The sequence below is a fragment of the Apodemus sylvaticus genome, chromosome 8, assembly GCF_947179515.1.
Source record: "Apodemus sylvaticus chromosome 8, mApoSyl1.1, whole genome shotgun sequence".
Lineage (NCBI taxonomy): Eukaryota > Metazoa > Chordata > Mammalia > Rodentia > Muridae > Apodemus > Apodemus sylvaticus.
The window spans coordinates 46191616-46263704 of record NC_067479.1 but is presented as its reverse complement, the minus strand read 5'-3'; positions in this window follow the sequence as shown (position 1 = coordinate 46263704).

Sequence of the window (72089 nt, the reverse complement as noted above, 5' to 3'; positions counted from 1 at the left end):
TAGGGATCTTGGCCCCCTCTTCTTCTTTCTTACTGTGCATTGAAAACTTTGGTCTGTATATTCTCTGTGGCATTGCCCTATAGCATGCTTAATACAAGCACAACGCAGTCAGTTTACTTGATCTATACTTCTCTATACATCTGTGAGTGAAAATAACCCCTTTTCATGGTAAGTTAGTTGTTGCATGGATTTCATAATGGTAACAGAAAGGTAACTATTTTGTCATGCTGTTTTATCTCTAGTACTTACTTCACAAGGTCTTTGTTTTACATAACTTTGATAAATGATTGGATGATTCATAACCGACTAACAGAAAAATAACAGCCTGAATGAAAAGGAAGAACTTGAAGCAATTCTGTTATTTCTAAGGAAGAGAAGGCATATGATTTTTATTTTTTTTTCCTGACACAATGGGCTATATGTTAATTGGATTAAGTATAGCAAATTCTTTTTTGCAAGAGTTGGAAAATCACACTAAGATCTTAGTGACTAGATGAAACTATGACTAGAGATGTATATTTGGCAATCATTTGCATGAAAGAAAAGTGACAGTTGAAATACTAAAAGCAGTTGAAATTGGCAAGTAAGAAACAGAAGAGTGAATGTCATATTTGGGAATGTTCCCTCAGAGAGAGTGAGAATTTGAAGGGAAGCCAGAAAAGTAGAACATGGGGGGAGGGTGGCAGCAGGGGAGAAGACAGAATTAACACCAGGTTTTTATTAAAAGGTGAATGTTACCTTCAAGGGATGTAATTTTGTCATATGTCCACATTAAGTCTGCCAATTCCTGTATTTTAATATCAATCACGACTTTTAAGTGGCAATGCAAGTTGGGAGGTTAACTATTCTCATATGGCAGTTAGTTTTGAGCCATTAAACCTCCCAGATTAGACATAAGTAGCATTGGAGTTATTTTCCCTAGAGATAGTGTAATGTTTGTTCATTTAAGATATATTAGGATCATAAAATCCAATCCATTGAGGATCTATGACATTTATGTAAAATTAATGGGACTTTATAAAACCGTGCCTGAAATAAGGCTCATGGACACTGGTAATTAGAAGTATCTAATAAAGAATGGGGTGAAGATAGAAAAACACAGTGTTGAAAAAAGAGGAAAGCTAGTGTTATAAAACAAATGTTAACAGCAATTATTCAATGTAGAAAAATTAATCTAAAGATCAATGAATATGCTTAAGACATTACATGAGAAGAAGATATTACATGTAGGGTAGGAACGGATATGTTTGAGAAAGAAGCGAGCTGTGTGCTTGCAAACATTAAATAAATAATACAGGATTAGATAGGGAAATGGGTAATTTAAAATAGTTTCTCAGCTATAGGAAATTTTGAATTCATACCCATGTGAAAGAACCAGGAAAATATAAACTGGGCTTTTTCTGCTGGTATGGTAGTCAACTTTCATGTTAGGTTTATTAGCCATTTCTTTAATCAGTCTAGCAATGATCTTTTCTCTTCTTTTTTCCCCTTTTTTATTAGATATTTTCTTTATTTAGATCTTAAATGTTATTCCCTTTCCTAGTTTACCCTCTGAAAACCCCCTATCCGATACCCCCCTCCCCCTGGTCACCAATCCACCTACTCCTGTTTCCTTGTCCTAGCATTCCCCTACACTGGGGCATCAAGCCTTCACAGGACCAAGGGCCTCTCCTCTCATTGATGTCTGAAAAGGTCGTTCTCTGCTACATATGCAGCTGGAGCCCTGGTCCCTCCATATGTAATCTTTGGTTGGTGGCTTAGTTCCTGGGAGCTCTGGGGGTACTGGGTGGTTCATATTGTTGTTCTTCCTATGGGGCTACAAACCCCTTCATCTCCTTGGGTCTTTTCTCTTGCTCCTCCATTTGGGACCCTGTGCTTAGTTCATTGGTTGGCTATGAGCATCCACTTCTGTATTTGTCAGGCTCTGGCAGAGTTGAGAGGCAATGATCTTTTTAAAATATTACCTTACTCTGTTCTTTCTTTCTTTCTTTCTTTCTTTCTTTCTTTCTTTCTTTCTTTCTTTCTTTCTTTCTTTCTTTCTTTCTTTCTTTCTTCCTTCCTTCCTTCCTTCCTTCCTTCCTTCCTTCCTTCCTTTCTTTCTTTCTTTCTTTCTTTCTTTTTTCTTTTTTGTGTTTTTTTTTCAAGACAGGGTTTCTCAGTGTAGCCTTGGCTGTCCTGGAACTCACTCTGTAGAACAGGCTGGCCTAGAACTCAGAAATCCACCTGCCTCTGCTTCCCAAGTGCTGGAAAAACATTTAAATAAATGTCCTTTAATATTCAACGTTACTTAAAATTTATCATTACATTTGTTTAATTTCTCTATTACCTTTTAATTTAGGTATCTAAATTTATTTACTTTTTAAGTTTACACACATAATCCTTCTACTTAATTTTTAACAAAAACTTTATTGCAAAGTACTTGCAGATCAAAATCTTGATGTTTGTCTCATATCAAGTGTTATACATTGATCTTTTCCACTAGTAAATATCTGCTAGTGGTGCTCTCTTAGTCACCTAGTTTTGTGTAATACAGTCTGTATCTTCTTTCATATATTTAAATATTTGAAGAATATTTAAATCTAATTCCTTATATTTCAGATGGAGATTAAAAAGTTCTCTGATATCCAATATCCTTTTTTATCTTTCATTGTCAGAATATAACTCTAAGACAGAACATAAATACTATACTATGGGCAGAATTTTCTGTTTCCCTGCCAGTTAGTAGCTGTACACATATTTCAGTCTATAGGATTATATTTTAGATGTTGTCCTTCAAAACATCTACAAGCTAACCAGTAGCATTTACCCAGTTCAAGGTCACTGGTGCCTTAGAAAAAATGGTGGAAAGGAGGTTTATAAGACAGTGACTCTGAGTTATGAGACGGACGAGGATGAGAACATGCAATCTGAAGTACTTTCATGTCACAAGATAAAGAAACATATTTTACACCATCTATTTCATATATTGCGCATCTTACACATTCACTCTTACCACAATAAAATGGATTTTTTAATCCTGAATTTGGGATTTAATGGTATAGCTAAAATATGTAGCACTGCCATAAAAGACTGTTGATAGATTAAAAAGAAAGAAATATAGCAATTGGAGAACAAACAATTCATGCTCTGCTATTCAAATATTTCAAATGCACCATTGCCTCTGGTAACTTGGAAGGCAGGATACATACTTGGTAAAGAAATGCCTGTGCACAGTTCAGAAGGGAAGGATTTAGACAGTGGTAGCTGTTTTATATGTATTATTTGCATCATACTATTCTTACCAAGTATTATACTGCATAAATGTGCTCATTAAAATTTGTGAGGTTATAAGTAGAAATTGGAAGAAAAAAAGAAACAGAAGTCCTTGGAGTGCTTTAGCCTGGAAGATATGACTGCTTATGAGCTATTATTAGGCACAAAGATACATTTACACCTTTCTCAAAAGCCCTCTTTAAAGACTTCTCACCTGGGTGAAGGGATCCTCTACTGTAAAATCTGGTTCAGGGAATTGCTTTCCAAACAGAGTATTTTATAGAGCCAGAGGATCGATAACCACCACTGTAATGACAGAAAGAGAGCTAAGCTCAGCAAAGGCAGCATGAGGTATCAGCATTTAGAGGAGTTCCATAGCTAATAAAGTAGCAAACTAGAATGATCAAGGCCACTTAAGATTTTATATCTGAAGGAAGTTTTAGTCCCCCATGTGTAGTCGAATAAGAGAGCGACCCCTGGAACCAGAGTCTGACAAGCAACCTTAATCATCATCAGCTATGCAATCCTAGACAGGGATTCTAGGTCTGCATAGGGCAAGATTGTTTTCTTCGTGTGGACCACTCTGGAATTTATAGTACTACAGTTTGGGGTTATCTTTGTGATACAAATTTAGACTTAATTTCACAAATATACTAGGTTTGAAATTCTATGGCTTCTTAAATCTGCACACTTACTTAAGCACTTCAGTTTCTAAAATAATTTTTATCATTTGTCTCTTAACGATACCTTTTCAGAGATTCACAGAAAAATCCTAAAGAGCTTTAGATTTTGAGTGTCCTGACTATTCAACAATTGTGTGTTAGTCAGATTCCTCTTATTATGATCAAAATATACAAGAGACACAAAAGGTGAGAAGATTTATTTTGACTCCTGGCCTTCTTAGATTTACCAAGATAAGTTTTGTGGCTTCCTTTGGATTATTTATAGGGGCTAAATGTGGAGGGTAGTGGAGCATTTGCTAGAGATGACTATTCACACGATGTCTTAAGAAAACGAAAGGAGAGAAAATGCCTAGTGGTCCTGACATCTTCATGAGCATGAATGGATTATCCACTCTATGCCCCGCTCCGGATCTTTTCATCCATTCCATAGTTACACCATTAGTTGGAAACCAAGAATTCAACACATCACCTTTTATGACACATTCTCTCTCTCTCTCTCTCTCTCTCTCTCTCTCTCTCTCTCTCTCTCTCTCTCTCTCTCATACACATACACACACACACACACACACACACACACACAGAGAGAGACAGAGACAGAGACAGAGACAGAGACAGAGCTTGGATTTACAGAGTTGAATTAAAGCACCCAGTCTTTCAGTGACTCCTTTTTGTTGAAAGACTCACTTTCATTATGCAAGTAACATTGAATATAGTGTAGATAGACTAATATCTTAGAAATAGAGGCTCAAGCATTACCCTGGCATGTGTAAAATCCTGTTTTCAAACATCAGTTCCAAAAGAAAGCAAAATTAAAACCAAGCAAGCACAAAGATTCAGATATGTCACTACTGCAAGATGAGAATACATACTTCCTGTCTACCTTTTGCTTGTATATTTCTTCTTTGTGTCTAGAAAATAGTAAAATTTGTCCTTGTAGTTAAATATTTTCTCCAATTCTTGATGAATTTGTGGGACAAATATTACCATATAGTCAATCCTCCTTTCTGTTTAGAAGCTGTCATAGAAAAGAAAACAATAGAGAATTCTTGTAGATACCCCTCAAATTTTTAAGAAATGCATCCAAGGAGTTAAGCGGGAGGATATGGTGATTATAAAATGCGGTATCTGACAAAATAAGATCAAAGACATCCAGGAGTGTAAAAGATTATTCAAAAGCTAAATGGAAAGGGATAAAATGTAAATTACAATTGAGGAAGGATTTCAGGAGTAAATGATATCAGGACTGAAGGGTACAATAAGTTTCTAGAAAGAATGGTTTTCTAGTAACATTACCATAAAATTGTTGAGCAAAAACAATGATTCAACTTTGAAGTAAATAAGCCCCAAGCCATATGAAAATTCTCAGCACTTCTCCACTACAAATTTTACAAAAAGAACCACAGTAATGTTGTTATTTTGGAATTTTGTTTTTGTTTTCTTTGAGACCAGTTTTCTTTATAGCTTGCTCTGCAGACTAGGCTGGTCTTGAACTTATAGACCTGCCCTGACTCCCAAGTGCTAGGAATAAAGATGTTTGCAGCTACCACCACCTAGCTAACATACAGTTCTTAAAATAAAATGGAAGTGAACCGTGAAAGTACTCTACTCATGTAAAGTCAACAAAGCACAATGTCACCTACAACCAAATTTGTATATATACAATCTCACTCCACCCATTATTTTATGGCAGTATCATCATGAAATTCTAGATAGTAGAAAACAAAGAATTGAGGTAACTAAAGGCCTATTGTGGGTCTTGTATTATTTGGAAAAGAGTTGGTAATGATTTGTTCATATTTACAGAAATTAGAAAAAAAAACAATTTTCTATTTCATTATAGACTGACACATAAAAATAAATAAGGGCCGGGCAGTAGTGGCTCATACCTTTAATCCCAGCACTTGGGAGGCAGAGGCAGGTGGATTTCTGAGTTCAAGGCCAGCCTGGTCTACAAAGTGAGTTCCAGGACAGCCAGGGCTACACAGAGAAACCCTGTCTCGAAAAAAAACAAAAACAAAAACAAAAAAAACAAAAACAAAAACAAAAAGAAATAAAAATACCAAAAGCCAGGTAGTTACTTCTTGAGGCACCTGTTATCTTCCACCTGGCCTCAATCAGAAACACCTGTTGCTTTGAAAACTCTCTGTCTTGCAAACACCACTATATATTTATGTATATGTGTGTATGTGTGTGTGTGTGTGTGTGTGTGTATAGATATATGTACCTGATGTATGTAGATGTAGATGATGTATATGTATATTGTATATGTATATGAAATATATATATTTAAAACCCATTATTTGCATATTGTCATATAAAGATGTGAATCCAAATCCTTGTCACAGTATATGCAGCCCTTGAACTACACTCAGCGTTACTATGCTAAAATCAAATATATTATGTTATAAACAGGTATGGGTGTCTTTCTCTGAATTTCACTGTAATATGTGACAGTGTCATTGAAGACTCAAATCCTCTTCTTTCATTTTGAATCCTATCACTGAAATAAAATATAGCTTTTGATTTCAAGACCTTAAGGCATGATGCCCAAAGCCTACAATTTGTCTCTGAACATACTAGGCAGGGAGGTCATATCCTTTCATTGAAAGAGCTGTGTTTTATCTGAAGTATGGTTTCTGCAATGCCTAGCATATAATATACTTTGGTTTGAGCTAATTCAACATGATAAAACTCCTGTGAGACTGTGATTATGTCACTGAGAGCATGGAAAAATCAAATTAGGCCATAAAATTTGGCTCGTTTCAATATTTATTAAAAGAGAAAAATGCACTAAGCAAGATTTTTCAATTGCATGTCTTTCTGTGTAGAAAATTTGAAATTGTTAAGAGGGTTATAATTGGTAAAGTTAAGAAAGACAACTTTTGGAAAATCATTAAACAAATATGGAAAATATATTTTAATTAATTCTGACAAAATAAAAGGAAAGAAACAAGACAAATATTTTGTTTTGAAACTTTGTTCATGAAAACATCATGTCACTTCATAGTCTGTAAAGGAAAATTTTTGATGACTATTTTTGAATAGACTGAAGCTACTATTTGTTTTTACTAAATAGTGTTAATAGTTTTTTTGTTTTGTTTTGTTTTTGGATTTGGTTTTTTTGAGACAGGGTTTCTCTGTATAGTCCTGACTGTCCTGGAACTCACTCTGTAGACCAGGCAGGCCTCGAACTTAGAAATACTCATGCCTCTGCTTCCCAGAGCGCTGGGATTACAGGCACGCACCACCACTTCCTGGTGTATTAATACATTTTGATGTTTGATTATTTATTTCCTGTTCTACCTGGAAAATGCCTTCATTTTAAAATTTCTAGGCACTTTATATTATGATCTCCTAATACAGGTGAATTAATATGGGTAATCTGGATGTAGTAAAAAATGTGATTTCCCTGTGGCCACTTCAAAAGTCTGGTAAGGTTTTTGATGATTCAGCCATGACATTTGGTCCACCATCCAATAGCAACTTGGACCCAATAACTGGGTAAAACTTTAATTACTAAACTAGAGTGTTGTTATAGACTCTTGTTCAGCATGCTTTTCTTCTTCCTTGTGTTCTAAAATATTCTCTCTGACACATGTAAGTAAAAAATGAAAAGCCTAAATATGAAGTCATGCCTATTAGATTATATAGGTCTTTCAATACCAAACAATTTTTGTAAGTATTTAATATTTCTTTTTTATTGTTTATTAATTTTACATCCTGATCACTACCCCCTCCCAGTCAACACTCACACAGTCCTTTCTCTCACCCCTCCCCTTCTCCTGTGAGAGGGTACTCCCCTCATATCCCTACATGCTGGCACAAAAAGTCTCTGCATGGCTAGGTGCCTGGCCTCCCACTTAGGCCAGACTAGGCGGTCCAGCTGGAAGAACATATTCCACAAATAGGCAATAGGTTTGGAATAGCCCCTGCTCCCTTTGTTTGGGACCTACATGAAGATCAAGCTGCACATCTGCTACATACATATGGGGAGGCTTAGGTCAAGCTTGTCCATGCTCTTTAACGGGTAGTTCAATCTCTGTGTGCCCCAAAGGTTCAGGTTAGTTGACTCTTTTGTTTTGCCTGTATAATTCCTATCCACCTCAAGCTACAGTCCTTCCTCCTATTCTTCCATAAGAGTCTCCAACCTCCATCCAGTTTTTGGCTGTGGGTGTCTGTATCTGTCTGAGTTAGCTACTGAGTAGAGCCTCTCAGAGGACAGTCATGCTAGTCTCCTGTCTACAAGCATAACAGAGTATCTTTGATAGTGTCAGGGATTGGTGCCTGCCTATGAAATAGGTCTCAAGTTGCTCTACTGATTGGTTAGCCATTCCCTCATTCTCTGCTCCATTCCTTGTCCCTGCATACTTGTAGACAAGATAAAATTTGGGTTGAAAATTTCGCAGAGTGGATTGGTGGTCCCTTTCTCTCCACTGGGGTTCCTGCTTGCCTACAGGAGGCGGCCTCTTCAGGTTCCCTATCTCAAATGCTAGGAGTCACAGCAAAGTCACCTCCATTGATTCTTGGGTGCTTCCCTTATTCTAGATCATTGCCATGTCCTGGAGATGCTCCCTACCTCCTCACCACAGTCATTTGCAGCTTTCCATTCATTCTTGCGGCCATTTGGTCATCTTTTATGTTCTTCCCCATACAACATGCTGGAAACCTTTCATTCTGTTCCCCATCTCCTTTACTACTCAGTTCCCTCCATCCATTTACCTCTTATGACAATTTTCCCCCTTCTGAGTAAGATTCAAATATCCTCATTGTGACTTCCTTGTTTTTTAGCTTCTTTATGTCTGTGAAGTGTAGCAGACATAGTCTCTATTTTATGGCTAATATTCACTTATAAGTGAGTATATCATGCATGTCTTTTGGACTTGTGTTACCTCACTCAGAACAATATACTCAAGCTCCATCCATTTGACTTCAGAATTCATTATGTCTTTTTTTTAAATAGCTGAATAGTATTCCATTGTGTACATGTACCACATTTTCATTATCCATTCTTTAGGTCAGAAACATCTAGATTGCTTCCAGCTTCTGGCTATTACGAATAAAGATGCTGTGAACAGAGTGGAGCTTGTGTCTTTGTGGAATGGTAGAACATCTTTTGAGTATATACCCAGAAGTAGTATACCTGTGTCTTAAGGGAGAACTTTTCCAAGTTTTTGGAAAACCTGCAAAATTGATCCAAAGTAGTCGTACAAGTTTGTAATCTGACCAGGAATGTAGGTGTGTTCCCCTTGCTCTACATTCTTGAAATTTTATCTTCACCATTTTGGATTGTTTGGGTTGTTTGTGTCTGTATTCTTGAGTTATTTATAAGTTTTGGATATTAGGCCTCTGACATATGTAGAGTTGATAAAGATCTTTTCCCAATATGTAGATGGATACTTTGTCCTGTTGACAGTTGTATTTGCCTTATAAAAAAGCTTTTCAGTTTCATGAGGTCCCATTTATAAATTGTTATCTTAGAGCCTGAGCCATTAGTGTTCTGTTTAAGAATTTGTTTCCTCTGACAGCAGGTTTGGGAGAGGGTGTGGAGAAAGAGGAACACTCCTCCACTGCTGGTGGGGTTGCAAATTGGTACAACCACTCTGGAAAGCAGTCTGGCGGTTCCTCCGAAAACTGGGCACCTCACTTCCAGAAGATCCTGCTATACCACTCCTGGGCATATACCCAGAAGACTCCCCACCATGTAATAAGGATACATGTTCTACTATGTTCATAGCATCCCTATTTATAATAGCCAGAAGCTGGAAAAAACACAGGTATCCCTCAACAGAAGAGTGGATGCAAAAAATGTGGTATATCTACACAATGGAGTACTATTCAGCCATTAGAAACAATGAATTCATGAAATTCTTAGGCAAATGGATGGAGCTAGAGAATATCATACTAAGTGAGGTAACCCAGACTCAAAAGGTGACTCATGGTATGCACTCACTAATAAGTGGATATTAACCTAGAAAACTGGAATACCCAAAACATAATCCACACATCAAATGAGATACAAGAAGAAAGGAGGAGTGGCCCCTAGTTCTGGAAAGACTCAGTGAAGCAGTATTCGGCAAAACCAGAACGGGGAAGTGGGAAGGGGTGGGTGGGAGGACAGGGGAAGAGAAGGGGGCTTACGGGACTTTCGGGGAGTGGGGGGCTAGAAAAGGGAAATCATTTGAAATGTAAATAAATTATATCGAATAAAAAAAAAAGAATTTGTCTCCTCTACCAATGCAATCAAGACTTTTTCCTACTTTCTATTCTATGAAATTTAATAAATCTGGTTTTATATTGAGGTCCTTGATCAATTGGACTTCAGTTTTCTGCAGGGCCAATTTGAATTTTTGTATAGTTAGACATCCAGTTATACCAGTACCATTTGTTGAAGATATTTTTTTTTATTTTCCATTGTATGGGCTTGGTTTCTTCATCAAAAACAAGTTTCCATAGTGTTGTGAATTTATTTCTGGTTCTTTGATTCTACTCTATTGATCAACATGTCTGTTTATACACCAATACCATACAGTTTTAATCATAATTGCTCTGTAGTACAGCTTGAGGTCAGGGATGGTGATTACCCCAAAATTATTTTATTGTTCAGGATTGTTTTGGCTATCCTGGGATTTTTGTTTTACCATATGAAGTTGAGAAGTGCTGTATCAGGTTCTATGAAATATTGTGTTGGAATTTTTTGAAGGGGATTGCATTGAGTCTGTAGATTGCTTTGGTAAGATGGTCATTTTTACTATGTGCACACATTTGTCCTCTGCCCTAGACTGTATGTACCGTTATTTCAAATTCCTTTCATTCTGACTTTCCCAGAGTGGCTCATTGTAACCTGAAATTCTGAGGTAAAAAATAGTTCTTTTCTCTCCTAGGTTGCTTTTGTCAGGGTAGTTTATCACTTGATCGGGAAACAAAATTAAGTCATTATGCTTTCAACATGTAATATTAATTCCTACATTTTTTTTAAAATCAGAAAATATAGTAGTTAATTGAGAAATATCTTCACAATGTAACATTTGGTGTGCAATTCATCTGCACTTCAAATCTTTGGCTTATTCATCAAATCAATCAATGCTAGATATACACATTGCTTTCATATTTGATTTGTTCCAATAATCACCTAGGTCACAGATGGTGAGGCATCATGTACAGGACCTGCACGTGGCTGCAGCAGATGGTTTCCTAACGATGAAAAGAGAAGCAAATATCTGCTTCCATCCTTATACCAAAAGCTATCTCCAATTGATAACCACTGGCACAGTAATATTTACTTTTCTCCAAGAAGTATCACAACTAAAATAAAGTGCTCTTGTAGGCTGCTTGCCCATTCATAGATGGCCAAGAGAAAACAAAGTAACTGACATCAATGGAGGTTCCTTGTGTCATAATGTAATTTAAGGGCCTTTGTTATTGTTTTTGCTTTAATTTTGTTTAATTTTTTATTTATTTTATTTAATTTATAAAGAGGATATTTTATTCCTTTTCTCTACAGGTCATATATATATATATATATATATATATATATATATGTATACATACATATATATAGATACACATTATATATAATTCATTATATATTCATTACATATACATTATATATATATATGTATTGTGTATACATTATATATAATGGTATTCCTGATTATGTGACTTTTTCATGTGACTTTTTGTGTTTTTTTATTTACTGATTGTTATATTTGTCTTGTACTGATGTATTAGTTCTTGTTTTATCTCATTACATCTTATTTTATTATTATTCCTCAGAATCCAGTCTTTTCCCCCAAGGAAAAATTGTAAGATATAGATCAGTATGAGAGAAGCAGATGGAGTAGAGCCTGTACTCAGTATATATTATATGAGGAGAAAAAAGGCTATATTTAATGAAACAAAAAATACCATAGGATTTACAAAGACATACTTCAGAATTTGATAAAGTAAAAGATGGGAATCAGATGATAGAACTAATTTTAGCAAACATGAATAAATCAGGAAGAAAAGTTTCCTTATACAATGATTTATTAACGTTTTAGAGACAGTATTGAATTTTGTTTCTGATGCCTGGCCTTTGAAGAAAAAACGATATTATGGAATATCTATAGAATTTAATATCACAGACTTCTCATAAGTCAGAAATAAGTGGGTGACTAATTGAAGGGAAAAACTTAGGGCATTTCACGTAGAATCAACTGGCTACCAACCCATACATGCTTCAAGAAAGCCATTCAGCATTCTGAAAAGTCATAGAGTTATTGGACTATAACCTGTTCCAATGGTCTTGTTCTCCTTAGATTGGCAATGTAACTAGTTACAGCCTTGTTAAACATTAATACACTGAATGTAAGTAAATCAGTGAAGATATAATTTCAACTATCAATTATTTTAATCAAAAGGAGTTTCTGTTTATTCAGTTGCAGACTGGATAGAAAGTATAAACAGGATCTTTCAGAAGTGACATGCCCAGTTTTCTGAGGGACTGCCAGACTGATTTCCAGAGTGGTTGTACTAATTTGCAGCCCCACCAGCAGTGGAGGAGTGTTCCTCTTTCTCCACATCCTTGCCAACATCTGCTGTCTCCTGAGTTTTTAATCCTAGCCATTCTGACTGGTGTAAGGTGAAATCTCAGGGTTGTTTTGATTTGCATTTCCCTGATGACTAGTGAAGTTGAGCATTTTTTAAGATGTTTCTCCACCATCTGAAGTTCTTCAGGTGAGAATTCTTTGTTTAACTCTGTACCCCATTTTTTAATAGGGTTATTTGGTTCTCTACAGTTTAACTTCTTGAGTTCTATGTATATATTGGACATTAGCCCTCTGTCGGATGTAGGGTTGGTGAAGATCTTTTCCCAATTTGTTGGTTGCCGATTTGTCCTTTTGATAGTGTCCTTTGCTTTACAGAAACTTTGTAATTTTATGAGGTCCCATTTGTCAATTCTTGATCTTAGAGCATAAGCTATCGGTGTTCTGTTCAGGAACTTTCCCCCTGTACCGATGTCTTCAAGGGTCTTCCCCAGTTTCTTTTCTATTAGCTTCAGAGTGTCTGGCTTTATATGGAGGTCCTTGATCCATTTGGAGTTGAGCTTAGTACGAAGAGACAAGGATGGATCAATTCGCATTCTTCTGCATGCTGACCTCCAGTTGAACCAGCACCATTTGTTGAAAAGGTTATCTTTTTTCCATTGGATGTTTTCAGCCCCTTTGTCCAGGATAAAGTGGCCATAGGTGTGTGGGTTCATTTCTGGATCTTCAATCCTGTTCCATTTATCTGCCTGCCTGTCACTGTACCAATACCATGCAGTTTTTAACACTATTGCTCGGTAATATTGCTTGAGGTCCCAGATACTGATTCCCCCAGAATTTCTTTTGTTGTTGAGAATAGTTTTAGCTATCCTGGGTTTTTTGTTATTCCAGATGAATTTGAGAATTGCTCTTTCTAACTCTATGAAAAATTGAGTTGGGATTTTGATGGGTATTGCATTGAATCTGTATATTGATTTTGGCAAAATGGCCATTTTAACTATATTAATCCTGCTGATCCATGAGCATGGGAGGTTTTTCCATTTTTTGAGGTCTTCCTCTATTTCCTTCTTCAGAGTTTGAAGTTTTTGTCATATAGATCTTTCACATGTTTGGTAAGAGTCACCCCAAGGTACTTTATACTGTTTGTGGCTATTGTGCAGGGGGTCATTTCCCTAATTTCTTTCTCAGCCTGCTTATCCTTTGAGTATAGGAAGGCTACTGATTTGCTTGAGTTGATTTTATAACCTGCCACTTTGCTGAAGTTGTTTATCAGCTGTAGGAGTTCTCTAGTGGAGTTTTTTGGGTCACTTAGGTAGACTACCATATCATCTGCAAATAATGATAGTTTGACTTCTTCCTTTCCAATTTGTATCCCTTTGACCTCCTTATGTTGTCGAGTTGCCCAAGCTAGTACCTCAAGTACAATATTGAAAAGATAAGGAGAAAGGTGCAGCCCTGTCTAGTCCCTGATTTTAGTGGGATTGCTCCAAGTTTCTCTCCATTTAGTTTGATGCTGGCTACTGGTTTGCTGTATATTGCTTTTACTATGTTTAGGTATGGGTCTTGAATTCCTGTTCTTTCCAAGACTTTAAGCATGAAAGGATGCTGAATTTTGTCAAATGCTTTTTCAGCATCCAGTGAAATGACCATGTGTTTTTTTTTCTTTGAGTTTGTTTATGTAGTGGATTACATTGATGGATTTCCATATATTGAACCAACCCTGCATCCCTTGGATAAAGCCTACTTGATCATGGTGGATGATCGTTTTTATGTGTTCTTGGATTCGGTTGGCAAGAATTTTATTGAGTATTTTTGCATCGATGTTCATAAGGGAAATTGGTCTGAAGTTCTCTTTCTGTGTTGGATCTTTGTGTGGTTTTAGTATCAGTGTAATTGTGGCTTCATAGAAAGAATTGGGTAGTGTTCCTTCTATTTCTATTTTGTGGAATAGTTTGAAGAGTATTGGTGTTAGGTCTTCTTTGAATGTCTGATAGAATTCTGCACTGAAGCCATCTGGTCCTGGGCTATTTTTGGTTGGAAGGCTTTCTATGACCCCTTCTATTTCTTTAGGGGTTATGGGACTGTTTAGATGCATATACCCAGAGGATTCCCCAGCATGTAATAAGGATATATTTTTCACTATGTTTATAGCAGCCCTATTTATAATAGCCAGAAGCTGGAAAGAACACAGGTATCCCTCAACAGAAGAATGGATGCAAAAAATGTGGTATATCTACACAATGGAGTACTATTCAGCCATTAGAAACAATGAATTCATGAAATTCTTAGGCAAATGGATGGAGCTGGAGAACATCATACTAAGTGAGGTAACCCAGTCTCAAAATATCAATCATTGTAAGAACTCACTAATAAGTGGATATTTGTTTGGAAAACTGGAATATGCAAAACATAATCCACACTTCAAATGAGGTACAAGAAGAACGGAGAAGTGAATCCTAGTTCTGGAAAGTCCCAGTGTAGCAGTATGAGACAAAACCAGAACAGGGAAGTGGGAAGGGATGGGTGGGAGAACAGAGGGAGGGAAGGGGGCTTATGTGACTTTCAGGGAGTGGGAAACCTGAAAAGGGGAAATCATTTGAAATGTAAATAAAAAATATATCAAATAAAATTTAAAAAAAAGAAAGTATAAACAACAACAACAACAATCATAACAATAAAAACCAAAAGACTGTCTCCTATTAAATCAAGACTGCTTAAAATTAATGAATAGATGTAACTTTCCATTTCATAAATGTCTCCAAGCATGTAGATTAACAAGCTTAAAATCAGGGGTGTGAAGTTTCACACTGTTAACTAATAGAGCTCTTTTTTCCAAAATGAATTTTTTTTCCCATCCCAGCATATTTTGCTTCAGTCTGACTTGGCTTGAATGGTGGCATTCCCTTCCAGTATTCATGTTGAATTTCCACAGTGCACAGATATTAGGAGGTGTCAGCTTTGGAATGAATAAGTGAATAAGTAAGTATGAAGACTTCTTAAAACATATTAAGTTGATGGGTGTTCTTACATTCACTCTTTCCTTCCTGACATGTGAGAGCAGACTCTCCAGAATATTGAAGAAGAAAGAAGACCTCACAAATCACCAATGCTCTTAGAGCCTTGACAGGGAACTTTCCAGCTTTCAGAAGATTAAGTAGTAAGATATGTCATTTGTCAGTCTACCTAAGTCTGTAGAATTTTGTTATAGTAGTGTGAGTTGAATAAAATATCTTATAACCTAACTATAATTATTCTTTCTCTAGTTTTCATCATCATTGCTATTTATTATCCTTGAAGCAAAACAAAAAATTCTAGAGAAATAAGGAGGGAGTGTTTTCTCCTAGGTATATACTCAGAATATGCTGCAATATGCAATAAGGACACATGCCCCACTATATTCATAGCAGCCCTATTTATAATAGAAGCTGGAAAGAACAGGGATGTCTCTCAAAAGAGGAATGGATACAGAAAATGTGGGACATTTACACAATGGAATACTACTCAGCTAGTAAAAACAATGAATTCATGAAATTCTTAGGCAAATGGATGGAATTAGAAAATATCAACCTGAGTGAGGTAACCCAATCACAAAAGAACATACACAATATGTACTCACTAGTAAGTGGATATTAGCACAGAAGCTTGGAATACCCAAGATACATTTCACAGACCAAACGAAGCTCAAGAAGAAGAAACACCTAAGAATGGATATTCTAGTCCTTCTTAGAAGGGGGAAAATACACATGGGAGGAGATTCAGAGACAAAGCGTGGAGCAGAGACTGAAGGAAAGACCATCCAGAGACTGCCCCACCTGGGGTTCTATCCTGTAAACAGTCACCAAACCCAGACACTATTGTCCATGCCAGCAAACGGTTGCTAACAGGAGCCTGATATAACTGCCTCTTGAGAGGCTATGCCAGTATATGACAAATACTGAGGTGTGTGCTCTCAGCCAACCATTGGACTGAGCATAAGGTCCCCAATGAAGGAACTAGAGAATGGAACCAAGAAGCTGAAGGAACTTTCATCCCAATAGGAAGAAAAACAATATGAACCAACCAGTAACCCCAGAGCTCCCAGTGACTAAAATACCAACCACAGAGTACACATAAAGGGACCCATGGCTCCAGCTACATATGTAGCTGAGGCCTTGTTGGACATCAAAGGGAAGAGTGGCCCTTGGTCCTGAGAAGGCTCCATGCCCCAGTATAGGGGAATGCCAGGACAGGGAAGAAGGAGTGGGTTTGTTGGTGAGCAGGCAGAAGGGGGATGGGATAGGATATTTTCAGAGGGGAAACCAGGAAAGGGGATAACATTTGAAATGTAAATAAAGAAAATATCCAATAAAAAAAAGGGAGTGTTGCTAACCTGAGATCTAGAGTTTACATCCCATTTGCCACATAGAGTGAAACTGAGATGCTATAAATAAGAATATTTATGTATAAGTAAATGATTTTTACATAGAAAGAAATGGTTTATTATTTTATATATTTAACCACAGTGAAAGATATATTTAAATATATCATTACTACATATCTATTTACTAAAATTAAAAATTATGATTTTAGCCATTCTGACTGGTGTGAGGTAGAATCTCAGGGTTGTTTTGATATTCATTTCCCTGTTGACTAAGAATGTTGAACAGTTATTTAGGTGTTTCTTGGCCATTCAATATTCCTCAGTTGGAATTAATTTATTTAGCTCTATATGCCATTTTAATATGCTTATTTGATTCTCTGGAGTCTAACTTCTTGAGTTCTTTGTATGCATTGGATATTAGCCTTCTATCAGATGTAGGATTTGTAAAGATCTTTTCTCAATCTGTTGGTTGCCATTTTGTCCTATTGACAGTGTCCTTTGCCTTACAGAAGCTTTGCAGTCCCAATCACAAAAGAACACACATGGTACGTACTCACTAATAAGTGGATATTAGCCAAAATGCTTGGAATACTCAAGATTCAATTCACAGACCACATGAAGCTCAAGAAGAAGGTAGACCAAAGTGTGGGTGCTTCAGTCCTTCTTAGAGGGTAGACCAAAATGCACACAGGAGCAAATACAGAGACAAAGTATGGAGCAGAGACTGAACGAGAGACCATCCAGAAACTGCCCCGCCTGGGGATCCATCCCATAAACAGTCGCCAAACACAGATGCTTTCGTGGATGCCAAGAAATTCATGCTGACAGCCTAATATATCTGTTTCCTGAGAGGCTATGCCAGAGGCTTAAAAATGCAGATGCTCACAGCCAAACATTGCACTGAGCAAAGGGGCCCCAATGGAGGAGTTAGAGTAAGGACTGAAGGAGCTGAAGGAGTTTGCAACTCATAGGAAGAAAAACAATATCAACCAACCATATCCCCCTCCCCCAGAGCTGTCAGGGATTAAACTACCAACCAAAGAGTACACATGGAGGGACCCATGGCTCCAGTTACATGTGTACCAGAGGATGGCCTTATTGGATATCAAAAGGAGGAGAGACCCTTTGTCCTTTGAAAGCTCGATGCCCCAGTTGCAGGGAATGCCAAGGTTGGGAGGCAGGAGTGGGTGGATATTTGGAGGAGCACCCTCATAGAAACAGGGGGAGGAGGGATGGGATAGGGGGTTGGGGCACATGGGAAACAAGAAAAGAGAATAACATTTGAAATGAGAATCAAATAACCCTATTAAAAATGGGGTGCAGACCTAAACAAAGAATTTTCTTTTTTTAATCATTTTTTTATTGAGTATCTTCTTCATTTACATTGCCAATGGTAAAACCTTTCCTAATTTTCCCCCTCCCAGAAGTCCCCTCCAACGATTCCTTACCCCTCCTCCTATCCCTTGCCTCCATGTATATGCCCCTCTACCCGACAAACTCCCACCTCCACCCCCCCACCCCCCGCTGTCCTTTTCCCTTTATTGGAGCCTCTATTGAGCCTTTACCTGACCAAAGACCACTCCTCCCACTGATGCCTAACAAAGCATTCCTCTGCCACAGTTTTGGCTGGAACTATGTGGACCCCTTGGTTGATGGTTTAGTCCCTGGGAGTCTTGGGGTATCTGGGTGTCCAAAGTCATTGTTCTTCCCATGGGGTTATAAACCCCTTCAGCTCCTCCGGACCACCCTCCAGATACTCCGTTGTGGACCCCAAGCTCAGTCCATTAATTGGTTGCTAGTTTCTGCCTCTGTATTTGTAAGGCTCTGGCAGGGCTCTTTTGGAGATAGCCATGGCATGCTCCTTTTGGTACATGCTTCTTGTCTTAGTGTTGGGGTTTGGTGACTGTTTATAGGATGAATCCCCAGGTAGGGCACTTGCTGGGTGCCCTTTACTTCAGACTCTGCTCTACACATTGCCTCCCTTATTGCTCCTGTGAGTATTTGGTTCCCTTTCTCAAAGGAACCATAGCACCCTCACTTAAGTCCTTCTTCTTGAGCTTCCTGTGCTGGGTGAATTGTAAATTGTTTATTTTGAGATTTTGGACTAGCATCCGCTTATTAGTGAGTGCATACCATGTGCGCTCTTTTGTGACTGGGTTACCTTGCTCAGGATGACACTTTCTAGTTCCATCCATTTGCCTAAGAATTTCATGAATCCATTGTTTTTAATTTTCAACTGAGGAGCATTGGATGGCCAAGAAGCACCTAAAGAAATATTCAACATCCTTAGTCACCAGGGAAATACAAATCAAAACAACCCTGAAATTCCACCTACAGAAGTCAGAATGGCTAAGATCAAAAAGTCAGGTGACAGCAGATGCTGGCAAGGATGTGTAGAAAGAGGGACTCTCCTCCATTGTGGGAGGACTTGCAAGCAGGTACAACCACTCTGGAAATCAGTCTGGTGGTTCCTCAGAGAATCAGAGTATTCTGATTAATCACAGTATTACCTGAGGATATAGCTATATCACTTCTGAGCATATACCCAGAAGGTGCTTCAACATGTAATATGGACACATGCTCTACTATGTTGATAGTAGCCATATTTATAATAGGCAAAAGCTGGAAAGAACCCAAATGTCCTTCAACAGAAGAATGTATACAGAAAATATGGTACATTTACACAATGGAGTCTTACTTAGCTATTAAGAATGATGAATTGATGAAATTCTTAGGCAAATGGATGGAACTAGAAAATAATATCCCGAGTGAAATGTAAGTAAAGATAATATCCAATAAAAATGATTGTGATGAAAATAAGAAAATTATGGAATAAATAAGTATAAATATTATACATCTGGACAGGCAAATGGCTCCATGAATAAGTTCTTATTATTAAACCTGGTGGCCTGAGTTTGGTCACAATAACCCATATTGTGTAAAGTGAAATGTACTGATCCCCACAAGATTTTCTCTAACCTCCACATGAGTGATCCATCACATATTCCCTAGATTGACAACTAGTAAATATAATTTAAAACACTATTTCCTTATTGCCACTATTTCATGAATTCTGTATAATTTGATTAATAACATATCTTAGTAATGCTGTGTACCTTGAGAAGCAAATTAAGCTTTTATGTAGTTTCTGTGCAGTTACAAAATTGATAATTAGGTTAATTTACAATTTGTGAAAGACACATCTATTTGGAAGAAAACTACTTCTTAAAGATGGCCATGTTTTTAATGTCTAGTGTCTGCTAATAGAGTTAGTTGCATAACAAAGGACCCTTAAATAAGTTGATATTCAATGGGGGAAATATTGTGAATTATTTAAATAGATTCAGGGTCATTTCAGAGTCTTTAAAAGCAAATTGTTACAGAAATGGACAAAATATTGCAGAATGAGAAAAGTTTCCTCTTCCATTGAGACTGAACATGGAGAAAGAGGCTACAAACCAAATGATGTACATATCCCAGAAATTGCAAATAACAAAGAAAGACATTCTTCATGGAGTCATTGGAAAGGGAAATAGTAATGCTAGCCCCTTAGTTTGGTTGCAGTGAGGTCCCTTTTGACTTTCACAGAAATGCTAGATCTATTTCTAACAATTTAATCACTGGTAATTTCTTATTCCAGGGAACATCAAGTGACATACAATCCGTGCTCTAATGCAGCATCATATATGTGTACAACGTTCCTAAGGAACATCTCCATGAATTATAGAACACAGTCTCTGCACCTGAATGTGACAAACAGATAGGCCATTATAGGTCATACTCTTTCATACCTGAATTATCAATGTTTACCTCCACTGCCACGTGTCTTCCTAAAACATGTGTTCTTCCAGGTGATCTTCAAATACTACCCGTTCAAAATATATAAAAGGCACATTGTACAATCTATTACTATTAGATTTGGATTCAAATATACACAAGTAGAATTTTTTAAGTGAAATGTTTACTATTACACAGTTAATTCTAGAGCGATGTGATTTTAATAACTGCAATGACCAGTAGCATACTTGAGTTTTAGAGTTATTAATCAGTCATGATTGATATTTAAACACCAGAATTTCTGTTTTCAGAAACATGTGAAGCAAGCAAGCAAGCAAACAAACAAACTATAAAGCCATTAAAGTTCTCAATACACTGGGGAAAAACCACTCTGTTTTACACTGTGACTATTTTGATCAATACCCTGTTGCTACTTACCACTTGTATATTAAAGCTTGTCCCAGAAGAATTTTTTTAAGCTGGAAAGATAATTCAAATCTTTCTAAGGATTTCAAACCTACCTATAAAATATAATTATTTAGTCTAAACAATATGACATTATGTAGTATAAATGCCAAGACTCTAAAGAGACTTTTCTTATCAGCCTGTGCCATTATTAATCTTGAAATTTGCATGATAAAGAAAAGTGTAATTAAATGAAAAGTGGATATCAACTTCTTGTCTGATTATTACCATAAGAAAACAATCAAGGGAAAATAAGACTGATAAACAGAAAGCAGTAACATTAAGGAGACACAAATTGTGGGGAATAATTATCCATTCACGAACAGATAAATAAAATACCAGAGACAGATGAGGAAATGAAAAAAATGTCCCACAGAGTAGAAGGATGTTCTCTGCTTTTATGGAATGCATCACCAGAGCTCCCTCAGATATAAATGGAGGCTTGATTGAATTTGAATAGATATTTTTTACTTTCAAAAGACATTAGGAGAGCAATCCACCTTTAAAATCTACCCCTTGGAACAAAAGAAGCTGACTTACTTAAGTGTTTTTAATATTGAACTCAGAAAAATCTGTTCTTAACTGAAATAGACATAAATATGAATTTAGATTCAAGCATTAAAGAGAACAGAAAAATGATAACCTATCACTCTCTGATCAATCAGAATTTTACCTCAAGTGGTGAAATTTTAGTAGGAAAAAAATAAATGTCAGATATGCAAAACCACAATGACTCACTCCACTCCACTTCTCCAAAAGAGAAGTCCAAGCTTCTCTTTTATAAATAATAATTCATTTGTGAGACCAGGGCTGACATTCTGTTAAGAGATGTCTGTTCTATTGTTGTGAAGGGAAACCATGAACAAGGCAACATTTATAAAAGATACCATTTCAAAAAGGCTTGCTTACAGTTTTAGAGGGCAGTTCATTGCTATCATGGCTGAGAGCTTAACAGCACACATTCCACTGAAGCAGTAGCTGAGAGCTTTATATCTCTATCCATATGCATCAGATAGAGAGGGAGAGACATCCTGGCATGGGCTTTTGAAACCTAAACTCTACCTCTACTGACACACCTCCTCCAACTAGGCAACAGCTCCTCAAATAAGTGCACAACTCCTTATTCCCAGAGAGTTATAAGAACTTGGGATGAACTATTCAAATATATGAAGCTATAAGAGACATTCTTCTTTAAACCTCCACGTGGGGATATCTGAAAACATTTTTTTTATTATTGTTGTTGTTTGGTTGTTGTTGTTGATGATGATGATGATGATGATGCTGTTTCTCCTGTCAAAAACCTATTGGAGAACAATCCACCTTTAAACTCCATCCCTTGTCTCTGTATCTTCTCCCATGGATATTTTGTTCCTCCTTCTAAGATGAACCAAAGTATCCACACTTTGGTCTTCCTTCTTCTTGAGCTCCATGTGGTCTTTGAATTGTATCTTGCACATTCAGAGCTTTGGTGATAATATCCACTTATCAGTGAGTGCATTCTATGTGTGTTCTTTTGTGATTCAGTTATGTCACTCAGGATGATATTTTCTAGTTCCATCCGTTTGCCTAAGAATTTTGCAAATTTGTTGTTTTTACTTGCTGAATAGTATTCCATTGTGTAAATGTACCACATTTTCTGTATCTATTCCTCTGTTGAGGGACATCTGGGTTGGCACAGAGACTGAAGGAAAGGCCATTCAGAGACTGACCCACTTGGGGTTCCATCCCATATACAGTCACCAAACCCAGACACTATTGTGAATGCCAACAAGTACTTGCTGACAGGAGCCTGATATAGCTGTCTCCTGAGAGGCTTTGCCAGTGCCTGACATATACATAGGGAGATGCTCTCAGCCAACCATTTAGACTGAGCACAAGTTCCCCAATGGAGGAGCTAGAGAAAGGACTGAAGGACCTGAAGGGGTTTGCAGCCCCATAAGAGGAACAATATGAACCAATCAATATCCCAGAGCTCCCAGGAACTAAACCACCAACCAAAGAGAACACATGAAGGGACCCATGGCTCCAGCTGCATATGTAGCAGAGAAATGGCCTTGTTGGTCATCAGTGGGAGGAGAGAACCTTGGTCCTGAGAAGATTCAGTGCCCCAGTATAGGAGAATGCCAGGACAGGGAAGCAGGAGTGGGTGGGTTGGTGAGCAGGGGGAGGAAGGGTGGGATATGGGGTCTGCTTCATCAGATCTGTAGTTTGGGCAGCCATTATAAAACCTGTCCATTCCTTAGACCGGTTGTGATTGGTTCCCTCTCTCCCTCCTTCCCTCCCTGCCCTCAAGTATGGAGTAGGTTAAAGAGGAAGCATAGGCATTTGTATAAAGACAGGTGGGCACTGGGGGCTGAATGCCCTGTATAGCCTCCTCATCGTAAGACAGTCTTGAGGGTTCTGTGTCTCTCCTCCTGCTGAAGTAATGGATGGATAAACCTTAACGCCATGAAGAGATTACAATGGTAGTTGGGCTTCACCATGGTTTTGTGAGAAGGGTCTCACTTGACACTAATGAAGCTTAAGGCCCTTTTTGTATCTAAATAAACACTTTTGGAGCAAAAAAAAAAAAAAGGAAAGGGGATAACATTTGAAATGTAAATAAAGAAAATATTTAGTTAAAAGAAAAGAGAAAATATTTTTCCCTTGAAACAAAAGGAGCTGAATTTCTTAATTATTTCCAACATGGAACTCAGAGAAATTTACTCTTGACTTAAATGGATATGAATGTGGATTTAGATTCAACTATTCCAGAGAACAAAAAAATGATAACCCATTACTCAGAATGGAGTAGAGAATTACTCATTGAGGCTGTTTATGTTCCTGGAGACTTGAGCTTTTGAGCCCCTCCAACTCTTCTGTTGTAACCATGCCATCCCTGCTCCTGAGATTAGCTTCACTTCTCAGCTCTGCATTAAAGATGGCAATTTCCTGAATGATCTTCCTGCCTTGTCTTGTGCCCTCTATAATTTGGTTTAAGTAAATATTTAACAGATGACTATGAATACTGTCTTTTCCTCTTTGAGATCCAACTAAAGCTCTCGTGGTTGACATGACTACCTGAATAGGTAATACAAACCACACCCAGCCCTCAAGAACTTCCTGTATTTTCCCGGTGATTTCCTCATTAGTTTTCTATAGACCCAATTATATTTCAACATTACCATACCAGTTAGTGTATGAATTCATTCACTACTCTCTGATTAGACACAACGTTTGTTAACTTCATTTTTTTTTTTTTACTGTGGCCTTCATTTTGAAATATATATTCTTTTTGGTCATAGTCTTTTTGTCTGAGCTCAAATGTTTCCTACCCAGTGAGGGGTTAATACCCATCACTTCTTCAAAGCACAATGTGTCTGTGCTTTTGTACTGCCATTTACATTTCAGGGCAAACCTGAAAGAAAAAGCCTTGATTTCCCCACTTCTCACCATACACAATTTGTAAGGTCTCTCATGAACATTCTTGCCCTTTCTGGAAAAACAAAACAAAACAAAAAACCCAGATGCCCAATAAAGCAGCTGCAACATGCCAGTTATGTAAAATAGAACATTGTTTCCAATTCCCTGTAGTTAACTGATGGCCCAGGTGGGTAATTCTTATCAGTGATGGGCCAAAGAACAGGCAAAATTCCCTGCCCCTCTAAAAAATATTTTAATGAATCATAGATTTTGGTTTTGATTTCTGCCTCTTTCAAATGGAACAACTGTTGGTATTCTCTCTGGACTCCACCCCCACAGTTACCTGGCAACAGCCAGGTTTGTTCTTCCCCACAATTACCAGGCAAGAGACAGGTAGGCCTGGCCCATTATAAAAGGGGATGCTTGCTTCCTCCTCCTTCTCTTCTTCTCTCTTGTTTTCCTTAATCTCTTATTCTTGCCTCTCATGCACTCTTGGGCTCTTCCTTTCCCCCATTCCTTCCCCTGCTCTCTATGTGGTCATGGCTAACCTCTACTTCTCTACTCTCTCCTTCTCTCTGTCTTTCTCCGTTTCTGCTAACTCCCCTCTCTTAACTCCCCTCTCCATGCCCTAAATAAACCCTATTCTATGGTGTACTATCGTGTGGCTGGTCCCTCAGGGGGACAGGATGCCTTGGCATGAGCCCTCTGTATTAGTCTGGGTTCTCTAGAGTCACAGAACATATAGGCAGTCTCTATATAGTTAGGGAATTTGTCAATGACTTACAGTCTGTAGTCCAACTCCCCAACAATGGTCAGCAGCAGCTGTGGATGAAAGTCCAAGGATCTAGCAGTTGCTCAGTCCCACAAGGCAAGCAGGCAAAGAAGAGTGAGTGAGTCTTCCTTCTTATAATGTCCTTTAATCTGGGTGTAGCCCAGACTAAAGGCTGTAGGTCTCCAGCAGAGGGTCTGGCCCAGATTAAAGGCGTGTACTACCATACGTTTAAACCCAGATGATCTTGAACTCAGAGATCTCCTTGTCTTAATCTTCTGGAATTCATAGCCACTATGTTTCAAGATCTCCATGCCAATATCCAGGTCAGAAACTTGTATCTCTGAGCCTCTGGATTAGGATCATAAGCGAGCCTTCCAATTCTTGATTGTAGTTTATTCCAGATAGAGTCAAGTTGACAACCAGGAATAGCCACTACAATCCACCCCTTGTCAGCTTGACAGAAATAATATCTTATGTCCACATGAAATAATAACAAGATCATGAATACATGATATAACTATTCCTCATACAATGACAAACACATTTGTAAATTTACAATGGGTCAGTGTGGGGAATATTCGTTAATGTTTCAATACCAATTGATATTAAAGGAACTGGAAGCAAGACAAATATATCCTTAACAAAATAAGATAGAAGCATTCATATTACTTATAATCCTTGTTTCTGCAACTTGTTACATGGCCTTAGCTGGTATTTATAACTACCTTCCTCTGCTACCCATTCTGTATTTCCTTCACCTTCGGCAAGCACCTCAGCAGGTCTTGTCTCTTTTCCTGGAGGATTGATCCATACCTTCATTCCTGATGGCTCATCCTTTGTCATCCTGCTTGGATTAGGCTGTTGTAGTTTCCCATTGACTTCAATCACAGGACATGGTAGTACTAAGAAATGCCCTAGGGGATCTCCAGACATAATCCTGTTTATTATCTCCATTGTGAAGAGGCAATCCAATTTCCCCATGGTAATCTGGATCTATCACCCTTCCTAACACTGTTATTCCTTTCTTAGCCTGTTGGTTTAAGGGCATTAGAAGCCCAAAATGGCCAGCGGAAAGTCGGAGCTTCCAGTTCAATGGAATGTTTGTTGAGGCTCCTGGTAGGAGCACTCCCCCTTCTGGAACCAAAACTTCTAGGCCAGAAGAACCTAAAGTTGTGGGGACAGGAAGCAAAAATTTTCCTAGAGGGTCACTAGGAGTGATAGTGAGTGGTGCTATTCCCTTTTCCAACCCTTGATTCCTGGACCTATGTATCCTGGCTATGGGAGAAACTGTACCATATATTGAATGCTGATTCAAAGAATATACTGCCTTCTGAAAAACTCTGCCTCATTCTCCCATGTTGTTGCCACCTAATTGGCACTGTATCTGTGTCTTCCTGACTTCCTTATCGTATTCCAGAAAACTCTTACTTGTTCTTCTCTAACCTCAAGGACATAGACTCTAAGGTCAGATGTGGGTTCACCTTAAATTCAAGTTCTATAAAGAACTTGCATCCTCACAAAAAGAATAATCTCATAAAATATCTGGCTAACCAGTGTAAATAAATAATTAGGAATGTGAAACAAAATGCTAATACACCTTTAATCCTTGAATTTTATACAAACTCTGGAGATTCAGTGTGATGAAATGTGACATTTTCCTAGAAAGAACAATTGCATAAGACAGTATTATAGCAAGCTTGAAAAGCAAATGCCACAGAGATGCTAGGAAATGAAGAGGAGAGATGGGAAGCAGCTAGATCAGAATATGATGTTTGAGATTGATGTGTAAGCATCTTTCATTCTACATTCAATTATGTTTCAATAAACTGGCATATCACACAGTTCAAAATTCAAAGAGTAGGCAGTGAATAATCTGCTAGCCAACCTTCCTAAATCATACAAGCATTAAAAAAAACAAATATCAAGTAACTAATATCTTGCAAATATTCCCTGTAGATTTTGATGTTTGCATAAGGAATGATCTCCTCTTTTTCCTACTTCCTCTATAGTATTTCTTCTCCATGCTTTGTTACTTATGAAGAATAATTCCATAGTATTTCATAAAGTGTTTCAGCTCTTTCAAAACTATGCAGCACGTGCTATTGATCAACATACAATCATTTGACCCAGGAACAAAATACATGTGGCTTTTCTCTTAATCATTTCAGTTCAGATCCCTTAGAAACAACAAAGTTAACATTTTAAAAAGTGATTTCTATGTCCAGTGCACATTAAGATCACATATTCTCTACAGTTGAAGTTTGGAAGCAAGAAATATGGTCTACCTGGCTTTCTATTTTTTGATTTTGAAATCAGGCATGTGATGCTACCATGTTTGATTGCCCTAGCACTCATTGTGCTGGCAGATCTGCTCTCCAACTGTGTATGCTTTACATTAATGGATCCAATCCTTTACTTGTTGTCTCTGGCACTTTTCAGACTAGGATTAGAAACATGGAGTGGAGAGGACTGTTCTTTTCTTTCTGTCCATGAAACATGACCTCAAAATTATAAAGAAGAATCTAAGTGAGAGTATTTATCAGCATGTGTTAGATTGAAGAAAACCAAAAGCCCTTATAGAAAACAACAATGAAGGGTAGCAATTCACCTGTGTTAACGATGATGTCTGGGTTACACTACTGATTCTTGCCAGTTGAAATAGTAAGAACAACCCCGATACGAATTCTCCACACCTGCTGCCTATTTATGTGGGAAAACTGATAATTAAGGTCAAAGTCTACCATTGATTGGATAGCTTTCTGAGACCTCCCTTGCTTAGTGCATTTTCTCCTCTTCTGATCTTCTCTGGGTTATTCTAAACACACAAATATGCCTTTACCTGAGGAATGTCACTTAGCCTCAATTAGTTTATAGGATCAACTTCCTTTCTCAGGACAAAACTTCTATTAGAAACTGAGATTCCTGAAATGCTTTCCTATGCTTATGAGACATTCCAGGTACCTTAAAGTCCCCAATGATTGGGCTTTGCCCATCCTGGATGTCCCTACCCTCAGTCCCCTAAAATTTTATAAGCTTTCAATCATCCTAAGTAAAGTTGATCTGCCTACTAACAAGCAGTCCTTGTGTAATTTATTGAGGGAATGTAGTCACAAGGTCTACTAACACCCCTGTTTGAAGTCTCTGCTCCCACTGACCTCCCAGATTGAATTAGCAAAGGAGTCACAAAGGGGGATAATCCCACATACCTGCTGTTCTACAAATATGCACAAGAACTGAAAGCTGCTCTTCTGCATCTCCAGAAGGAGATGATGCAGAACCCTAACCAGTTGCACATTTTGGGAAGGGCTTTCCCACAGATTCTGAAATCCATAACTACACCACTTCCTTGTAATTCACATGAAGTCAAAGTGATAGACATATATCTAGATCAAAGGCATACACTTCTAGTCTTCAGTCTGTTCAGATGTGAAAATCATAGGGCAAGTTCTTTGTCCTTTTAGGTCTAATTGGGTAAGCTAGAAATTATCTCAAAGCACAGATGGCTTAAATTAGTTGTTGACAGTAGGGTTCCTATCATCTTGGATAATACCAATCAAAAATAATAAAGGAAAAGTCACACATATGATGGAAAGATTTGGCATAAATATATAAACAGGCCTTTTCTATTTGATGAATTTATAGGCAATTTCAGAATGTGTCTGTATATACAGGTTATGTGTATAATATTGCATAAAATTTCTTGGATTTAACAATTTTACCAATTAAAATTGTTTTTGAAATGAGAGATGCTGCAACAAACATTATGAAAATAAGAAAATATTGGAAAGGGTGCAACTTCAATAGGTAAACTGGACTCATTTTAAAATACAGAAAACCGGCTTTGGGCTTAGATATATAAAAGAGCATTTTAGAGGCTAGCTCAAGTCAGGAAGTTCAATGTATAATTAAGCATGAAGTTAGGCATCCAAGTAGAAAGACTGGACTGAGGAATGCAGGAGGGGAAAGTACCCAGTAGGGAGAGATTTGAATGAGAAATCCAGCTGGGAAGACAAGGTAGCAAAAGATTGAGGACAGAAAGGTCTACTGGGAGACTACTAGAAGTTGACCTTGAAAACCAAACATTTTAAAAACTTAGACATGGAGTAAGCATTCGACATCAACAACAACAGGTTCTCTTGGTTTGATAATAGTTCTAGGCATATGCAAGTTATTTTTATCTTCCTAGTTTTCAATATTTGAGAAAGAATGAACAGACTCCAAAAGTAAAAAAGTAAACATTTTTCTTCACTGCTCTGCAAATTTTCTTTCTTTGTTTTCTCTCTCTCCCTCTTCCTCCTCCTTTTCCTCTTCCTGTTCCTCTGCTCACTTCTGCTTCTTCTGCCTCTTCTTTTCCCCTTTTGTTTTTAGGTATTTTGAAACTGGATCAGAGGACAAGGTAATCCTTCAACCAACATGCAGTTTCTTATGTTGTAAAATTACAGCCTCTACTAGAAGTTGTAATAAGCCAGCTAATATATTTATGAGAAACAAATCTGCCATACAATTTCTCAGATTATACTTTGAGTTGCTCACCTATTAACACCCACCCTGAGAAATGACACAGTAAAGTTGTGTACTATTAATTAGCAAGTGGCTTATGCAAAGTGAGTGTTTCTGAATTCAGTCTTGCTTGTCCACACTGGTCACCTTGGCTTAAGAGCAATGGTGATGATGTTATTTTAATGCTGCATCGAACTGTGGGAGTGCTGGGAAGCTGCCCACAGGGAATATTACTTGACTTCAGAACACACAAGCCCTGTCATTTCTGCTTTGAAAACTTTCACATTCATTGGTGGTGGCCTCATGGTCTGCAATAATTTAAGTCCTGCACATCCCGTTTATGTGACAAACTCCTACTGTTTTAGGAGAATTTCAAGCACAGTTGTGACAGGTGGCAGTGTAATTCAAACAAGCTGTGATAGTTTTCAGGTCAAACAATACAGACTTAACTTTCTTAGTGTTTCCTTTGACACAGATGTTGCCTTCCTTTTTATTGCCTAAGCTTCACCTGTAGAATCTATTTTTGTTTATAATGCACAAGTATACCTTGAAGCACCAGGGATGGGGAGAATTAAATGTTTACTTTATATTGCCAAAACTTAAAGCCCATAAAAGATCCAGGTAATTAATTAATTAATTAATTAATTAATTTTTATTGAACCAATGTTCAAACAAGCCCTTATCTCTTCTGCCATGGACTTTAGAAGCTGATCCAAATAACAGAAAAGATTCCTACTTGGTAGGTCAACCTGGATTATACTGCATTTGTGTACACTAGTATATAGAATGGTTAGAATGTACTGTTAACACACATGTCTGTATTTGTTGCTTTTCTGTTGCCATGGCAGTATATATGACAGAAATAACTTGTGGGGGAAACATTTGCAGCCCAGACTATGTTGCTAGGGACATATGGGCACAGTTATTCATGTGTTTGTAGAGCATGAAAGAAAGCATGAATGAAAGTAGGGGCAGGTAAAACCTTAAGCCTAATTACTATCAACCTAAGCTAATGAATCAGGACCCATCAAACAACAGAGATAGAACCACAAATCAGAGACTAAACTTTGAAGAAATATGGGCCCACAATACACATTGTTATGGTCAAAGTCTGACCATAACAATGCCTTCTCCACACTTAGAAACAATTTTATTTGTAATTATTTGTGTGTATGTGTGTGTGTATGTCTGTGTGTAGTCTGTATGTGCTTGATGCATAAATGATTTGTGTGGGTATGTTGGGTATGTACACTATTTTATATATTTATGGAGTGGGTCTCAGGTGTCCTCTAATACGTTCTGCTTTATTCTTTTGAGTGATATCTCTGCCTGAATCCTGAACCTGGGATTACTTTTTCCCTAAGGTGTCTTCATCTCCCACACACTGTTAAAGATGTGTCAAAGAGCAAGCCTGGCTTGCTATGTGGGTACAAAGATTTGAACTAAACTCTTTTTGGTAGAGCAGCAAGTTCCCTTATCAAAAGAGACCTCTCTCCAAGTTTCTAAGTAGCTTTTGAAATGGTTGCAAATAACAATATTGTTAAATAGTATAATTAGTGGAAGGAAAATATACATTAGCTTACTTACTAATTTTTCCTATAAATGCACTTATAAGAACGGATAGGAAGGGAAACTGACTCAGTGGAAAGTCAAAAATTAGGACAGCCTGCTCATGTTTGTTCAAGACTACTTGAATTTTAGCCCTGAAAGCCCATTTGAAAGAAATCGAAGTCCTAGATAAACTAAAGTGTTTGATCACTCTAGTCTCTCTCTGCTCTGCTTTTACAATCTGTTAATAGTATAACCAAAGCAAAGTTGTCTTCTTAGATCAATGGTCATTTAGTCAAACTAAATTTTGTTTTTTGAGCTCTACACTGAGCATGGGCTGAGCATATGCTATGATATCCATTTGCTGAGGCCCTTTGAAGCATCAGTTCAAAGAGACATTGGCCTTTCTCAAGCATAATGTGGAAGCTATTTTTCACCCCGAGAAACTCAAATCTGCAAATGAGTGACCTAGAGGAAAAACTAATGAGTCTGAAAGAAGGTAACTGCCAAATGGCTCGACAGCACGCTAGAAGGCTGCTTAACAAGAAAATACTGTGAGTCCTGGCTGAGCAAACTTATCAGGACTTTAAATAATGAAAGTGCCTAAAGACAGCTTTCTGGGGCTGATACAGCAAGGCATGCTCAGTAGGAGCAGTGTGTGCTCTTTTCCGGTGCCAGGCTTAAGGAAGAGGACTCTAAATGCATCTGGAAAACTCAGTGTGTCATTCGGTTAAGACATAGAGCTCCTGAAGTCCTACCTTCAAGTTGAAGCCAAGAGGAAAATCTGTGGGAAAGTTACTGGATGACCCAAGGAGCTTCAGAAATTCTGGAGAATGAAAATGGTTTTTGAATTTTTGATTTTTGCACAGCAGTTGCCAGAGGGAGCTCACATAGTAGGAGGGTGCAGTAAACTCAGTGGTTCAGATTATCCAAGATGCAAGCAAATTATGAGAGAGACATACATGTAAGCTCCATAGCTGATTAATTCACACCCTTTAGAAAAATAATGATTCCCAGTGGCAAAATAGATTAAGACCATTTGGAACAATGGAGTGACATGTAAAAAACAACAACAACAACAACAACAACAACAAAAACAGTTCCATTCAACAGATGTTGAATAGAAAGTATCTATTCCAGACTCCTCTGTCACAGTGCATATCAGCATGGCTTCTTTGAAGATTAATAAGGCACAAGAATGCAATAGGAATTTACCTTTCTATATATAAAGACAATATTCCCATGAAAACAATATAAAGAACTGAAGTAAACTTCATTTCAAGGTACTTAGGGTTAAATACATTTGAAAAAAAAGATGGTGTATTTATTCAAAATTCTGTTGTCTGAGAAGATTTGATTAGAACTAGGCTTCAAAATGAGAAACTATCAAAAATAGACCAAGAGTATAAGAAATATACCCTACAAAGGGATTAATAAGCCATGCCAGTTTTGCTGAGCCTTACTGCTAAGGGCTTTTTCAAAATTAATTCTCAATAGAACTATTCTTATAGTCACTTTACCACAATTGCACAAACATGTTCCAGTAAGATAATGTACTGCATTTCCTTTGTGCATGATCAGAAGGAATCTGTATTGACTTCAGAAGTTCCTCACTCCACGGCTGTTTTGATCCTTCTAAATTTTAGCCTGTTTTCTGGCATCATGGTTCTGATAATTAGAAAGATGTTGCAGAAAAAAAAAACTATTAATTTTCTTCATGTTTTACTATTAAAAAGTCAAGAATATTCTGAAATTTTATTGTAAAAGTACTTAAGAGGAATAGTGTGTGCTCTAGATATGATTTTTGTGTAGGTAAATTCCCCCCTCTTACTGGTACATTGTCTTCAGTGACTTCTATTGTAAGTTTTTGCATAGGGGTTTGCACTTCCTAAGAAAGACATCTCAGAGTTTGTGATTATCAGAGGATACAACTGTGAGCTTCACCAGTAGTCCAAGGAAAAATGTTGAATTTTAACAAGAGCTGGAAAATCTAATTGATTTAATTGTAATTGTCATGATTTTTAAACAAAGACAGACATCCCTGGACACCTTCAAGTGGCATGGAAGACAACCAAAGAACTTGCGGCATTCAGAAGGTGGGTTAAAAGGCAACATTAAGCAACCCTATACATTGTCCTGTAGGAGTTTTGTGGCTACTGTGCAGTCTCTCACCTTGAGGAATTCCTTGCTCTGTAATTCACTCTACAAACTGCATGACAAAGCATTAGCCATCTATCTATAACGGAAATTGTAAAGCTTGGTATAAGTTTTAGCTTACCTGTCACAGGTTTGCCCAGTACTCTGTGTGAGCAAACTGAGGTGGCCCAGTGCCAAACAACTCTGAGGCTATGACAAGTGACAAACAAGTACAATACTGCAATTTTCTGGGAATGTTATTATTGTGTACATAATCCTTTTGTTGTCCTTCTTGTTCTTTTAAGGCATGAATTCCAGGCTAGCCTTACGTTTATTGTTATATAGCTGAGGGTGGCTTTCCATCTTCTTTCCATCTGAGAAGGTTAGGGTTACAGCGGTATAACAACTACTTATTTTATGCAGAGCTGGAATGAAACTCGGAGATTCATACATGCTAGGTGTACTGGCTGGTTTTGTGTGTCAACTTGACACAGGCTGCAGTTATCACAGAGAAAGGAGCTTCAGTTGGGGAAGTGCCTCCATGAGATCCAGCTGGGGGGCATTTTCTCAATTAGTGATCAGGGGGGAGGGCCCCTTGTGGGTGGTATCATCCCTGGGCTGGTGCTCTTGGACAGAGATCAGGTTGAGCAATCCAGGGGAAGCAAGCCAATGAGTAACCTCCCTCCATGGCCTCTGCATCAGCTCCTCCTTCCTGATCTGCTTGAGTTCCAGTTCTGACTTCCTTTGGTGATCAACAGCTGTGTGGAAGTGTAAGCTCAATAAACCCTTTCCTCCCCAACGTGCTTCTTGGTCATGATGTTTGTGCAGAAATAGAAACTCTGACTAAGACACTAGGTAAGCCCCTACCTAAGATGCTATAGGTCTAGGACACATAGTAGTAAATAAAGTATACTTGAATACATATATGATCATGCATAGTTAAATAATTTTCTCATTGATGAAAGTATAAATGTATACCATAAATGACAATTTCCAGTTGTCTAATTTCTTTAAAAGAATCATACTGAAATGGTAGTTTCAGTATGATTCTTTTAAAGAAAAAAGACCCTTAACATAGGACAAGAAAGATAAGTGACAGACAAACACGTCCAAACCACCCTATGGTCTCTGCCCATTTATGCACACTCCTGCAACAAACACAATGAAGCTATGTTGAGAAAAATCAGATGTCATTTAAAGTTATTTAGGTAGATACAAAATATTTAAACAGGCCTCTTTACATATTTCCTTTTACTAAGTTTTCAAAAGTCTTTTAGAATTTCATCCTGCTCATAACTATCAGAATAGTTCATGGTCACAATGATTAAACCCTTCTAAAAGCTGATACTTTTTTTTTATTCAAGTATTTTGACATTTCAAAATGAAAAAGAAATGTTTGTCAGATTACCCTAAATTTGAACTAAACATTCAAAAGTTAACTTTGAAATACAACCAAGTGCTACTGGTAAATAGCACATGCGGTTGGATGTGGCATTCAGAGATACATTTTGTGAATTGATGTAAGCATATTTGAAAGCCCTATGTTAAAAATCAAGTTATGAGTTTCTGTTTAGTAACACATTACTGTCAGAGTACAAGCATGGAATACAGTGTCTTATGATAAAACAAAAAAAAAAATGAGAGAGAGATAATTATAAGACAGATTTGTATTGATAATTGAAACTGACCTGTGTTTTATACCAGTAAACAGCAAAGACACACACACATACACACACACACACACACATACACAGAGAGAGAGAGAGAGAGAGAGAGAGAGAACGAGAGACAGAGACAGAGAGATAGAGACAGAGACAGACAAGTGAAATATTATTGAAAGTTAACTATGCCAAATAAGAGCTATATAAAAATGAGTTTATCTTCTATTGATAACTGCTCCAACAGACTTTCACTGGATATACAAAACACTCTAAGGCTATGTTCTAAGACTAGCAGCACCTGGCCAACACAAACCAAACTTAGAGGCATTTTTGAAGGTTCTTATTCTCCAAATGCTTTTGTCTGTTTTTTGTTTTGTTTTTTGTTTGTTTTTTCATTTTGTTTTAGTGTTATAGGGCCTTTGTACTTATGAATTTCAGTTCTGTGGGTTTTTGCACCTTCCTTATTATTGATAATGTTATTCACTTTATATCCATATTGCAGCTTCCCCTCCTTCTCTCCTTCTAGTTCCTCCTTTTTACACCACCTCCTCCTCTATCTACCCCTCCTCCTGTTCTCTAGAAAAGGGAAGGCCTCCCCTGCACATCAACCAGCCTTGGTATATCAAGCCACAGCAAGACTAGGTGCATGCTCTTTTACTGGGCTTAGACAAGGCAACCCAGTAAGAGGAAAGGGATCTAAAAGGTAGGTAATACAGTAGAGACATCCCTGCTCCTTGTTTAAGAGTCCCTCATGAAGACCCAATTCCACAAATGCTACATATGTGTAGAGGGCCAAGGCGCATCCCAGTCATGTTCTTTGATTGACACTTCAATCTTCATGAACCATAAGCTCAGGTTAGTTGACTATGCCGGATTTTCTTATGTCCTGGATCCTGGTGGCTCCCTCACATCCTTATTTCCCCTAACCCACACAATTACCCAAGCTCCGCATAATCTTTGGCTATGAGTCTCTGCATCAGCTTCCAATAGTTGTTGGGTAAAGCCATGCTGGCTACATTTATGATAAGCTCCTGGCTGCATGTATAACAATATCATCACCATCAATAATAAAAGGGATGTCTGTCTGTCTGTCTGTCTGTCCCTCTCTCTCTCTCTCTCTCTCTCTCTCTCTCTCTCTCTCTCTGTCTGTCTGTCTCTTGGCATGGTTTCAAGCTGGACCAGTCATTTATTGACCTTTTATTGAAATTCTGCTCCATCCCATGTGCCGGCATATCCTGTAGGCAGGACAAATGGTGGGGGTCTGAAGTTTTGTGGCTGTGTTGGTATCCCAGTCATTCCAGTGTAAGTCTTTCCTAGTTACAGGAAATAGCCATTTCAGATTCCATATTTCTCATTGCTAGTACTCTTAGCTAGTTTTATCATTATAGAGTCCTAGAAGTTTCCTTTCTCCATTGTTTCTAGCTCCCAGGGATAACCCTTCTCCCAATACAATTGTTTGTGTGTTCTGTCCCTCTGCCCTCCCCCAAGTTCAATCCTCCTGTTCCTAACCCCACTTGCTACCCCACCCAGTCCCCTCCTCCCTTCAAGCTAGGATGTCCAATATATTTTTCCTTCACAGAGAGATTCAGGTGTACCTCGTTGGGCCCTCCTTGTTCCTTAGTTTCTATGGGTCTATGGCTTATAACATGGGTATCCTATGCTTTATGACTAAGATCCACTTATAAGTAAGTGCACACCATGTTTGTTATTTTAGATCTGCCTTATGTCACTGAGGACCATTTTTTTCTAGTTCCTTCCATTTGCTTGTAAATTTCATGGCTGAGTAATATTCCATTGTGTAAATGTACTAAATATACTTTATTGGTTGGTTGATCTAGGTTGTTTCTAGTTTCTATTATGAATAAATCTGTTATGAACATGGATGAGCAAATGTTCTTGTGTATAGTGGGGCACGTTTTGGGTATATGCCCAGGAGTGGTATAGCTGGGTCTTGAGGTAGATCTATTCACAATTTTCTGAGAAACTTTGAAAAATAATTTCAAAATTAGTCCACAAGTTTGCATGGCAGTCAGTAATGAATGAGTATCCCTCTTGCTCAGTGGCCCTCACCGCTGGGCGGTTATAGCTTGAGGTTTTGATCTTTGTCATTCTGACCTGTGTAAATGCTTTTGTGTTTTAATGGGACTTCTTTTTTGTGCAAATATGTATTTCTTCATCTTCGTGTTTCTATTTTTGTTGTGGTTTATGATTTTTCACCTTTTTATTTTATTTTTATTAAACTATTTTATTTATTTATATTCCAAATATTGCTTGCTGTCCTTCCAGTTCCCTTTCCCAGAGTTCTTCACACCATCATCCCTGTGCTTTGTCTTTTTTCACCATGCAACACAAATTAAATGAAGAGAAACTTGAAGTAATCCCTCTAAAATCAGGGATAAGACAAAGTTGCCTTCTGTCTCCCTATTGACTCAATATAGTGCTTGAAGTTTTAGCTAGAGAAATTAGACAGCAAGAGGAAATCAAGGGACTACAAATAGGAAAGGAAGAAGTTAAGTTACCACTGTTTGCAGATGATAGTATAGTTTATATAAGCTATCCCAAAAATTCTACCAGAGAACTCCTATAGCTTGATAAACAACTTCAGCAAAGTGGCTGGATGTAAAATTAACTCAAACAAATCAGTAGCCTTCCTTTATACAAATGATAAACGTGCTGAGAAAGAAATTAGGGAAACAACACCCTTCACAATAGTCACAAATAACATTAAATATCTTGGTGTAACTCTAACCAAGGAAGTGAAAGATCTGTATGACAAGAACTTCAAGTCCCTGAGGAAAGAAATCGAAGAAAATCGTAGAAGATAGAAAGACCTCTCAAGCTTGTGGAACCACAGGATTAACATAATAAAAATGGCCATCCTACCAAAAGCAATCAACAGATTCAATGCAATGCCCATCTAAATTCCAACACAGTTCTTCACAGACCTGGAAAGAACAATTCTCAATTTTATCTGTTTCTTGAGATTTTTTATTTGGCTCTTTTACTTCTGTTCATTTTGTGCATTTCTGGTTTGTTTTTCTTTTATCTTGTTATTTTTTGATGTTTGTATTCTAAGAGAAGAAGGAAATATATGGATTTGGAGGGAAGGAAGAGCTTCCAGGAGGAGTTAAGGGCTGTGAAAGTATAATCATAATATATTATATAAACAAATGTATATTTAATAAAAAATATTTGGATAAGGAAGAGTTAAAGGGAATCAATAAATGTAAATACATATTCTTACCAAATATGTATCCAAAACTTGTTCTTATGGAAAAGATATGTCAGAGTCTATTGCAATAATGTTTCCCTTATTATAGAATGGGTCAAAGTGCTATAAATATATACTACATAATAATAATGGCTGGAGAAAGAAACAAGTTTTACATACTCCTTTTACTGGAATAAGAAACAAGTAAGAAATAGTCAAGAGATAAGATACCCAGGGATGTCAGAACATAGTTACATTTCCTCAGCTGGCTTTTGAGGAGGCTGTATCTTGAATTTCTAACCATTTTGATATTATAAAAATATATACAGATCCTTGGGTTGGTAGTTTAGTCTCTGGGAGCCTCACTGGCACAGATTAGTAGACTCCATAGGTGTTCTTGTGGTGTGCTGTTTGCAAGTATCATTAAAGTTCCCCACACATATTAGCAGAAGTACGGCTTGGTCTTAATGTGTGTCTTTAAACAATTAGAGCAGGAGCCTTCTCTGACTTTGATTCTATTTCCTGCCTTCAGACCCCTTATTCTAGTTGGGCTGCCTTCTTTGGCCTCAGTGGGAGGATGTTCTTAGTTCTGATGCTACTTGTTTTAAGAGCAGGTTGGTACTCGAGGCTGGGTGCCTCTCCTTTCTCTCATTTTCTGAGTACAAGGGAGGGGGCATTAAGAAAAGCAGGGGAGTAGAGAGTGGGACTGGAAAGAGAGGGAAGAGGGGCCTGCAATCAGAATGTAAAATAAATAAATACATAAATAATATATTCAACAAACCAACTTAAAATTAGTCACTTAAACCAATATTACACTATTATTTCTCAAACTTTTGAAGTATTAAGAAGTTAAGTTCTAGGTAGCTTTTGCTCCATTTATATTTAGAAGGTAATCCTTCTTGAAAAAGGGTAATGCTGTGGATGATGTAACAGCTGTTTTCTGTCTTTTACATAACTTTGAAATTTTTCATGTGGTCATTTTGAATGAACTAATTGGTGTTTCTTCTTTTTTTATTATTCGATATATTTTTTATTTACATTTCAAATGATTTCCCCTTTTCTAGCCCCCCTCCCCAAAAGTCCCATAAGCCCCCTTCTCTCCCCCTGTCCTCCCACCCACCCCTTCCCACTTCCCCGTTCTGGTTTTGCTGAATACTGCTTCACTGAGTCTTTCCAGAACAAGGGGCCACTCTTCCTTTCTTCTTCTACCTCATTTGATGTGTAGATTATGTTTTGGGTATTCCAGTTTTCTAGGTTAATATCCACTTATTAGTGAGTGCATACCATGATTCACCTTTTGAGTCTGGGATACGTCACTTAGTATGATGTTCTCTAGCTCCATCCACTTGCCTAAGAATTTCATGAATTCATTGTTTCTAATGGCTGAATAGTACTCCATTGTGTAGATATACCACATTTTTTGCATCCACTCTTCTGTTGAGAGATACCTGGGTTCTTTCCAGCATCTGGAAATTATAAATAGGGCTGATATGAACATAGTGGAACATGTATCCTTATTACATGTTGGGGAGTCTTCTGGATATATGCCCAGGAGTGGTATAGCAGGATCTTCTGGAAGTGAGGTGCCCAGTTTTCTGAGGAACCGCCAGACTGATTTCCAGAGTGGTTGTACCAATTTGCAACCCCACCAGCAGTGGAGGAGTGTTCCTCTTTCTCCATATCCTCTCCAACACCTGCTGTCTCCTGAATTTTTAATCTTAGCCATTCTGACTGGTGTAAGGTGAAATCTCAGGGTTGTTTTGATTTGCATTTCCCTAATGACTAATGAAGTTGAGCATTTTTTAAGATGCTTCTCCGCCATCCGAAGTTCTTCAGGTGAGAATTCTTTGTTTAACTCTGTACCCCATTTTTTAATAGGGTTGTTTGGTTTTCTGGAGTCTAACTTCTTGAGTTCTTTATATATAATGGATATTAGCCCTCTATCTGATGTAGGATTGGTGAAGATCTTTTCCCAATTTGTTGGTTGCCGATTTGTCCTCTTGATGGTGTCCTTTGCCTTACAGAAACTTTGTAATTTTATGAGGTCCCATTTGTCAATTCTTGCTCTTAGAGCATATGCTATTGGTGTTCTGTTCAGAAACTTTCTCCCTGTACCGATGTCCTCAAGGGTCTTCCCCAGTTTCTTTTCTATTAGCTTCAGAGTCTCCTTGTACTAAGCTCAAATCCAAATGGATCAAGGACCTCCACATAAAGCCAGATACTCTGGTGTTTCTTCTTTGAGAAATGCTGGTGATACATACCACTAGAAGCTAAGTTACCAATATGCATGCAAAATTAAGATCAGGTCAAGAAAGTTTAATAAATACATTTTTGGTAAGGGGGATTTCCAAATAATTGAGTTACACATCACCAATAGCAAATGGAAATATTCAGAAAACTACTTATTGGTGAGAGTGAGTTCTGGGTTTGGACCTGCCTGGGTGAACCTAATTTCTTTACCTAGTTGTAAATTCTTTTAGAGCTCCCAAACAAAGTTTTGAAGGTTATCTTTGCCTGTTATGCAAAGACATGTCCCCTCATCTAGTGGCTATAATTAAATATGTAAGTTTATAAACTTGAAAGTTACTATTGCAACAAACAACCATTAGTTTCTTTGATTAAGTATGTCATTTATTGTCAATACATTTACCATCAAATTTAGTATTACCTTATTTACCTGCTATCTATTCTATGCAAAATAGCTATCCATTTTCTTTAGATTTAGCTCTTCACTCTTTTAATCAAATATTCTGGATAGTTTCTAAGCTAGGATCATCACTCCTCCTGTGCCCTTTAATAGAATCTTGATATAAATGCAATGAGGTGTCCCAGAAGGGAAGAAACACCTTTAATCAGGTGTGATAATCTGCATTATCAACCAGTGCTTCCAAAATTATAGCATGGACTACATGTAAGTCAAATGCTTTACCCTGTCATAAATTTAGTAACTATATTTCAGGATTACAGTACTCTGTATCAGTTTATATTTTCAAGCCATTACTAAGACAGTCCTGTATAAACTACGATTTTGAGAATAACCCTCATTCTAGAATGTCAAATTGTCTAATTTAGATAAAGGAAAATTTCTTGTCTCTTACTTATGAATAAAGTAGGAAAAGTGATAGATTTTTTTTTTAAAAAAAGAAGTAGAAATGCTACACATTGTGTCTCTCTTTGGCATAAATCACATTGGCACAGTAAGTAGCAAAGATAGAGAGTCCATAAACAGATAAACTTTGGATTACTTATTGAGAAAAGAATAATGAGTAGTGGGAGGTAGCTAGAGATTCTGATACCATTCAAGTGAAAAAGTAAGGTTATTTTTGTTTTAGACACTAACAGTCCTTCTAAAATGAAGTTGAAATAATGACCATGAGAATAATTGCAGAGTTTAGGCACACAAAGACGAACTTATAAAAGGGATTGAAAAAAAAATCTTGTTAAAAGTTATTTCAGTATTTACAAGTATACAATATGTTCATATTTTATTTAAATACAAAACAGTAGCATATTCTGTAAATTTTAAGAAATGCCACATGGTAAAGATATTTCAAATTTTCATAGAAATATCCATTAATATGTAATATTTTGTCCTGACATTTCTCATATATGTTGAAGCTAAAGGCTATAAGAGATAATGATTGTGCAGTGTTGTCCTAATAAAGGTTTCATTACCGTGAGGAGACATTATGACCAAAGCAGCTCTTATAAAGGCAAACATTTAATGAGAGCTGGCTTACAACTTCAGGGGCTAAGTGCATCATCATCAAGGCAGAACACATGGCAGCTCGCAGGAAGACATAGTTCTGGAGAAGGAGCTGAGTGTTCTCTATCTTGATCTGAAGGCACACAGAAGGAGATTCTCTTCTGTAGACAACTAGAGGAGGCTCTTATCTGCACTGTGCAGAGTCTGAGCCTGGGACCTCAAAGCCCATCCTCAGAGTGACACACTTCCTCCAATGAAGCCACACCTACTCTATCAAGGCCACATTTTTTAATATTACTACTTCCTGGGCCAAACATTCAAGCCACAATTATAGTGTAATCATGAAGCAAGAAGATAGCAAGAATCTAAAACATTATAGGACGTCATGCTTGATGAACTTTTAAAGTTCACAATACAAATGAAATGTGGGTATTTAATGTGATTTCAACAATACATTGATGAACGACCAGCTATCATAGGCTGAAAGGTCATCTTAAAGTGCAGACAAATGAGGTTCATTTCTGTTTATAATTAAACCTCTGTTTCTCTGGGAGTAGGCTATGCACCACCTCTGATTTGTGAAATTTCCTGTCTCAAGAAATGATAACTGTGGCAGTTTGAATAGATATGGCCCTGGTAGATTCATTATTTGAATGCTTAGGTGTATGGAAGAGCACTATTAGGAGCTATGGCCTTATTGGACGAGATCTGGTCTTCTCGAAGGAAGTGTGTTGCAGTGGAGGTGGGGCTTTGTTGTCTTGAATGTTTAAGCAATGCCCAGTGTGAAACACATCCAGTATCCTCATTGCTGCCAGTGTATCAAGATGTCTTCACTACTTCTTCAGCATCATATCTGCCTGGAAGCTGCCATACTTTCCCCCCCCATAAAGGACTAAACCTCTGAAACTGTAAGGCAGCCCTGAATGGAATGTTTTCTTTTTAAGAGCTGTCTTTATCATGGTGTCTGTTCATAGAAATAAAGCTCTAACTAAGGCATCAACCCTATCTTTTTTTTTTCAAAGTCTTATTGCCGTCTTTCAACCCTACCTCTGTTTCAAAGATTGTTATGACTATTTTGTTACTACCACCTTGCAATCCTGCTTTGCTTCAGGAGGTTGTTATGTCTAACTTGCTATGCTTATACTCTGCATCTACAATCCTACCTAAATCGCCCACCAAATCCCAAATTTGGAAACCTCCCTATCTAGAGCTATAAAAACCTTGTCTTCTTCACATCCGATGCTGAGACTTGGAATGCCATCTTAGTGGGAAGTAGGTCATGTACACGAATAAAAATGCATGCTTAAATTAATTGCTTCCTTTAATTAATTTGTCCATGAGGTTTGGAGTCAGTGTTCTTTCTTCTCCCATCTTCGTGATTAACAATATAAATATTTTCTAACTTTAAATATTTGTATGTTTTTTGCACATGACTGAGAGAACAATCACCCATCTGTTGTAGTAATGACTAGGGCCATGGGTATGATCGGGATACAGAGAATGACTTCTAAATCAATGAAAATGTAAAGTTTTAATATTTATTGATGATGTTATTCCATCAATGAGAACATTTTTTAGTTAATAAGAGGTAACTGATTGAAACATCCAGTGTTGAAAATTGTATTGAATGAGACATATCCTGTACTGCTGTAAGAAGTGTAATTTTATAAATTTTATAGAACAACACAAAAATGTATACTAAAATCCTATATGCTCAAAGCATTCAGATTATCATTCAAAACTCCTTGGGTGTTATGAAAATGAACAAAATTGTGCAAACTTATGAAAACATGTTCATAATTATGTTCATCAAGCAACTTTTGGCAAGCACCACATACTGAAATTTTCTTACAGTTGCATAAGGAGGTTTACATAAATGACACACAAATACACGAAATTAAAATTAAAACCTGTGCTCTACATGCATAATTTCATATGTACAAATAATAAAAGTGGTATTTTAACCAAAAATTAAAGTGACTTGCATAATGCAAGCTACTCATATAGTGTGAAAATTAAATATTTAGTGTTTATATATGCTTCCTCTAAGGTGATAATTATTTGAAAAAGTTTGAAGATTAAAGAAAATAGTTTAATCAAATTATCTTAACTGAATCATGTAAAAGTTACTCTTGTTAATGAATTATCTGCTAAACATGATTAGTTATATAATTAGGAATGATTATACAGAAGATGTTTTGATGTATTTGAGAGTTTTATGGATATCATACTTAATTATATATGATAAATTTATCTCTAAATTTACTTAATTTAAAAATGTAGGAATTAAATTTTTTACATTTATTAATATTATATGAGCCCTGTGCTTTCATGTTTCTTTTTGAGATAGAAATATTTAAATACTAATATGGACATGTATTAATCTGTGAGGTTGTTTCTGTATATGTGTATGTGCATGCATACACACATAGAAACATCAAATATCATGTGCCTTTATTTTTATCTATGTGCTGTGGCTAAAGTTAATTGATATGAATTTATATTTTACTATCCATCTTCAATTTGAAATATGCAAGGTGTGCCATCTAGCTAAGCGAAAGCTTGATAACCTAATGTAACAGGCTTGAACATCAAAACTCAGCTAAAATTCTTTTATGTGACAATTGGCTCATAAATGTCTGCTGGGCAGATGGTGTTGGTTTTAAAAGAGAGACATAGTTTGCCTGGAGAATTTCAGAGAATTCTGGGCATCATTCTGAGATTCTGGTAAAGGAGAAAGGTGTCATTTCCTTGACAGCCCCAGCGGTTCCTGCGTTACTGTTTGCATGACAGATGCCATGAACAGATTGACGTGTAAAGAAAGGTGAGGTACAAGAAAATCATGCATTAGAACTCATTAGCAGGAGTTAGACAAGCTCTGTGGGGAGCCTCTCAGAGCATTTTGATGTATAGGGAGTATTTAATGTTCTTAATAAATGTGCTTTTTAATATGCTGCAGTTATATTTACCTATGTAGCACTTGTCTAAGTGGGAAAGAAAAATACCACAGTTCACTGATAAGCAAACTTCCATGAATACAGAGCAGAAATTACTCAGTCTCATATGCAATTTTCCATACCCAACCTGCTTTGCTGCGGCTCTTATTCTCTTTTTACTTGGAGGGGAAGAAAAAAAAAACAAGCAAACAACTAATCCTCTAACTAACCACTACTATTAAAATACAACACACAACGTTGAAGCAATAACATTATATAATGATAGTTTTCCTATTTAAAGCACATTTTCTTTTGTTTCATTTTTTTCTACCATGTGAAATCTAAAGATTTCTGGTGTTATTGGAAAAATAAAATAGCACACTTTGTAAAGGTTATTGTGTCATTGACCAAGGTTATTTGAAAGAATATTTTTGTTACTCAAGGAAGGGATATGGTCCCTTTGTTAACGGAGAACCTGGAGATAGTTTTCTCCTTCTGAGATTTATAGATTACCGTTTTCTAGGCATGGAGTGTTTTAGTCACAATCTCAACAGGCTCCTCAATGCTTGGTGATAGTGTGATGTCATTTATAATAAACACTGTTTGAAGATAATGAAAACCTAAAAGGGAATGTGATGCTCTCTATTAAGGGGTTATGTTAAGACAGGGCCATGAGGTGGTAGTCTCTGGAAATCATGAAGGACAGATTATCAGAAAAGGCTGGCTGCATTGCACACAAGCGAAAGGCCAAGGCTACCATGTCTGAATGTCAATCAAGTATGCCCCATTACACATACTCACACACACACACACACACACACACACACACACACACACACACACCTACATGTACATGCACAAACACACACATAGAAGCTTTCACAAGACTTTCTACAAATTCTTTATAGAAATATAGCAGCTATAATCTTAGCCTCTCTAAGGTGACTGTTAATGTACAATAACAGAGCATATAATGATTTTCATGGATTTTCTTTTCAACTAGCTTCCATTCTGAATATTTCCCCCCAGAGTGGAGGAAAAGGAAGCTAAGCAGAGCACGTTTGCTCGTGCTTCTTTATCATGCCCTAACAGCACACTGCCCTCCTAGCATCCAGACAATGGATGTGTGAGTCCTTAGTCAGGATGTCGACGCATAGCCCCCCATCCAAAGCTGTCTTCTCCTAAGTATCCCCTCACTTATTTCTTCTTGGCTGAGGTTGTTTATAATCCTGCATAATGTGTTCATAGCTGTGAATGATACTCTTGATGTCCACACAACCAAAACTGTTTTTGTTCCCATTGTTTGATCATGTTTTTCTGATACAATGACCCTATATTCTGATAAATTTTGGTCATATATTTGGACAGTTTTGTCTGGAGGTCAATGACCATGTATTCTGGTGCCACAAAAAGATAATTCCAATTCCTTTTGCCTCACAATATTGACCAGCTGTTGCTAACCAACTGAATTGTTTAATGCAGTAACCTTTTATTTTATCCATATTTTCTTGCTATAGAATACACTATGACAAGAAGTCTTGTCTCTTACTCACAAAACCCAGTTGCCTTTAAGATTAATAGTAAGTGCCACCAAGCCCATTCCATAGGATCTCTTCTAACCTGTCAGCAAGAGGTTTTTAATCTGGATGTAAAGACATAAGGTTATCTAATGACTCGTGAAATTTAGAAGTCTGGGCAGTGATTCTCAACATTTAGTATACATGAGGCTTCCCAACAGGTCGTATTAAAATGAAAAGTGACAGGCTCCATTCCAGAGTTTCTTACTCAATAGATGTAGAATAGGAACTAATACTTTGATTTTGCAACAAATACCCAGCAGAGACTATACTTTATTAATCACTAGTCTAAGAATAAAAATTTCTTCAAATGTGTTTTCAAAAGGATTCAGTGATACCATAGGAGAACACTGACATCCAATTTTTTCTTCCCCTTTCTTTTTTAAATTTATATTTTCATGTTGTGTCTCTTGTCTTGAGAGGAAAAAAATGATACCAATAACTTCAGGATTAGACACTCCTTTAAAGCTATAAAGGCCGAGGGATAACATTCCTTATGCTTGGACCCCTGGAAAATACAAAGAGAGTAGCTAGCAAGATGAGGATTGGTATACCACTAAGAAATAAAAATGAAGATTCACAAAGTCAGGCTTGATAGGTCTGGCCATTGTGTGTTTTACAACTCTGCTGTATTCTTAACACATTCCAACAATGCTATTTGCTGTTATCCTTGTGAAGACTCTTGTTTGTGATTTCCCATAAGTAAGGCATTATTTTCCTTCTGACCTCACCAAAAAGTACTTAAAATCCTGCATGTATAGTCTCTAAAGTTGGTATGGTCAAACCCACAGGGCAATAGTAAGGAAAAAAAGTAGCTAAGTTTCTGGTTGAGTAAAAAAGTAAACATGATTTTCTTTGGAGAGAGGAAATTATTAGCCTGTGTCCTTGAACATAGCCCCTCTTATTTTAACTTATGAAAAATTATTTCCTTTTCCTAATTCCAAAACTATGAAAAATTCTCTCACTTCCAGAAGAAATTATGCTAGTCATTTTTTCCTCATATTTCTTTATTTATAACCTTCATTGCTCATTTAGCAACTTTAAATCTGACTATAAATTTAGTCAAATCTATCTAATTTACCATATATAATTTCATGTTTATGAGTTCAATCAAAAATTAGCGTATGCAGTATCTGATCTTTAAAAATATAAATGCCATGTAGATATTTACAGAGCAATACATATTCATCTATTTAAAAGGCTGAATGCCATCTCAGTCTATAAGTTAGAACATAAATAATTTTAACATTTCAAAATTGTTGACAATTTTGCTGGTATTCAGTATTGTGTCACTGTAAGAAATGCCCAAAGTGACATTAGAATTCATATATATATATATATATATATATATATATATATATATATATATATATATATATATATATTCACGTGTTTGTTTAGTGATAAAGCATACAATTCCAGATGTGGCACTACTGAGTGAAAAGATGTGTGTTTAATCGGACTGAGATACACACTTTCTAGAATGACACCCCTGCGGTATGCAGGAGTTTCAAACCCCTACTTGCTGGTCTTGACTTTCTTGGCTCTTTTGTTCACTTGGGGGTGCCCCTAAGACAAAGTTCATGATGAACATTACTGAGATACCAAGCTTGTCTTGGTAAATTACAAATAGCATTTCATTTAGTCATCACAGAATATTTATAAATCAATATTGTGAGAATTCACATCCTGTGAATGGCTTCCAGGAGGACACATGATAAACCTTTAGTGTAAGTCAGGCAGTAAGTACCAAAATCAGAGCTGAAATATGGATCAGCCAGAGACTAGAAACCATTTATTTCCATCCTTCAACTGACTTTTAAATTCTATGTACCCTCCTATTGAGTTTTCATCAGTCTTTCTATCTCACCTAGATTTTTGTAGCCTTCTGTGATTCTAATATCACAATATTTAACATGATTACATAGTGTATTCTTGAACAGAGAGTTTTACAATGTACATCTGATTACTATTGTCTTGGGTTGAAGTCCTTTCAGTTACTTCATATTCCCACATAGAAAAATCTGCATACTATGTGAAGTCCATAATTGTGTCTGTTGTCTGGCATCAAGTTAGTGATATCTCCAACTTTATAAAATACTGAAGTATTCCTACATAACCTTATTCTCTTCTTTTATAAGAATAAAAATTTATAAATCAATGTAATTCAGTACCTTATGATTTCTAGTATAAGAACTCATATTTGCCAATGTATTAATTATCCATGTGTCTGCATTATCTAATAGTCAGTCCTAATTTATATATCAAAATAGACCTTTAGGTCTTTTTTCACATGACTATAACCTGCTAGATAAAAAACTCTTTAGTGACAGGGCTACCTACTCTTTCTTACTGGTATTCTATCCCATGTCTAAAATATTCTTTTCATAATTTGTTTCATTTACCATATTTATGTTTGATTTTGAAAAGTCAGACATTGTACCATATTCATTTTATATCCCATATTCCTGAAAAAGACTTTTCATATATTAATTCTTTAAATAAATAAAATGATGAAAACTATTGCAGTCTTAAAATTATAATACAGTTTTATTATTTTCCTCTTCCTTACCTCCATTTAAGCCCTTCCACAAACCGTACTTGCTTTTTAACAAAATAAAATTATGTTCTTTTGCTTAATTAAATGTTCACACACACACAAACACACAAACACAGCTGAATGACCAATTGGGATGTTCCTCCCTGGGGAAGACCACCTCTCTAGCTTTCCTTACCTGACGTAAGTTCTTTGTAGACTCCTGTTCTTCCCCGCTCCCACACATTCCTATCCACTTTAATATATTTATTGTGTTTGTCCATGTTCTGCTCATGTTTTAGTAATCATATTTGTAAGTCTGCGGGTAGCTTTTGACATTCTTATGACATATGATCTCACAGCAAACTCCCTGATCATCTGACTCTTACAATATTTTTATTAGATATTTTCTAAATTACATTTCAAATGCTATCCCCTTTCTTGCTTTCCCCTCCGAAAACTCCCTATCCCATATCTCCTCCCCCTGTTCACTAACCTACCCACTCCCATTTCCCTGTTCTGGCATTCCCCTACCCTGGGGCATCAAGCCTTCATAGGACCAAGGGCAATTCTTAAGCAAAAGGATGGAACTAGAAAATACCATGCTGAGTGAGGTAACCCAGTCACAAAAGAACACACATGGTATGTACTCACTGATGTGGATATTAGCCCAGAAGCTCAGAATACCTGACACAATTAACAGACCACATGAACCTCAAGAAGAAGGCTCTTGCTATTTTTATGTTCACTCTTCTTCAACAATCACTAGTTCTAAGGAATGAGAGTTGTTTTATAGATCTACTCTCTGGGGCCAGACTCAATAATGCTGTATTTTCATTGGTTGGGGTTTTCTATAATTGTCTCCTATTTCAAAGAGAAGTTCCCTTGATGACAAAGGAGAACTACACTAATGTGTAAGTGTAAGGACAAATCTTTTGAATGTAGTTAGAGATTATGCTGGTTTAGTAAAGTGGCAGTTGGAAGTTCTTCTCCAATACTTCATTAGAATTTAAGATTATTGTGCCATACTGGTCTTTGCTGCATAGTTGTCTTAACTGAGTCAGATTGTTGATGGCTTCTCTGATTTGAATCCTTGCGTGGTGACTTCTCTCATCCTTGGAAGTGAATCCTCAAGAAGAGGCAGGTGAGTTCTAACTCAGTGGACTCTCACACTGTCCTTTGGGTCCTGTGTCTGAAGTGCATGGTACATTCAGCAATAGAGACTTTATTTCTCTCTCTAGGGACAACCTAGGGCAATAGCAACAAACTATAATGTTCTGGGAGTATAGTCTATCAAAGATGGTAAAGAGACAAAATAAATTCACTCTTTAAAGTAACTCATGGATTTCTATTTTAAAAGTTTACACATCACATAACTTTCTACCATTTAAAAATATTTAAAAAAAAAGATCATGTATATCATTTAAATAACACAATAGTCCAAAATAAAAGAAATCCCTAAAAATTTATCAACAATACCAAAAACACTTAAGAGAAATTTGGCTCATTATCAAATAAGCTTATTTTGCTTTATATTTCTTTCAGTACCAACTTGCAGTAATTTAATATTTTAAAAATCTCTATTATTTAAAATTTTTCATTATCTAACCATAACAGTAAGAATACATGTTTGTTTATTATAAATTCTCTTTCGAGATTTTTTTGGAGTAAAGGCAATTTTACATAGTTTATGGAAATAATTGTTTTGTCTATTTACCTTTGTTACTTAGAATCTTAAAAGCTCGTTTTAAAAGCAGAAATGAATTGTTTTCATAAAAATGTGGGACATTACATAATTGAACTATCTATGCATAATTTAGATAACTGCTTTCAGAAGATCCCTTGTTTGATGGAAGCAGGTAAAAGGGAAATTAAGTGCTGTGTATTGTTAGACAATTATGTTTTCATAAATTTGTGGCATGTTGAGACAATTTTCACAAATCTGTCAATAGTAGCCAAATTACCAGTGCTCCTATGAAATCTATGAAATTCTTAATAAAATTGCACTATTTCTAGTTTGTGATCAGGATAGATTCAATTACAACTAGTCAATGTGAACATTAAGATAGTATATTCAATTTTACATGCCAATATAAGCCACAGGAAGGCCTCCCTTCCATCTCATATAGTATCAAAATGCTTAGTCAAATCAGGAAATGAATGGAGAAAAAAGAGGTTTGGGGGGCCAGCCCAGTGCAAGCCATTCAGTCGAGTCCTACTAAGCTGTAGGTACTATCAGCCCATAAAAACGTTTTAAGTGACTATGCACAAAAGTAATCAATTTGGAAAGACAAATTGAACTCTAGATTTCCCAACACCCTAAATAAAACAGCTAGAGTAAAAATCATATTTGGAAACATCTAGACAAAATAGCATGGTAAAATGCTTTATTATATGCGCACCTCCGTGGAGTCAGAGATAGAATTCTATAAGTAAATGTGTTACTTATTGGTACACTTGCTCCCTCAAGTGCCTTGAATAAAGGGTATCTATAATTATTCACATACCAGTTTGGGTTCAGTTTTTCAGCAAATAAGTTCTAGCGCATTAATATTGTGTTACCAAAAGAGAGTTAAAGAGAAATCTAATTATAAATTATCTGAAACCAAAACAAGCTTCCTGCCCCTCAGAATTCAATTTTGTTGATGTGTAAATGCAAGACTGTAATACCAAACTATATGGTAGTCTGTAGTCAGATTTGTACCTCCGTTCTCTCTGGGTAGAAAAGATATTCATACACCTGAGAAAAAATTCGAGTCGGTGTCAGTATAACTGCAAATTTATAGCCTGTAGTTCTAGTGGTTTGAAAACAAAGGTCACCTCTGAAATATGTATAAAGGTAAAGATAATTAAAGGAATAATTTTGTATAAAAGATAATAATATGCTTTCATACATTAAATTCAGACTGTTGATCCCATCCACACACAAAAGTTTCTTACTCTAATGGTACATGTAGTAATGGCATAAATGAAATAGATAAAGGAGAATTTTGTTACATCCCTTTTCCACCTCCAAGTGAATGCCTACAGATGATACTGCATAATGTAAGTGTCCTTCCTGACAATTGTTAGACTAGTAACATATGTCTGCTGTTGTGACATCTGAAGAAACAACACCTTCATTATTCTGAGAGCTAGGAAAAATCTTCCTGAGGACTTTACACCCAAGCTGAGGTATGAGGGAGGGGTTTTCTTCCAGTTAGTTTACCTAAGAACTATCAAAGTGCTTGCATGGATGCGGAAGGAAGTAGTGGTTATATCCATGATATTGCTAGTTTTGAATATTGGCAACTCACCAACTATACCTTTGCGTTTGAACAAAGGAAAATGGACAGGGTTGTGAGGATGTCTCATCATGGGGTAAGCAGTTTTGGCAATTGCTTCTGTTCCTTTTGAAGAGTTCCTGGAGTATTAGCACTGTTGTGGTATCTGAGAAGCCTGTCATTCCGATCTATCTGCATATTTGTTCATCTGGGATAGAGATGGATATGAAATGTGACTTCAAAGCTCTGAAAATTATTTGAGAGGAAATTTGACCTCATATGCTATTGTATAAATAATGATCACATAAAACATTTTGGAAAGCTCAGTGGGAAGTGCTTGCATTTGTTGTTTTTCAAGATACAACTCAACTAAAAGGCTTCATAAGTGTTGGTGTCGATCAGCTGTAGACTCAGACACTGAAACTCTAGGCCACAGTGGCAGTTACAATATTTTTTGAGTCTAATACACATAAAATAGTAATAGAAACGATCATCTCTAGAGGCTGTCAGACACTACACCAGCTGAGCCAAGGCAATGAACGATTGTTATTTTTTTATTTCCTGTAAACAAAGGAATTGGAGATGTGTCTATCCTCTGGTATAAAATCTGCCTGGGAGAGAAATGAGGAACATGGAGGCAATGAGCTGATAGTCTGAACAAGGGCAATATCAAAGCCTTAAAACAAGTTCCAAAATTTGGAAGTCAAAGAAAAAGAAAGGGACAGAAGAGGCTGACAGTATTAAAGATGACTGAATCTCTGAAATGGTTAGGGTTTGTGGGCTAGTTTATTTAGTTTCACTCTCAATGACCATTGAAATGGTCCCCTACCAGATGAAACAACTGAAACAAACCACATTACATTCTTCCTCCACAAAGAACTTGATCTTTCCTTCTTTAATCAACAACAGCATTACTGGTCTCATGTCCTAAGGAGCTTTGAGATTCTCGATTCATTCTGTGAATCTAGTCTTTCTTGCTAACAATTTGATCCTGTGATAAAATTTAGTGAGTAGGTGTTTGATATGGAAGTAGAAAATAATAAATAAATTTAAAAAGGTATATTCAATGAAAAGTTCTTCAGTTATGTAACTCATATAACAATTCCAGGTGAGGGAGGTATGTTTGTTTTAGATGTTCTTCCCCTCCCTTACCACGTGCTTGTCTTTCTTCCTCATCTCCTTTATTCCAGAAGTGAAACACTGAATGCGACGACCCTAGGCAACAGAGACTCTGGGCCTTTGGTATATGTGGTTCAGTGACAGTATAACAACAGGAACTATGTTTAAACTCTGATTTAACATAAATCTTGCATATTTAACTAGGGTTTTTAGATTGATAATAAGTTCAATTTCTTTCCCTAAAACTTCACAGTTATGCAGGAAAGTCTATTGAATAAATGATTAAACCCTACATTTGTAATTTTGTTTTTTGTACTTTCATATTTACTTCTTTGATTATTTTAATGGTATTTTTTACATATTCATCATTTATGTACAGTAATCAAAAATAATTTTTCATATATTTTCATATATTGATGTTTTTCTTACTTAAATTGGTTTATATAGGATGCCACCAAAATGTATTCATTATAAATGTTTAAAGTATAGAGAGGAGAGGTTTATGAGACTCTCTCTTAGGAGAGAGAATGGCAGTTAAGATCAGAGATGAGAGAAGAACTCATTCTCTTCAGTGATGAAACCACCGGTTCCATTTAAGTGTATGAAATGTAACAAGAATACATTAATAAGAAAAAGTTCTCTTGTTTCTCTCAATTGCAAAAGGCTTTTATTTTTGAGAAAACATAGATAAATGGGGTTGTTCTTTGGACCATAATGTTTTCCATTGTTCTAATGATTTTTAAGTGTACTGAGAAAAAGTACCAGAGGCAAAGGAGATCATAAACACAAGATCACCATATTCTTACCAAAAGCTCAACAAAGGCTTTGTCACTAGCGTATAGCTATTCTGTGTATAAACAGGAAATAAAAACTTTTAATCAAAGGGGATCCCAACTCTAGGACTCCTAGGCAGAACTCAGGACAGGCAGTGATGGAACACAAAGTTTCCAGGTGCTACTGTGACCACAGTGTGTAGACCACCCAGTCTTTCTCACTTTATTACCTGAAGTCGAAAGTTGCTTAATTGAAGTCCCTATAAATAACTTCTGTGACCCTTATACGTAACAAGAGTCCCTCTTCCCTATTTGAGTCATGTAGGATAAGCCACAAATACACTAAGCCTATTTTTTTTCTTTTTAAGTGTAGGACTTCCCTGCCCCAAGTAACCATTAAGAAAAGAAACCCTATGGTTTTTGTTTTGTTTTGTTTTGTTTTGTTTTGTTTGTTTGTTTGCTTGCTTGTTTTTTTCCTTTTGGGCCTGAAAGTCTCTTTTTCAAATTCCTAATATATTACTAGCATCCTTATATGTCTATTAAATGAACATGATGTTTGATACATTTGTCTTCAAGTTTTTGTCTAATTTCTTCACCTCAGGCCCTTACCACTCCAAAAGCAATAATTTAACCGATGGTAATATCTTTGAAATCCTATGCAGTTCTCTTCAGCACACAAGTAGTTGAAACACTTTGAGGAGCATCTTCCCATTGCCTACATCATCAGGATCTCAGTGTTTCATACTGTCTCCATTCAATTTCCTGTTGCTGTGACAAGATATTCTGACAAAGCAAGTTACAGGAGAAACAGTTTATTTGAACAAGCACTTGAAGGGGATGACCACTTCAGCATAGAAATGAACAAAATGGAAGCTAGAAATAGGCACTCCCATTTCACTCACAATTGGGAAAGAGAGAGGGATGATTGGACGCTAGTGATTAGCCCACTTTCTCCATTTTATGCAGTCTAGAATCCTCTGCCCATAGAGTCAGTCCACCCACATCAATTAAGTTATTCAAGATGGTCCCCACAGGCATGCCCAGCAGCCCATCTCCAGGTGATTCTAGATTGGCAAATAGAAAATTTATATAATCTGGTCTCAGGGAGTGACACAATACTTCCACAGTGGCCTATTTCACTCTTGGTCCCAAACAGGTACTTGTCCAGGATCAAGTATAGCCCACTTAGAAGCAGAATATAAATTTATTTAAGTTAAGGTTGTCATCTGTCAGAATTTTTAACCACAATATTGAAGAGCAATCTGAGTCTAAATTGTCAAAATCAGGACATAGACAATGCAATGAAAGCTGTACAGAGTCTGAGATTGTAGACTGCAGGATGCTAACATAAATGTCAATGTAGAAATTAAAAAGAAAACAGCATTGTGTGTGTGTGTGTGTTTGTGTGTATGTTTGTGTGTGTGAGTTTGAGTACGTATATGTGTATGTGTGTGTTATGTTTTGTGTTGTGTATGACAAGATTTGAAAGTCTAAGAAAATCAATTTATGAATTTATACATCAAATAATGTTATTGTTTCTTCTTTATATAAAAGTATGAAAAGGGAGGCATTCCCTTAACATGATATTGAACACAGTATAACACTATTAAATAGCCACCATCAGTGGAACCAAGGTAACAGGGTCCTGGCAGGCCCTGAGCCTGCTACCACTGACCATCACTGGCCAGCCAGGCTGTAAGCTGTGGAGTTACAGCGCTTTTCACCGCACTGAAGCCACATCAGAACTCTGCCTCCTGCCAGTCAGTTACGAGAGGCTCTCCACCATCTTGGCTCTCAGACACCAGAGAGAACCGACAGTCCTAGGTACGCAGACTTAGCCCGAGGCCAACATCGCAGGGGTTTAAGCCCAACAGACATTGGCCTACACCCAGGCCCTGAGCTGTTCGGGGGGGGGGGGGGATTGGTGTGCCAACCTGGCCAGGAGGTTGTTTGCCCAGCAGTCTGTCCCAGCACTTAAAGGATGCACACGCTGCCATTTTGGCTACGGGATGCCAGAGAGTTCTAGCAGGCAAAGCCAGCTAACAGTCATAGCCTGAGGCTTATGTCGCAGGGGTCTAAGCCCAACAGGGGTTGGACTACACCCAGGCCCTGGGCTGTCCGGTGGGCCATCTGAGTGCCAACTGGGCCAGGAGGTTGACAGCCCAGCAGACTGTCCTGGGACTTGCAGAGGGCATACACAGCACCATCTTAGCTACCTAACAGACCAGTTAGCAGTCATACCCCAAGGCCAACATTGCTTGGGCTTAAACCTGTCAGGATTTTGCCTGGACTCAAGGCCTGAGCAGCTAGGCTAGCCTTGTGTGCACCAACCCGGTTGGGGGATTGGCTGCCCAACAGAGTGATCTGCACTCAGAAAAGGTCCCCACAGTATACACCATCAGCACTCCCTGAAGAAACAAACAGGCATCACCTGGTTCACAGAGACAACCTGGGGCAAGGCACACTAGGGCTCCAAGGGTACCCAAGAGGAGGGCAGCACATCAGTAATCTGCGACAGGGGAAACCCAGCCATCCAGTGTTGTGAAAATAGCCTTACAGCCTCACAGGAGGCTCAAACACCAGCCAGACACAAGACCAACTAGCACCAGAGATAACAAGATGGCAAAAGGCAAACGAAGGAATGCTACCAACAGAAATCTAGGCAATATGGCAGCATCTGAACCAAACCCTCCAACAATAGCAAGTCCTGGATACCCCAACACACCAGAAAAACAAGATTTGGATTTAAAATCACTTGTCATGATGCTACTAGAGGAACACAAAAGGACACAAATGAATCTCTTAAAGAAATACAGGGGAACATGAATAAGCTAGAAACCCGATTAATGGAAACACAAAAATCACTTAAAGAAATTCAGGAGAATAAGGCTCAAAAGATAGAAGCCAATAAAGGAGAAATGTAAAATAAATAAGTAAATAAATAAATAAATAAATAAATAAAACCTTAAAGAAATGCAGGAGAACTTGTGTCAACAGGCAGAAGTTATGAAAGAGGAAACGGAAAAATTTCTTAAAGAATTAAAAGAAAACACAAACAAACAAATGAAGGAACTGAGCAAAACCATCCTGAATCTAAAAACAGAAGTAGAAATAACTAAGAAATCACAAAGGGAGACAACTTTGGAGACAGAAAACCTTGGGAAGAAATCAGGGGCCATAGATGCAAATATCAACAACAGAATACAAGAGATGGAAGAAAGAATCTCAGATCCCGAAGATATCATAGAAACCATGGACTCAACAGTCAAAGAAAATGCAAAAAGCTTGTATCCCAGAACATCCAGGAAATCCAGGACACAATGAGAAGACCAAACCTAAGGATTATAGGTATAGAGGAGAGTGAAGATTTACAACTGAAAGGGCCAGGAAATATCTTCAACAAAATTATGGAAGAAAACTTCCCTAACCTAAAGAGAGAGATGCCCATGAATATACAAGATGCCTACAGAACACCAAACAGACTGGACCTGAGCAGAAATACTTCCTGTCACATAATAATCAAAACCCCAAATGTACTAAACAAAGAAAGAATATTAAAGGTAGTAAGAGAAAAAGGTCAAGTAATATATAAAGGAAGGCCTATCAGAATCACACCAGACTTCTCACCAGAGACCATGAAAGCTAGAAAATCCTGGGCAGATCTCATGCAGACTCTAAGAGAACACAAATGTCAGCCAAAATAACTATAGCTAGCAAAACTCTCAATCACCATAGATGGAGAAACCAAGATATTCCATGACAAAACTAAATTTACTCAATATCTTTCCATAAACCCAGCCCTACAAAGAATTATTGGAGGAAAACTCCAAGACAAGGAGGGAAACTACACCCTGGAAAAAGCAAGATAGTAACCTTCTTTCATTGAACCCAAAAGAAGATAACCACTCAAATATAAAAATAACATCAAAAATGACATGAAGTAATAATCACTATTCCTTAATATCTCTTAACATTAATGGACTCAATTCCCCAACAAAAAGACATAGACTAACAGACTGGATAAGGAAACAAGACCCTACATTTTGCTGCATACAGGAAACACACCTCAGTGTCAAAGACAAAAACTACCTTAGAGTAAAAGGCTGGAAGATAATCTGACAAGCCAATGGTCTTAGGAAACGAGCGGGAGGTAACCATTCTAATATCAGATAGAATTAACTTTCAATCTAAATTCATCAAAAGAGACACAGAAGGACACTTCTTGCTGGTCAAAGGAAAAATCCACCAAGAAGAATTCTCAATTCTAAACATCTACACACCAAATGCAAGGGCACCCTCATTCATAAAAGAAAATTTACTAAAGCTCAAAGCACACATTGCACCTAACACAATAATTGTGGGTGACTTCAACCCTCCACTCTCCTCAATGGACTTAACAGGAAAACAGAAACTAAACAGGTACACAGTAAAACTAATTGAAGCTTTGGACCAAATGGATTTGACTGATATTTATAGAACATTTCACCCTAAAGCAGAAGAACATACCTTTTTCTCAGCACCTCATGGTACCTTCTCCAAAATCGACCATATAATTGGTCACAAGACAGACCTCAACAAATACAAGAAGATTGAAATAATCCCATGCCTCCTATCAGATCATTATGGAGTAAAAGTGGCCTTCAATAGCAACAAAAACAACATAAAGCCCACATACACATGGAGGCTGAACAATACTCTACTCAATGACACCTTGGCCAAAGAAAAAATAAAAAAAGAAATCAGAGACTTTTTAATATTTAATGAAAATGAAGGCACAACATACCCAAATCTTTGGGACACAATGAAAGCAGTGCTAAGAGGAAATCTCCTAGCCCCGAGTGCTTCCAAAATGAAAAAGAAGAGAGCATACATTAGCAGCTTAATGGCACAAGTTAAAGCTCTGGAACAAAAAGAAGCTACTTCACCAAAGAGGAAAAGAAGACAGGAAATCATCAAACTCAGGGCTGAAATCAATCAAGTGGAAACAAACAGAACCATACAAAGAATCAATGAATCCAGGAGCTGGTTCTTTGAGAAAATCAACAAGATAGATAAACCCTTAGCCAGACTGATCAAAGGGCACAGAGAAAGTATCCAAATTAACAAAATTAGAAATGAAAAGGGGGATATAACAACAGAAACAGAGGAAATTCAAAAAAATCATCAGATCCTACTACAAAAGCCTATGCTCAACACAACTGGAGAATCTGGAGGAAAATCATCAGGTCCTACTACAAGAGCCTGTACTCAACATAACTGGAGAATCTGGAGGAAATGGACAATTTCCTTGACAGATACCAAATACCAAAATTAAATCAGGACCAAATAGATTATCTAAAAAGTCCCATAACCCCTAAAGATATAGAAAGGGTCATAGAAAGTCTTCCATCCTAAAAAAGCACAGGACCAGATGGTTTCAGTGCAGAATTCTATCAGACCTTCAAAGAAGACCTAACACCAATACTCTTCAAACTATTCCACAAAATAGAAATGGAAGGAACACTACCCAACTCCTCCTATGAAGCCACAATTATGCTGATACCAAAACCACACAAAGATCCAACAAAGAAAGAGAACTTCAGAATAATTTCCCTTATGAACATCAATGCAAAAATACTCAATAAAATTCTTGCTAACCAAATCCAAGAACACATAAAATGATCATCCACTATGATCAAGTAGGCTTTATCCCAGGAATGCAGGGATGAGTCAATATATGAAAATCCATCAATGCAATCCACTACATAAACAAACTCGAAGGAAAAAAAAACACGTGGTCATTTAAGTGGATGCTGAAAAAGCATTTGATAAAATTCAGCATCCTTTCATGCTTAAAGTCTTGGAAAGAACAGGCCCATACCTAAACATAGTAACAGCAATATCCAGCAAACCAGTAGCCAACATCAAACTAAATGAAGAGAAACTTGAAGCAATCCCACTAAAATCAGGGACTAGACAAGGCTGCCCCCTCTCTCCATATCATTTCAATATTATACTTGAGGTACTAAATCTCCCGTGTTCAAGGGTTGGCAGGATTAATATAGTTAAATGGCCATTTTGACAAAAGCAATATAGAGATTCAATGCAATCCCCATCAAAATCCCAACTCAGTTCTTCATAGAGTTAGAAAGAGCAATTCTCAAATTTATCTGGAATAGCAAAAAACCCAGGATAGCTAAAACTATTCTCAACAACAAAAAAAATTCTGGGGGAATCAGTATCCCAAACCTCAAACAATACTATAGTGCAATAGTGTTAAAGACTGCATGGTATTGGTAAAGTGACAGGCAGGTGGATCAATGGAATAGGATTGAAGATACAGAAATGAACCCACACACCTATCACCACTTGATCCTCAACAAAGGAGCTGAAAACATCCAGTGGAAAAAAGATAGCCTTTTCAACAAATGGTGCTGGTTCAACTGAAGGTCAGCATGCAAAAGAATGTGAATTGATCCATCCTTATCTCCTTGTACTAAGCTCAACTCCAAATGGATCAAGGACCTCAACATAAAGCCAGACACTCTGAAGCTAATAGAAATGAAACTGGGGAAGACCCTTGAGGACAGGGGTAAGTTCCTGAACAGAACACCAATAGTGTATGCTCTAAGATCAAGAATAGACAAATGGGACCTCATAAAATTACAAAGTTTCTGTAAGGCAAAGGACACCATCAAAATGACAAATCAGCAACCAACAAATTGGGAAAAGATCTTCACCAACCCTACATCAGATAGAGGGCTAATATCCAATATATACAAAGAACTCAAAAAGTTAGACCCCAGAAAGCTAAATAACCCTATTAAAAATGGGGTACAGAGCTAAACAAAGAATTTTCACCCAAAGAACTTCGGATGGCTGAGAAGTGTCTCAAAAAATGCTCAACTTCATTAGTCATTAGGGAAATGCAAATCAAAACAACCCTGAGATTTCACCTTACACCAGTCAGAATGGGTAAGATTAAAAACTCAGGAGACAGCAGTTATTGGTGAGGATGTGGAGAAAGAGGAACACTCCTCCACTGCTGGTGGGGTTGCAAATTGGTACAACCACTCTGGAAACCAGTCTGGTGGTTCCTCAGAAAACTGGGCACCTCACTTCCAGAAGTTCCTGCTATACCACTCCTGGGCATATACCCAGAGGATTCCCCAGCAGTTAATAAAGATACATGCTCCACTATGTTCATAGCAGCCCTATTTATAATAGCCAGAACCTGGAAATAACCCAGGTATCCCTCAATGGAAGAATGGATGCAAAAAATGTGGTATATATACACAATGGAATACTATTCAGCCATTAGAAACAATGAATTCATGAAATTTTTAGATAAATGGATAGAGCTGGAGAACATCATACTAAGTGAGGTAACCCAGTCTCAAAAGATTAATCATGGTATGCACTCACTAATAAGTGGATATTAGCCTAGAAAATTGGAACACCCAAAACATAATCCACACATCAAATGAGGTACAAGAAAGGAGGTGTGGCCCCTGGTTCTGGAAAGACTCAGTGTAGCAGTATAGGGCAAAACCAGAACAAAGAAGTGGGAAGGGGTGGATGGGAGAACAGGGAGAAGGAAGAGGGCTTATTTGACTTTCGGGGAGTGGGGGGTCCAGAAAAATGGGAAATCATTTGAAATGTAAATAAAAATATATCAAATAAAATATATTATAAAAACACTATAAAATAAAAAAAACGATGTATCATGCAGTATATAATACTTCTGTAGTCCCCCAATTTTGATATAGAACACTGTTAAAACAGGGTTTATAGGAAATGCTCTTAGAATTTGTCTATAAGGTATACACACACTCTACAAATATGCAGAATTTCTATGTAAATAATAGAAGCACAAGAACCTTATACAAAAGAAAAGACTAGGGCTGGAGGGGTAGCTTAGGTGTTAAGAACACTGACCGTTCTTACAGAGGTCTTGAGTTCAGTTCCCAGCAAGGATGTGGTAGTTCACAACCATCTGTAATGAGATTTGATACCCTGTTCTGGTGTGTCTGAACACAGCTGTAGTGTTCTCATATAAATAAAATAAAAACATCTTTTTAAAAAAGAGACTAGTTCTTAATTTCCTTTTGTAGCAAGGCTTTGGTTGGCCACAGTTTGCACATAGCATATAAAATACACTGGAAGAATACAAACACTTATCACATTATCTATCTCAGAGAAATGCCATGTACCTGTAGACAGTACTTTGATCCTTCTTTAAAAATCAATCTACAACTAATTTACTGGGAAGATGGAGGGAATGCACAAAGTAGCTTTGTGCCAAGCTAAAATATATGGAGAGATGAAAGAGTGACACTGCATAGAGAAGTATGACAAGTTAAACCTACTTCTGAAGCCAATGATTCTTCCAGTTGGACAAAATATGCAGTTTGTCTTTGTGTGGGGGGGAGTGTCAGGGAGGAGTCTGTCATATCACTTTCCTCAGGTGGTAAGGCAAGGCCTGGTATAACCCTGAAAGTTAATCTATTGTTTTAAACTCAGCACTCTTGGGGCTTGAGAACAGAGCAGGAATTCTGTCTTCTATGCTACACAGGAAGGGACTACCAGGGGGCCAATGTTAGACGACAAAGTGTAGTAGGTTGCTGCCTTCAGGCTGCAAAGAGTACAAGGGGTGGTACACCTGACTTAAGTGGCTCAGAAGGCCTTTTCAAGTAAGCATCTATGGAATTCAATACCATTGAGCCAGAGGTCAGGGCATCGATCAATGTTATCTGCTTACTTTCATAGAATTCCAGAACTTTGAAGCTCCCGAAGAGTTCTTGACCTTGACATCTACATCTGGATTCCTCCAGACTGATGAATGAAAGCTGGTGCATTTTAGAGATTCATGGGCAGGCTCACCTGTGCAGATCATGGTACAGATGTACTCAAGCCACTCCCATCAGATGCCTGAGCCATCTCAACCATCACCAATTGAGAAGTCACAGAAGGGCGAGAGAACTCGCACAGGGCAGACCACCAATCTATGCTGCATCATCACATGGCTCTGGTATGTACATAAGGGAAGCTAATGAAGAAGAGAGACACAGCTCTGATGGACACCAGACACTCTTCCCAGAGGCAGCACTGTCATGAGTCACAGGAGACACAACGCTCTTGGGCTCAGCCCCATACCCCACTATTATATAAATGTAGCGTGACTGATTTTTAATAACCGTATATCTTATGGGTATGTCATCTTTTTAGACGACTTCTTATTTATTTTCTTTTTCCCTTCTTACTAAATTTTACTTTAAAATATTTATAGAACTTTTCTTTTTCATTATTTATTTTTTATCTAATTTATGTCTATTTTTTATTCCCAAACATTTCAATTATAACTTTTGTAGAAGTTTGGCTTTATATTTTTAAAACCTATCTTTCTTTCTATCTATCTATCTATCTATCTATCTATCTATCTATCTATCTATCTATCTATCTATCTATTTATCTATCCATCCATCTATCTATTATCTATCTAATCTATCTAAATATCCTAATATGTGTATGTGTGTGTGTGTGTGTGTGTGTGTGTGTGTGTGTGTATGAACTGAATCCAGGGTCATGGAGGAAGTCTGCTTTCTAGCTGCTCAATATGCTTTTTTTATACAGTTCAGACCATTGCCCACAGGTGGCACCTCGCCAGGTGGGCTGGATTCCACACCTTAATCATTTATGCAGAAAATGCTCCATGGGCTTACCTACAGGCCAGTTTGATGGAGGTATCTGTTTCAAACCAGGTTCACTCTTCCTAGATGACTCTACCCTGCGACAAGCTGACAAAAGATTACCACATTCTTCTTACATTTATCTACAATTTCTAGAAAAGAGTTTACTTTACTGGGGATTTTCCACCTTTGGTTAGTTCTTTCATTATCCTACAAAATAATATGTTTCATTATGGGATTTTGAAACAGGCAGCACTACAGTTTGTTCTCAGTTTGCCCACACTGATGAACTCCAAGGCACCAGCTACCTCCCTCCAGACTGTTTAACTTTATTGTACAGGAAGACTTTCATTTCTTGTAATCTTATTCAGCCATTATTGAATATATTTTTGTACCACTGAGGTACTACTTAGAAAATGCTTACATAAATCTTGAAGAATTTTGCATGTGTTTTCCTCTCTAAATAGCAAAGATCCATCAGTTAAGTTCTTCGACCCATATTCAATTAAGTGAGGCATAGATGTAGAAAGTGAGATCTAAATTTCTTCCTCTACCTGGGAACCCCAGTTTCCCCAGCATCATTTCTTAAAAAAGACATTGTTTTTCTGTATTTTATGTTTTTAAAAGAAATAAAATTTTATTAAATGAGATTATACCTAGAGCTATAACCATATGATGTTATTTTATTATAAATTAAGAGCATTCAATCAGTAAATATTTATTTCTATTATAGCTTGAAATAATAACTAGGAAGTTTTTCTTCTATCTCTTATTTCTGAAAATGATGATTTGATTACAATATTTCTTTCTTCCTTCTCTTTACTCCCTACAAACTTTCTCATATACCCCTCCACATTCTCCTTCAAATTCATGGCCCATTTCTTCATTAATAGTTATTACATGCATATATTATATACAGATATATTCATAAACATAAGCTGCTGAATTCATATAATGTTTTTATGTATGATCTCAGGGCTGACTCTTTGTTTCTGGATAACCAGTTGGTGTGTTCTTTGTCAAAAACTAGATTGGCTGTAACTTTATGGGTTAATATTGGGTCCTTTTTTACTATTCCATTGTCTGTCTATTTTTCTATTTTGCATGTCTGTTTTTGTTTCAGTAATATGATCATTATTTTGTTGCTGTGGCTCTGTAGTATAATTTGATATCAGGTATTTTGATATCTCCATTATCAAACAAAACCCAATTTTGTTTATTTGTTTTCCTTGGCTTGGTTTTTGCTTCTATATAATTTTATGGTTGTTTTTAGAATCCCTAAAGGAGAAGATTATTATTTAGATTTTGATTGGAGCTGTATAAAGTCTTTTTCTCACTTTTAGTAACTCTATGTTCCCAAAACCAATTTTTCTAATCCATTAGCATAGGAGGTTTTGCTATCTTCCTTCTTCTAGTGTCTTCTCTACTTTCTTTAGGAAGGAACTTAAAGTTGTCATTGTAGGGGGTATTTTGCCTTCATAGTTAGGTTTAGGTTCATTGCTGGATTTTTTTTTATAATCTATTATGGGTGCAGTATGTGTTTATGTGCATGTTTATGGTATGGTGCATATGTTACCTCTATTCAAGTTTGTGGGTGTGTGAACTGTGTGATTTCTTATGGAAGCCAGTGAATGGCACTGGCTTGAAATGGTATCTCATTGAATCAGAGGCTCAATATTTTCTCTTTTCACAATTTTCAGGCCAGTGAGTTCTTGTGATCTACATGTTTCTGTCTCCAAATTATGATGCTATGGAAATGCTCATCCATACTCATTAGTAATGTACATGTTAGGATTCTAACACAGGTTTTGTTTTAGTCACTGTTCTATTGCTATGAAGAGACATCACGATCACAGCAGTTCCTATAAATGAAAGCATTTAACTGGGGCTGGTTTACAGTTCCACAGGTTTAGTTCATTATCATCATGGCAGCGAGCAGGGCAGCACACAGTCAGACAAGGTGCTCTAAAAGTAACTGGGAGTTCTACATATGAATCTGCAGGTAGTAGAAATAGACAAAGAGAGAAGTGGCCTGGCTTTAGATTTTGAAACCTAAAGTCATTTCTCAGGGGCATACTTCCTTCAAACAAAGCCACACCTCCTAATCCTTCCCAATTAGTGCCACTCCCTGATAACTAAGCATTCAAATATATGAGCTTATAGAGGTTATTCTTTCTTTTTCTTTTTCATCTTCTTCCTCCTCTTCCTCCTCTTCCTTGTCCTTTTGCTCCTCCTCCTTCTTTGTCTTCATTTATGTTTTTCATGACAGAGATTTTCTGTATAAGAGTCCTAGCTGTCCTGGAACTTAACTTTGTAAACCATGCTGGCCTCAAGCTCATTACACCTGCCTGTTTCTGCATTAAAGGGAACTTGCACCACCAATGACAACCACAGTTCCTTATCCCTGTGCAGCATATATTAAAACCCAACGAGCCATCTCCATGGCCTGAGAAAGAAGTTTTTGCATGTACCTTTCTTTTTCTTCAATAAATTTTTTGTCTATATCCTGCAGATGCCAACGAATTTGGTTTACTGATTTTGTATCTTGTACTGTGACTTTGCTGAGAGTGGTTCTGAGGTCAAAGAGCTTCTTGAGAGAATCTATACAGAGGGGCTTAAAAACCCAAGATTATGTCATTTGCAAATGGGGATGATTTTAACCTGTTCTCTTTGAATGTCCATTTCTCTCTTCATTCCTCTCTTAACTAATTTATTTTGCTAAGACGTGGGATCACTCTATCAAATAAGAGTGGAGGGAGAGCAAGCAACATGCTTTTGTTTTATATTTTACAGAAAATGCTTTCAAACTTTTCCCATTTAGTTCAATACTAGCTATAGGATTCTAATTTATACCTTTTGGTATATGGAGTTATATTCCTTCTATTCCTAATTTCTTCAGGATTTTTATCATGAGAGGATGTTAAACTTTATAAAGGCAATTTTTGCATCTATTAAAATGAACCGCTGGAAGTTCTAAAGAAGAAACTTAACCAAAACAGCTCAAAATATAGGTCTGAATGAGAACTTTCTGGTAAAGATTTCAGTAGTTTAGGAACTAATTCCATAAATTATAGTATTAAATGGAATTCAAAAGCAAACTGAACAATTAGTAGAAAGAAGAGACAATGTCAAGAATAAATCTTTGTCAACTATATATGAAATAGATAATTAATATCATTGCAAACACTTAGAGTTAAAAACAGTATGTAAATAAATTGAAATGACAGATCTAAAAAACAATGGAATACAAAATGGCCAATATACATTTGAAAAAATTTCAGTGTCTTTTACTTCTTATAATGGAAATGCAAATTAAAAGAGCATCAAGATTTCATATCACCATAGTGAGAATGGCTATCATCAAGACACAAAATACAGCAATCTAGGTTTGTCACTATTGGGCATAAGCCTAAAGGAATCTAAATCAGGGTATCACAGTGAGAGACACATAATGATATTGATTGCTGTGCTCTCAGAACACTAAGATAAGGAATCATCCTAGATAACAGTTATTAAACCAATAGTTGAAACAATGTGTGGAATATAGACACAGTTTGATTTTATTTACCCATAAAGAAGGAAATGTGTCATTTTCAGGAAAATGAAAGAAACTAGAGATCATCATGCCCCCAAAAAGAGATATTAACCAGATTAAGATGTATAAATAATGCTTGTTTTCTCATATGCAAAAATCTGAAATTAAAACTTTATTTTTATTATTTGTTAATTGCATGTATGCATACAAAGGGTGTATGCACTTGAATTGTGGATGCTGTGGTTCAGTGGCTTCAGATTTTATATATATAAAATCTTCTGTACAACCATCCCCCTGACCCAGTGTGTGTGTATATGTGTGTGTGTGTGTGTGTGTGTGTGTGTGTGTGTGTGTGTAAACAGAATTAGATATATTGATTTGTTTGTGTGTGTGTGAATGTGTGTTTGGATGTGTGTGTATATGTAAACAGAGGTAGATATATTGATTAAGGAGACCTAGAGAAAAATATAGGGAAAATAGGAGAAAATAGTCGAGGGAGTCAAATATGAATTAAGTAAGCAATCTTTGAATCTCAGGTTAATATAAAAAAAAATACAGCTGTTGCTAGCTCCTAAATCTATGTACAATATGCACAGGCAGTTTTAATCACCATCCTGGAAATTTCTTAGAAGCAGGTCTCAGAATGGGTCAGCTGTTTATTTCTAGATGACAGAAAACACTGACACATATGTTAATCAACCTGAAGCTATATGCATGGGTTAAGATTGGGAAGCTTAGTAGGGTAAGTTGAGTTTCTATTACTGATTGAATTTTTCCACATGCTTTTGCTGAGGATGCAATTCCTATTTAACTCATTAACACATTTAATTCCAGTTATCCTAAATACCAACAAATGTGCAATAATAATTTACCCAATATTCCTTCTTGACCAGCATTCTCTGTTCTCCACTCGATGCCTCTCTCTACAGACATTTTTGAATTGTGTGTTTTCTGGAATTCATCTTTTGCTATAAGACCATTCCTTAAGCTCGAAGCACACATGTACAATTTTCTCAGAACATTCTTGACATTATTTTATGTTCCCTTTCAGACTCAGCACATTAAGCTCCCAAGAGTATTTCTAGCAGGAACATGATATTCTGAGCTTTCTGGACAACAGGGAACTGAGATCTGAGATCACTTTGGCATCCTCTTGACCACCTATCTCAAATTTCTAATAGTTCTTCTCCTATTCTCATATAAGTATTTTTCTCCTATGGTTTATGATATCAGATTCCAAGCCTCTCCTACATGTACTTTTAACCTCTACAATTATCATTGCTTATGTGTAATGAGCATTGCTGTATAACTTACCATGCTCTCTGTTTCAGGAACTTCAATCAGAATAAACATGAAAAAAATCCAATACTCCACACTGAAAAAGTCTTTACCAGGAACAGATCAATCTAAACCTTTCACTTTTAAATCTTTGAGAAGTCTTGGACCTTGTCTGCATCTCTGACTATTGGACCTCTGTTGATTTAAACTCTTAACACATAATCTTTGATCACAACTTCATTTATCTTAATTTCTTCCTATTCTTATGCTAGGGAAATCTCTCTGATGTTATTGAAGGCTTGATTGTCTTCTACCTAATTCACTTCTAGACACACCATGCTGGCACTTAACAATTACTTTTTGTCTTCTCTACTCTACTTATTGTAAACTTTTCCATTGGATCAATTTAACCATTGGATACTTCTAATGCCCAGGGTGCAAAGAACTGTTGGAGAAACCCACATGGTAAGTAAACCTGAGCCTCGGAAAAAGTCAATGTGTATCTTTGATTTGCACTCACTGTTTATAGTGTTACTTGTTTGTGTTCATTTTCCTTTTTTACATTTCCTTTTTTACATGGTAAGTAAACCTGAGCCTCGGAAAAAGTCAATGTGTATCTTTGATTTGCACTCACTCTTTATAGTGTTACTTGTTTGTGTTCATTTTCCTTTTTTACATTTCAAAGTAGGAGTTTCTAAATTTGATACTGTTTCAGTCCCTGATTGTGGTTGTGCTTTTTCTTTACCTTTGTTGATACAAGTAAAGTCAATAACACAATATAGACAGTTGTCTAGGGAAATCAAACACAAAGCTTTCAAAACATGGGTGATCCCAAATAATCCTGTATATTCTGAAAATCTTCATTATAACACATTGCTAATTTTAAGACTAAAATGTTATATGTAATTTAATATACAAGAACTGAGGCTATTGAGATGGACCAGTAGGTGAAATCACTTGGTAAACTAAGAACTCAAGAACTTGAGATCAAATTTCTAGTTTCCACATTCAAAAACAGGCAAGTTGGGTGTTTCTGAATTCAGATCAAATACAGGGGAGAGTGGTAGATTTTGAGAGATTTCTGTCTACACAGACTATTAAAAAGGGTAGCTTTGGGTTTAGTGAGACATTGTCTCAAGGCAGTAAGGAGATGAGCAACAGACCAGTTTTTCTGGTCTCCATACACATGTGCATGCAGTCCTGAAAATTGAGCTGTATGCAACACACATGCATACATACACATAAGCACAAGTGACAATGGCATTTCTAATAGTAAGTTTAAATAATTATATAATTCAAGAATATATTTGATTCTCATCATTTATGGATTTCATAATCCATCAGATAATTCATATTTAGTTAGGCTTAAATAAATTATAACATATTAAAACATTCAGTAGTGTTTATGGAGAAGCAAAACTTAGAAATGCTAGACTTTATGTTTTCAGCTAAACTGGCACTAGAAGAAATCATTTTCTATCATAATCAAACCTGTTTTGTCATCAGTTTGTGACCAAATTTAATACCTTTTGTGCTTTTAGTTGATTTGACTATAACAAAATACATGGCCAGTATAATGCTTGAGGGTGCATTACTCCTAAGCACAAGAAAATGGAAATGTCCTCTAAAGGGGCAACACAGATACTACATAAGTGCTGCTCACACATGAGTTTTAAATCTCTTGTCACAAGCATAATGTTGATGATTATGAAGCATCCCAAAGCAGAAACGCATATAAAACTGAATTATTGACAACTGACAAAGAAATTGTGACCAATGAATTACAAAAACTTAAACCCAAGATTCCCCTAGGAATGAGGCATGAAGTTTTCATAGTGGCTACCTCAAAACTAGGAATCTGTCACAAGGATTAGGATATGAAGACTACGGAAGACTAATGGTTAATATATGACCAGTACCAGTACTCTAGTTGGTAAAAAATCAAAAAGACAAAAAATAATCTGCACTACTAACTACCACAAACAACTACTGTGTCAGTCAAAATAAAAATATTCAAAACACAAAAGATGAAAAAAGATGAGATTTTAGTATTTAACTCCTGTAGTTGCTCACCGTGAAAGATACCATCTTTTTCAGTTTTTTTGCGAAGCTTCGCTGAGACAGGAGAACTTCCGGTGTCAGGCCCCATGTTCAGGTGCCAATCTGTAACTGCTCCTAGTTACATCGAATGGGTTACCTGGAAGGGAAGCTGGGGATGTATGGGAAGGTGGCAAAAAGAGATGGAGACCAAGACAACACCTGCTATTCAAGGTCTCAAAATTTAATGAAGAACTCAAAATATATAGGCAGGGGAAAACCCTTTCCCCAAAGGCTGGAAGCTCCTCAGCAGAACCAGGTCAGTTGCTCTGCATGCAGCTAATGTTTCTCTGGAAACTGCAGGTCCTTGAAGAACAATGGGCTTCACCTTGGTCTGAGCACCCTACCCTAGGTGGAGGGGATTATGGCTAACACAGGAGTTCCTGCTCAAAGGCTGGGAGAGGAACTTCACATTGGTCAATGTCAAGTTCCTGCCAGGTGACATGGCATATCAATAACGCTCTTTACAATTTTAGACATTAACTCCTCTGTCTCCCATCTACAATTACAAGTGAAATTGGAAGATGTTCAAGTAGTTGGGGAATGGACTCTATGATGCAGCTTTCCTAAGTTGGTCATCCATTAGGCAGTGGAACTCTGGGGTGATGAGTTGTTTTAGAGTTATCCACACTCACTTATGTAGCCATTCATCTATGCTTCTGAAAGTGTCTAGGCAGTTATTACCAGATAAGTGTGCATTTCAGCTGTTGATTTGTTCCTAGCTTCAGTATTTTATGTAAATAAGTACGTTAATCTATTCTTAAAATATGTGTCAGATAAGCAACTGAGAGCTAATACCATGTATGAAAGGATTTTCTACTTGTAATTTTTATTTTAAATACATATGCATGTTTCCCATACATTTATTTCTAAATGTATAGGTACTTGCTATGATCTTCTGTGTTCCTGAGGTCCTGGACAGCTTCACTTGTCTGGTTCTATCATATACAATACAGGGTCTACTAGGCTCAAACTATCTCAACTCCATACCTGTCCCTCTACTTGATGGTTTTCTGACACAAATATTGGGATCTCCATTACAGTCTCAATGGATCGTCTCCCTAGGTAGAAAAACTCCACTGCTCTCCATGACCCCTTCATGCCTTCAATATCAGTACTACTAAGTCTACTCTTACATATTATCAAGTTTGGCCACTGGCACAAGGTAAAACCTTCACTAACTCTGGACCATAGTTTTAATTTGCTGAGAGTAAGAAAATACTTCCCAGATGATTTTGCCTCAATGGTGACGTTCTCTTTTTAATTACAGCTGATCTGTCAGCCCCAGCTGTACAGTATTGATTATCCT